The 70,202-nt window shown below is 57.1% G+C and overlaps 1 protein-coding gene across 1 annotated transcript; it reads right to left on the reverse strand.

Annotated features, from left to right (window-relative positions):
- Positions 1-19,742: 19,742 nt before the first annotated feature.
- Positions 19,743-43,007, reverse strand: CDK18 (cyclin dependent kinase 18). The gene is made up of 16 exons (XM_056118940.1): positions 42,708-43,007; positions 27,325-27,451; positions 27,106-27,236; positions 26,658-26,783; positions 26,057-26,113; positions 24,699-24,813; positions 24,512-24,606; positions 24,223-24,285; positions 23,202-23,325; positions 23,008-23,128; positions 22,438-22,535; positions 22,193-22,298; positions 22,065-22,107; positions 21,576-21,666; positions 20,992-21,069; positions 19,743-20,559 (listed from the first exon to the last, which is right to left on the reverse strand). The coding sequence occupies exons 2-16, from the start codon at positions 27,446-27,448 to the stop codon at positions 20,525-20,527; spliced, it is 1,407 nt and encodes a 468-aa protein (XP_055974915.1). The 5' UTR covers positions 27,449-27,451; positions 42,708-43,007; the 3' UTR covers positions 19,743-20,524.
- Between the last annotated feature and the right edge of the window lie 27,195 nt (positions 43,008-70,202).

Below are 70,202 nucleotides of genomic sequence, written 5' to 3' on the forward strand. Positions count from 1 at the left end.
CAAAATTCCCTATGAGGCAAGGTTACTATCTATATTGTGGTGAAAAATAATGAACACAATAGTTTTATCTTCTATCCACTTTTTTTTTCTAACCGATTCTCCTTCAGTAATCAGACGAGCTATTCATTCTGCAGGGAGCTCCACACCTCCCCAGGGCCACCCGTGCTGCCCTTGTTCCCTGCTCGTCCTCACTCTCCCCCCTCCCTTGGGCTCCCCTGCAGGGGTGGGGCTGCTGGGCAGGGCGTGAGTCCTGCATCTTCCGGGCCTGGCAGAGAGAGCATCTGCCTGGCTCATGGGCCTTTCAGAACATCTTAGCTATTTATTTATGAAAAATTCTTAGAAAGGAAATATGTACAGAGAGTTTCATGAAGGATAGAGACTATTTGAATATGGGTCCACATTCACCTGGAAGCGCATCCTGTTGGCCTCCTCCTTGGCACTTGGCCGGAGCTCTCGAACGCACAGCCCCAGCTGAGAGCCCGCTGGCTCGGGGAAGCCATCTACCCCCCAGAGGATGCCCACCCATTCTGCAGCTCTCCCGCCCCCCCCCCCCCCCCCCCCCCCGGTAAAGTGCTTTCACTTTGCTTTATGCTTTGTTTGAGTGACTCAAGGATATGTTTCCGGAGTTCTGATGGGTGTGTGGTGCCAGTGGACCAACATTGGGATGCAAACAACATATACAGATACACAGTAAAGATTTCTTGAGGCATCATACAAGAGTCTCTCAAGCAACCAATTCCTGATTCTTGTGCAGACCCTGGGAACCGTTTGTGGAGCCCCATCTTCCAAGGCCGGTATAGCTGCTGGAAAGGGTGTGAGGAAAGCCACAGGCATGTGGGTAGTGTTTTGGGGTGCGTCTGCTGTGGCAAGGACTTGGCCCCTCTTTTTCTTGACTTCCTTTTTTATTGTTTTCTTCCAAACAATTTTTTTTCTTCTCTTCTTGTTGGTATCAGGGATGAACCCAGGCTAGGGCCTCCACAAACTCTACTCCTGAGCCACATCCCTGGCCCATTACAACACCTTTTATTTATTTCTTTATTCATTTATTTGGTTTGGGGCCTTACCCAGTGGTGCTCAGGAACTGCTCCCAGCTCTGTGCTTAGGTGTCACTCCTGGCATGGATCATGGATCATGCCGGGAGTGTAACCCGGGGCGAAGTACATGCAAAGTGTGTGCTCCAGCCCCTTAGGCTCATCTCCCCAGCCCTTTAATAATGCCTGTTATTTGCCGTGCGTATCCCACCCACACGGCAGAGCCTGGCAAGCTACCGCGTGGCATACTCAGTATGCCAAAAACAGTAATAACAAGTCTCACAATGAAGACCTTACTGGTGCCCGCTCGAGCAAATCGATGAACAACGGGAGAACAGTGCTACAGTGCAGTGCGGTTAATTGATCTAATTCATATAACATAAAATTGACTTTTTAAAACTGTACAGATCAGAGGCTGGAGAGATAATGCAGCATTTGATTTGCAAGTGAATGACCCATGGTCAATCCCCAGCACCTGTAAGGTCGGTCAAGTCTGCCAGGAATGATCCCTGAGTGAAGAGCCAGGAGTAAGTCCTGAGCACCTCTGGGTGTGGGCCCAAACCCAGTAATAATAATAATAATAATAATAATAATAATAACTGTAAAGATCAGCAAGATCTAATATATCTAATATAACAGGGTTTTGTCATCACCACCTCTGTTGAATTCTGGAACAGTTTCAGGAGTGAGGTTTTGTTTCAGGGGTAAGGTTTCTACTTTGGAGCCACAGCCAGATGTGCTCAGGGCTTACAGGGGCCCAAATTCTGGAACATTTTTATCACCCTCAAAAGAAACTATAGGGACCAGACTGATAGTGCAATGGGTAGGGTGCTTGCCTTGTATGCAGCTGACTTGGGTTTGATCCTTAGTACCCCATATACTCCCCAGAGCTAGGAGTGATCCCTGAGTACAGAGGCAGGAGTAAACTCTGTGCTCTGCTGGGTGTGGCCCAAAAAGCAAAAGAAAGCAGAGGAGGAAGAAGAGCAAGAAGGTGAGAAGGAGAGAAGAAGGAGGGGGAGGAGGAGGAGGAGGAGGAGAAGGAGGAGGAGGAGGAGGAGGAGGAGGAGGAGGAGAGGAGGAAGGGGGTGAGGGGGAGGGGAAGAGGAGGAGGGGGGGAGGGGGAACTCTAGCCATAGCTGTCATGCTCATTCCTTATTTCCTTCCCCACAGCCTTTGGCTACCTTTGGTTTACTTTCATCTCTATCTGTGTATTTACCTGCCGTGGAAATTCACGGAAATGGAGTCAAGATAATGTGTGTCTTTTGTGGGTGGATTTATTCACTTAATATAATGTTTTTAAGGTTTACCCACACTGGAGGGGTATATCAGCGTTTCATTTCTTTTCATGGCTGAATACACGTATTCCATTGTATGGATATGCCACATTGTGTTTCCATTCATGGATAAACATTTGGGATTTGGGGTTCTACTTCTTTTGCTATTCCTTTTTTTTTTTTTTTTGCTTTTTGGGTCACACCCGGTGATGCACAGGGGTTACTCCTGGCTCTGCACTCAGAAATTACCCCTGGTGGTGCTCGAGGGACCATATGGGATGCTGGGAATCAAACCTGGGAAGGCCACGTGCAAGGCAAACGCCCTATCCACTGTGCTATTGCTCCAACCCCATTCTTTTGCTATTCTAAATAATGCCATATACATGAATTGTATAATATATATAATGTTATGTATGTTTGAACATTAACATGCAAGTTGTTTTTAAGGAGTGGGCACAGGAGGTGTCTCAAAGATCTGGAGTGTGCTCTCTGCATGCACGGGGTTCAATATCTGGCACCGCACGGTATGATGCCCTAAGCTGAAAGGAGAAACACATGAACCTCTTATGGAAAGTGACCTCCCAGTACTGCTTGTTGTGGTCCAAAGACAAAAAAAAAAGTGTGTTGTTGTTTTTTTTTTTTTACTGGGGACCATCCCAGTGATGCTCAGGGGAGGGACTCGTGGTCTTGGAGTTCAAGTGTGCACCATTGCCTTAGCCCCATGTATAAGTTTTATGTGAGCATATTTCAGTTCTTTTGCTGGGTCATCCAGTAAAATCTGGCTTTTTGAGGCTCTTTTCTCATTAATTTTTTAAAATTTTGTTGTATGTGTCTTTGTAAGCCTCAGCAAATCCTTCTTTCGGAAAGAGGCAGGGTATAAATAAAGAGATAAATAAACCACAAAGCACTCCTAAGCCATCTGTTTACTAATCTGTGCTAGGGTTTTGCCAGGATTCTATATTGAGTCGTTTGGCCTGTAGTTTCCAGAAATACCTTCCTTCTGTCTCTGTGAAAATCAGAATGTTTTCACATCTCTAAGTCATCGTCATTTATCTGGGTTGTTTTTTCATCTTCCCTGCAAGGAAGTTCCTGATTCTGAACGATAATTTATTTGAACTTGCCCCCAGAACTCACTGCGACACGACGCTCTCACCATCTCTGGGGTCATATACTTAACGTTTTTATATCAAAGTAATCTGCACACATGGTTAAAAATAAAGTAGGACAGAAGGGCCCCTGGGGAGGCCCCACTGCCAGCCCCTCCCAACGCCCCCCCCCCCCACCAGAGGAAGAGCTTCCAGCTTTTTTGGCTCTTTATTCTGGGAGTGCCTTCTATATCTTTAAATAATGTGCTCAGGCGGCTATTTCAGCGATCTCGATTTAGCCACCCTTTATTGATTTACAACTATGGAAGATGCAGATTTTGTTAACATACATGGCCCAGTCAACAGCACCCACTCCTCCCAGCATGGTCATATAATAGTCTTACTTAGTTTCTCTAAAATAAATTGACGGTGACAATGTCAAGTACCTTTGGCACTTCAGGTCACAAATTCACTTCCTCTTCTCATTCCACCAGCCTGGTGAGTTGGTCTGACTTACTACCGTGGAGACCTAAAGCTCCGACCTTTCCCTTTAACTCCTCTTTCCCGTGTTCATCTTCTGTTTTTTTTGTTTGTTTGTTTTTTTGTTTTTGCTCTTTGAGTCACACCTGGCAATGCAGAGGGGTTATTCCTGGTTTTGCCCTCAGGAATTACTCCTGGTGGTGCTTGGCGAGGGGGGGGGGGGGCGTATGGGATGCTGGGAATCGAACCTGGGCTGGCTGTGTGCAAGGCAAACGCCCTACCCGCTGTGCTATCAATCCAGCCCCCATGTTCATCTTCTGAACGTTTTCTTTAAATGTTCAATGTTTGGAGGCTGGAGAGATAGTGCAGTGGGTAGCGTGTTTGCTTTACACACGGCTGATGTGGACTGGATTCTTAGCACCCCATAGGGTCCCCTGAGATCTGCCAGGAGTGATTCCTGAGCACCGTGGGTGTGGCCTCCAAATAAACAGATAATGCTCAGTGTTGCTAATGTTCACATTCTAATTTTCTTTTTTTTTCTTTTTTCTTTTTTTTGCTTTTTGGGTCACACCCAGCCTGCTCAGGGGTTATTCCTGGCTCATGCATGCACTCAGAAATCACTCCTGGCACAAGGGGGAATGCTCTGCCACAGAGGCAGGGTGGGACGGGGGGGATGGGGGGTGGGAGGGATGCTGGGACCCGTGGTGGTGGAGGATGGGCACTGGTGGAGGGATGGGTACTTGATCATTGTATAACTGAAACCCAAGCACAAAAATTTATAAGTCTATAACTGTACCTCATGGTGTTTCACTAATAAAAAAAAAGAAAAAAAAAGAAATCACTCCTGGCGGTGCTCAGGGGGTCATATGGGATGCTGGGAATCAAACACGCCCTACCTGCTGTGCTATTGCTCCAGCCGTTCTAATTTTTTTTTTTTTTTGCTTTTTGGGTCACACCTGGCGATGCACAGGGGTTACTCCTGGCTCTGCACTCAGGAATTACTCCTGGCAGTGCTCAGGGGACCATATGGGATGCTGGGAATCGAACCTGGGTCGGCCGCGTGCAAGGCAAACGCCCTACCCACTGGCAAACGCCCTATCCGCTGCAGCTGCTCTAATTTTCTTTTACTTTTTTCTTTTATTTTTTTCCTAATGTGGGGACTGGGAGCCCCATTTTACATGGTCACGGCATGTACTCTACCACTCAGCCACATTCTTGACCTCTATTCCAACTTTCTAACCACAGTTAGTGGTTACTTTGCTTATTGGTTCCTTTGTCACAGTGTAAATATCATGTATTGCAGTGTCAGGAATGTCCTATAATTACATTTCCTTGCTTTTGTTTGGTTTTGTTTTCCGCAGTTTGAAAGTGCCCTTCTCCTTCCCCCATCTCTTTACTAATATCTTTGTTTGGGGGGCAACACCTGATGGTGCTCAGAGTTTACTCCTGGCTCTGCACTCTGGAATCACTCCTGGTGGGATTCAGCGGACCACTTGGGGTGCCAGCGAGTGAACCCTGGTTGGCCACTTACAAGACAAGCGCCCTACCCACTCTACTCTCCTCTATCATGGAAACTCGCCTTTTCTGTTGCTGTTGTTTGTTTGTCTTTGTGTCTCACTCAGCAGCGATGCTCGATGCTCAGCCGCCGTTACTCCTGGCGGTGGTCGGAGGGACTATATAGAATTCGGGGACCGAATGTGGGTCAACTGACTGCAAGGCAAACATCCCTCCCTGCTGTACTATCGCTCAGGCCCAGAAACTCGCCTTTTTAAGGAGTGTGTGTATGGATCTCCAAGTCCATGAAAGCTCTCCTCTCACGTCTGAACGGTATTGACCTTCATCTAAAAGCTATCAGCTGAACAACAACAAAGCAGGTTTATTTGGAAACAAAACAGCAGGAAGGGTAGATTAGAGAAATGGAGAGATGCAGACTGTTCCCCAAGCCTGACAGTAGCAACCTCCTCTCTGATCTGGGGAGTGGATAAGACAGTATCCCTCCCCCGGAAGACGCGGGACTCTCTGGGCTGGTCTGCATACGCCTGTCAGATGCCTGTTCTCCATCCTGACCAGAAAGTTCTAAATACAGCGTTCACTGCGGTCTCTGGATGGTAGAGATTCGTGGTTGCTAATTGCTTTTCTCACAGAACGTTGAAGCCATTGTCCTAAGCTTTGCTCACGAGACTCCTGAGACCAGATTGATTCTTATACTTTTTTAAATTTTTTAATTAAAAAATTTTTTTTATTGAATCGCTGTAAGCTAGACCCTTACAAAGCAGTTCATGATTAGATTTCAGTTATACAGTGTTCCAACACCCATCCTTCCACCAGTGTACGTTTCCCAGCACCTGAATCCCCAGTTTCCCACCTATCACCTCCCATCCCCCACCCCCCAGCCTTATACTTTTAGAGGTAAACACTTCCCCGCCTAGGGAAATGCTTCAGCTCTTGTCTGATCTTGAAATTCTAAGATTTCACCAACTGGTGTAGGATTCCTGAGGTCCCCTTCACAGCTGAAACTTTGGGTCTTTAGCTTCAGGAACTGTTTTGTTCCTTATTTGATCATTTCTTTTTCTTCTGTTCTTTTCTCTCAGCCAGACTTCAGACTAATTTTCTAATTATGTCCTGCCTTCCAGCACCGAGTCCTGCCTGCTTCCAAAGTGCTCTCTGTTCTCCTGAAGCACCCCCTTGCTCCTTCCTGCCCCGGCCTTCGAGAGGTGCCTGCCCCAGATGCTGAGGTATTCCTCAGCTGCTGAAGGGGTTATTTTGTCTTGTTTCCTATTAGTTCTTTCCTGTTCCCACTGAAGGCTTCTTTCAAATGTCAGCTACTCTTTTTGCCTTCTCATAGTTAAGAGCATGGCTGGTTTCAATGTTGTTTGGTTTTTTTTTTTCTCTTTTTGGGTCACACCCGGCGTTGCACAAGGGTTACTTCTGGCTCATGCACTTAGGAATTACTCGTGGCAGTGCTCAGGGGACCATATGGGATGCTGGGACTCAAACCTGGGTTGGCCACGTGTAAGGCAAACGCCCTACCCACTGTACTATCTCTCCAGCCCCTCAATTTGTTTTTATTTTGGGGTCACACCTGGCGAAACTCAGGGGTTATTCCTGGCTCTGCACTCAGGTATTTTATCCTGGCAGTACTCCTAGGTGATACGACATGTCAGGGATCGAACCCAGGTCAGCTGCATACAAGGCAGTACCCTACACACTGTACTATGATTCTGACCCCCTTTGCTTTATCATCCTTGAGGGGGTCCCAGGAGAGATGATAAGCCTGTGGGATTGACAGTCTGATTTTCTTACTCCCCTGACAGCGCCATGGCTTTTGGGGACTTAACCTCTCTTCCTCCCTCCCTTCCTCCCTCCCTCCCTCCCTCCCTTCCTCCCTTCCTCCCTTCCTCCCTAGCTACTTGACCTGCCCTGTCATTTGACTCTTCTCTGTGGTTCCCCCAGCCCTGCCAACCCAGGGCCTCACACACAAGTGCATGTGGCTGGCCTTATGGTGTGTGAACGCAGCTCCCTGGCACTGGCCCACACCTTGTGACACCTGTACATGACTTCCTGAGGGTGCGGCCGTCAGCACTGCTGCTCCAAGACTGGGCTATCCCCAGGAACTCTTCCGTGGTTCCACAGAGTTCTCTGTCTAGAAACAGGGTGCGCCCGCTCGGACCTGCCTCCGCACTGACTCTGGTGGTTCTTCTCAGTAACCCGTGTGGCCTCTTCCAGTACGGGGACCCTGGTGTGGACCCTGTGTGCCTGGGGAAACAACTCCCCTCCCTGAGGAGCGCACTTACCTTAGGACAAGGGCGGCCAAGACGCTCTTCTCTGCTCAGTCCTTTCCCTCCTAATTTAAGACCTAATTTCTCCCCTTTTCGGATCCAAACGGATAGGGTCTGGAGGGGGATTCCCAGGGGTAAAGCTTTCCTGTGAGCAACCTCCCCTTTACTCTCAGATAAAGATGAAGTCACCTGCTCCTTGCCCAGGTCCTGCCCTCTCCTGGGTGCCCCCACTCCCGTCCCTTCACAGAGGTGACGTTTTAGCCCCTTAAATTCTGGGTGCGCGTGTTAGTACTGATGTCTTCTTAGCTACCTGTCAGCTGCTGCTCTGATCACTTTCCCAGTCAAGAGTGATAGCGACAGTCTGCGTCCACTGAGCACCTGTGTTTTTCTGCTGCCTTCCGGTGTCCGAAAACTCAGTGTCACTGTCATCCGCAAGCCCTGCAGTCACAGCTACCTTGACGAAACCATCCCCAGCCTTTTTGGGAGAGAGACCTGGGGCCCTGTCTAGGGGGCCAGGCAGATGTGGCCCCATCGACGCCCCCTTCAATCTTGTTGCGGTCAGACTGAGGTAACAGGAAGCAAGTGGCTAGATCCCAGAGGACAGCAGCCAGATCCCCCGTGGCCTCTGCAGAGCCCGAAGCCCAGAGTGCCCACGTCTCTGGGTTTACAGCTCAATGCCACCTACTGCCTTTGTCCTGTGAGCATGACCCACAGTTGCCTTTCTTTCTCTCTTTCTCTTTTTCTTTCTCTCTCTCTTTCTCTTTCTTTCTTTCTTTCTTTCTTTCTTTCTTTCTTTCTTCTTTTCCTACTTCCTTCCTTTTCTTTCCTTCTCTTTCCCTTCCTTCCTTCCTTCCTTCCTTCCTTCCTTCCTTCCTTCCTTCCTCTCTCACTTTCTCTCTCACCCTCTCTATTTTCCTTCTTTCCCTTGTTTGGTGTCAACATCCAGCACTGTTCAAGCCTTACTCCTGGCTCTCTCCTCTGAGTGTAGACTCAGGGGCCGTTCTTGCTGGGTCTCGGGAGACCACATGTGATGGCAGGGATGAACCCTTGTGTCAGCTACAGGAAAGCCAAGAGCCCTGGCCCTGCACTATCTCTCCACGCCCCCACTATCGAGTCTCCTACGGGCTTCCGAGTATCCTCCAGTTCATTCTTTTCTGTCTAACCCAGTCTCCTTATTCAGGCCTGATATCATCCCTCACTTATATCAAAAAAGATCATTTAAAAGCAATTTGTAAAACTTCACAATTTCAAAATTATAATTGTGCCTGCCCTTTGACCTGCAACTGTACTTCTGAAAGCTATCCTGAGTTAGACTTGGGCAAAAAATAAATATATGTGGGGTTATTGATTGCAGCACTAGTTTTCTGTCAGGGAGGAAAAGTTCCCCTCTTCCTTTTTAGGTTCTTTGGCAGATCTGACAGTGAAACTAACATATAACAGATTAATAGGAGGAAAGAAAACAACTTAATTCTGCAAGTATGGGAGTCCAGAAACACAGGGGCTCCCTAGCCATTAGGCAACTGAGATTCATGTGCCTCCATTATACTTTATAGTTTTTGTTTTTGACTCGTCATTTTTATGCCACATAATGCCTTCAAGGTCCTGAGCTAAGGACAATGGGTGAGAGGTCAGGACTTCAAAGGTGAGGAAGACAATTCAGAGGAGGAGGGAAGAGCAAACGTTTGGCAAACAAGTGTTTGCCAGCCATGCAGTTATCTGAAATAAGAAATTCATTCTGAAAAAAAAATTCATTCTGGTAATATCACGCTTCTTGGTACAGTTCCCTAACTAAATTCTTCTTGGAAGTTAAAGGAAATGAAGGGAGTTTTTGCAAGTTTTCAGGGTCTTAATTTTAGCATTCAGCTAAAAATAAACCACAGTGGGTAAGGCACTGGCTTTGTACGTTGCCAACCCAGGTTTAATCCCAGGCACCCTATATGGTCCCCTGAGCACTGCCAGGAGTGATCCCTGAGCACAGACAGATGCAGGAGTAAACACAGTTGGGTGTGGCCCCCAATCAAAAAAATAATTAATAACATAATTTGTAAGTTCATCTATATTCTTTGAATTCAGATTGTGTTCTAATATGATCTTTTATTATAAAATGATGCATCTTGATATATTAATATGCTGTACAAATATACTACATTTTTAGACTGTTACAAGTCTCTTTTTTTTTTTTAGCTTTTTGGGTCATACCTGGTGATGCTCAGGGGTTATTCCTAGATCTGCACTCAGGAATTACTCCGGGTGGTGCTCAGGAGATCAGATGGGATGCTGGAGATAGAACCCAGCTCTGCCGATTGTAAAGCAAATGCCCTCCCCGCTGTACTATCACTCTGGCCCCTATATTTATAAATCTTTAAATGTACTTTTTTTTTTAAAAAAAAGTCTCTTTCTAAAAAGAATCTGAAAGGAAGATACCAAAATATTAGCAAAGGAGGGCTGAAGAGATTGTACAGAGGGTAAAGATTTGTACAGAAGGTAAAGATTTGCATGCGGTCAACCCAAGTTCACATATGGTGCCCCAAACCCCACTAGGAGTAATCCCTGACTGAGCCAGGTAACCCTGCACTGTAGCACTGTCCTGCTGTTGTTCATCGATTTGCTCGAGGGGGGGCCAGTAACGTCTCCGTTGTGAGACTTGTTGTTACTGTGTTTGGCATATCGAATATGTCACGGGGAGCTTGCCAGGCTTTGCCGTGCGGGCGAGATACTCTCGGCAGCTTGCTGGACTCTCCGAGAGGGGCGGAGGAATCAAACACAGGTCAGCGGGCCGGCCACGTGCAAGGCAAATGCCCTACCGCTGTGCTATCGCTCCATCCAGGTATGGCCTAAAAACAAAACAAAAGGCTGGAGCGATAACACAGCAGGTAGGGCATTTGCCTTGCACATGGTCGACCCGGGTTCAATTCCCAGCATCCCATATGGTCCCCTCAGCGCCGCCAAGAGTAATTCCTGAGTGCATGAACCAGGAGTAACCCCTGTGCATTGCCAGGTGTGACCCAAAAAGAAAAAAAAATTTAAAAGGAAAAAACAAAGCTAATAGTGTATATTTCTGGGTAGTTGATGTGTGTGTGATTTCGATGTCCTTGCTATCCTTTCTCTGTTTCTCCCCTGATTTTTTGTATTATAGACATGCTGCTTCTTTTAATTGGTGTGAAAACTTGGATGCCCCCTCCCCATGGCCCACATCCCATCAGTGCCAGAACCTGCCTGCATCTCTTCTGCTATTTTCCATCCCATTTGGAGGCTTTGTGTCCCCTGACAAGGTCCCCTGGGTCCTTCTCCACTGTCCTGCGAACATTCATGGCAGCCTTCGCTGTCCAGCTTCAATGCCCCCCTCCAGGTACAGCAGCGCCACCACCACCCCCGCCCACCCTGTGCATAGGTACCACGGTCCCGTCTGGACTGGCTCCTGGTGCAAAGCATTGTCCTTGTCTTCCAGGTGCCACCCAGGTCAGGCTCACAGGGCCACGGGGTCTGGTGCCCTCCATGCCCACCTTGATCCCTTCACCTCTGTGCGACAGGGACTTCCTGCTGGCACGGGGCTGCTGCCCACGGAGTCTTTTTCAGGTCGCCTTCTCTGTGGGCTGACTCGGGGCGTCCTATAGCCGTTGCGGAGTCCTGGTTGCCTTCCTGGCCAGGGCTCCCTCAGGCCCATCACGGGCCAGTGGGAGAGAAAGGTGCTCCCTGAGGATTGGTCAGCCTGAGGGAAAGGAAGTCCTTTCCTGTGCCCTGGAGAAAGTGGGGCTGTGAGATAAGACGAGGGCTGCCCCCACTTCCCACCGCCCAGACTTCCTGCTAGCGGGCAGTGCTGTCAGAGAGCTCCACTCCTTCCCAGCTTCTCAGAGACCCCTGCTTCGGGCACTGCCCCCAACACTCACCTTCATGGGCCCAGAGCAGGGCGGTGAATGGCGTTCCCCAGAAGAAAGTGTGGCCAACAGGCAGCCCCTGTGTGTTCCTCATGATGTAGCTGGCAGAGAGGGAAGGCCCCCTCCCACGGCACTGACAGTAAATTTCCTGGGAAGTAATAGCCCTGATCTCATGGAGAACGGGTGCCAGTCTATAACAGACCCAGAGGAGGCTGGACCAACCCCCTCCAACAGAAGCTCCTGCACAAACGAAAGTCAGGAAAGGAATTTCAAAGAAGACCATCATCACTCCCAACCCCCTTGGTAACCTCCCTAGCAACTGGCTTTTACCTAAGTAGAAGCCACATATGGGGACAGGTTGGAGAAACCGTATAAAGGCCACCCTGAACACAGGAAGCTCACACATATGCTGCCTGAGCCCATGTGCTGCCTGCACCCATGTGGCCGAGCACATGTGTCGCCCACATCTCCCCTCTTGAGATGTGGACTTTAACACTTTCCTGTCTAGGGCTGGGATGTGTGTCGGGGCTCTCTCCGCCCTTGGAGAAGCCCGGGCTCTCTTTCTTGAGCAGGTTACTCTCCACTCTCTTCCACTTTCTCTTCCTTCTTCCCTTCAAAACCTCCAAATAAAAACTGTAATTTTCACTGCTCGTCTACTCCTGAAATTCTTTTCTCCGAGGCGAGACAAGAACCCAGTAACCCTGGGTCCTGGGTGGCAGAGGCAGATCGGGAGAAAGTGACCGTCTCTCTCCTCCCAACTTTACATGAGCCCCCCATGGGGCCCACTGACATCACTCAGGCCTCAGGGCCCTGATCAGAGGTGGCACCAGGACAAACTACCCCCTATGATCCCAAGGAACTGAGTTCAAGAGGCTCTCAGTGTGGCCGTGTGTTCCCACGGCTGCCCAAGGCTTCCTGGCCAACACCCTGCCAAGTTCCTTAAGCCTCAGGGTCCCAGGCCCACCCCTGCCCCATCACATCCCCCTGTTTCTCTGGGCACCACCACTCCCAAACATCTCTTCGTTTCAGAAGAGTCTGGGGGCACTTTTAAAGACAAATCAACAATTTTGGGGGTTGACTGCACGTCCAGAGATTCTGACGGTGAGAATCCTGGGCACTGCAAGGACCCTGAATTCATTTTTTTCTTTTTGGGTCACACTGAACAATGTTCAGGGGTTACTCCTGGCTCATGCACTCAGGAATTACCCCTGACAATGCTTGGGGGACCATATGGGATGCTGGGAATTGAACAACCCTGGGTTGGTCACAGTGCAAGGCAAACGTCCTACCTGCTGTGCTATTGCTCCAGCCCCTGGAGCCTGCATTCTTAATGAACGCCTACATCTCTGAGCCACAGGTTCTGGATGTGCTTGGCTCGGGAAAGCACCCCTGACCACGTCACGATGGCGGCAGAGGGCCCCTAAGCCCATGCTGGCCCGGGACTCTCATAGGTTGCTGCCTCCTTGGGCCGTGGTGGCCAAAGGAGGGGAGGGGAGGCCAGCCCAGGGCTGGGTGCCCAGACGGCCCCTCCACTGTGAGGCCTCACTTTGGAGCCAAAGTCAAGTCACTGGGGAGACGCAGCCTCCAGCCCCGCCCTGATAGAGGCCAGGGCCCAGTGTTCCACACCAGTCACCACGCTGTCCTTCCTGGTGCTGGCCAGTTTGCAAATCCTCATGTTGATCTTGGACTCCGGAGTGCCACCAGCCTGGGTCCCAGCTGTTCCAGGAAGGCATGGGAGCCATGCACCCCCCAGCCTCACTTCCTCTCCTGTCAGAAGCCGGGCTGTGCGCTGGGCCCGCCTGGGTGATGCTGACATGGAACATGCAGGGGTCTCGGAACTGCTGTGAAGAGGGGGAGGAAGAGAAACGTGGCCTCGGGAGGGACGGGAAGGGCGCAGGGCAGCTCTGAGCTTGTGTCCCCCGGGGGGGCAGGAGTGCCAGTGGGGTCAGGTGTTGGAAGCCGTCAGCACTCCATCACCAGCCCCTGGCGGAACGCCCTATTTTCCCACCCACTTGACACCCGAGCTCGACGCCAGGCCCTCACGGAGGGCAAATCACAGCTCTGTCCAGGTGCTTCGGCTGCCCGCCAGGCCCTGGGAGTCGCTGGGTCTTCCCTTCCTCGACCATCTCTGTGCCTGGAATCAGAGATGCCGAAGTGTCGGGAAAGCCTGGCCACTCCAAACAGCTCAGTCCCCGGCGGAAATGTCCCGCAGCTGGCCGGCTGCCAGGAGACTTGATGCCGTCCAGCCTCCCCCCTTCCCACCCACACAATGGACACGAGCAGAACAATGCCCAGCAGGAAAAACATCCCACGGGGCCACAGGGCAGTCCTCTGGGGACAGCCCCGAGCCCTGCCGGGCTCCCCAGAGCTGTGGGAGCCGAAGAGAGGGAAGGCCCCTCCGCCAGGCTCACCTCCACCCCACCCCAACCACGTGGCTGCTTTGGGAACCAGCTGGGTCAGGTCCTCCATCTGGCTGCTTGGGCAGCCCCAGGCCACGGCTCACAGCCCAGACAGCAACTGGAGTCAGACAAAGCCCTTCAGAAGGGGGTGGGGAGGGTGGTGGCGTCTCACCTAGGAGCACCCCCTCACCCATCCCCGGGCAATCCAGGGACCTGTTCCCGTATACACGGGGCTTCTGGAAACTTTCCACTGGTGACCTCTTTCATCCAAGAAACTTTTTCACAATCCTGGGTATATAAAATAGGTAAGCAGGAGCTGGAGTGATATAGCACAGCAGGCAGGATGTTTGCCTTGCATGTGGCTGACCTGGGTTCAATTTCCAGCATCCTATATGGTCCCCTGAACACCATCAGGAGTAATTCCTGAGTGGATGAGCCAGAAGTAACTCCTGTGCATTGCCGGGTATGACCCAAAAAGCAGAAAAAAAAAATATTAAAGGTAAGCAGATCAAACATTCACTAGTAACCAATCATAAATAAATGCATTTTAAAACAGCCCCCGCAGTAACTGACATGGCCACAGATAGGCGGTGACCTACAGCTTGGGAAATGAGGGGCTTCAAGCCCTGTCGTCCCGTCCCAGAGTCTCCCCTTGTTGCTAAGTACACATGAAAAGTGCTTCAGTAATATAAAGGAACCACAGGCCACCTTAACAAAGCAACGGGGGGGGGGGGGTGGTGGCGGGTGACAGGCCCCAGGGCATCACCCCCAAGAGGGCAGCATAGGGACATCAGGACCATGCAGGGCTCTAGGGGAGGCTCTAGGGTGCACGGAGATGCCAGGCTGGCTCTCCCCGGTGGCTCCCTGGCATGAGCTGAGGCGAGGGCTGCCTGGAAATGCCCTGACCCTGGCGGGAGCAGTGCACACAGTGCACTGTCGTTCTCTACTGTGCACTGCTATCCTCGGCTGCTGGAGCTCGGGTCCTACCGAGGGTGAGCAAGAGGAGATTTACAAGCAGCACACTCGGATTATCTGGGACGGCAGATAGCAAAGGCCACGCCAGGTCACCCATCATTCTTTCTGCAGTGCACTTGCTCTCTGGGGCAACACTGAGGTGAGAACTTCCTTCCATTTGCTTCTGGGTCTTCTGTGTTTCACAGAGTGGTTCTAGCCTAAGATTTTATTTTCCCCTTTTGGTTTCAGGGAGGGAGCCCAGGACTCCACACATGTAAGGCTCTACCTTTGGGTCTCATCCTCCGCCCCGGCCAGGGAAGTTTTTCGTAAACGTCTGTGCAATTAAAAGTCAGTTTTAGGGGCTGGAGTGAAAGTACAGTGGGCAACATGCTTGTTTTGCACGCAGTCAACCCAGGTTCAATCCACAGCACCCCGCGGAGTCCCCTGAGCCCTGCCTGGAGTGATCCCTGAGCGCAGAGCCAGGAGAAAGCCCTGCACTGAGGGGTACAGCCTCAAACACACACACACACACACATATGCTCAGGCACACACAGATAGACACACACAGGTAGACCCACACAGGTAGACACACACATGCACACACACACACGCACCCGCATACACACAGATATACACACGCACACAGATAAACAGAAACACAGACACACATAGATAGACAGACACACACAAATACACATGTACTCACACACAGAGACACACAGGCACACATGCACACACACAGACACACACAGATAAACAGACACACACAGATAGACACACACAGACACACACCGAGACACACATACATGCATACACAAAGGCACATACACAAATAGACAAACCGATACATACAGACATACACACACTCAGAAACACACACACACACACACACACACATACACATACACACCAGTCAGTTTTCCAGACTGAGATCCTCTTTGTGAGGCTGAGAGCCCAGTGTGCAACACCTGCCTAGCTGGGTAAAGACATGGAATTGTCACACTCGGTGACAGTGTGGCAGGGGCCGAAGGGAGGGGAGGTGTCCACACCTGTGTCCCCACACAACCCTTCACCTTAGCAGTAACATCTCTTTGCTCCGGGACAAGGTGACATAACCTGCCCCCACTTCAGTGATCCTGGTGGTTCTGCTCAGCTCGCGCTGTCTGGGCCCGTCTCAACCCTGGGGCTCAGAGTCCCTCGTGGGCAGTGTTCACTGCCCACTCCCTTAGCGTGTGGACACGGCTTGTTGGGAGGTGCCTGGCTTACTGGGCTCCGGGGCAGGGTGTTCTGCGTGCTGTGCCTGCCCTTGTGCCAGGCAAGGTGACACCCGAGGATCAGATGAGGTCGGGCTGTGTGAAGATAACCCACTGGGCAGGCAGAGGCTGGAGTGTCCCCCACCCCTATTTCTAAGGACAAGATGCTCAGTGTTGTGTTCGGGCTGATGTCGCCCATCTTTAAAGCCTTGCAAATTTTTTTTTCTTTTTGGGTCACACCCGGAGATGCACAGGGATTACTCTTGGCTCACTGAAGCCCAGGAACCAGCTGCTGGGTAGGAAGGAGCAGCCTGCACAGAGGGGCCAGAGAGCAGCTGGGCGCTCAGCAGGGGCCGAGAGATAAGGGACAGGCGAAGCCTCCTGCACCCCCTCCCTCCTCACAACCCCTCCACCCCCCCTTCGCAGCCTCCCGTTCCCCCCGCCCCGGGAAACTGGGGTGTCCCCAGGCACCGAGAGGGCCAGTGTAGGGCCTGGGTTGGGAGGAGACATTGGTCATCTCCCTCAGCCATCAGAGAAGGGAAGGGGCGGGCAGGGCAGGGGTGGGAGGGGGTGAGTGGGGACAGAGGTGGAGGATGAGGAGCAGGGATGGCTGTGGCCAGGGGGTGTGGGCGCTGGATTGCAGCCAAACTCCCACGCCCCAGAGCCACTGTTCCTGGGGTACAGTGATCTGGGCGGCTCTCTGGTGTCTACTGGCACAGAGCATGGGGGCCCAGGTGGCAAAGGCATCATCCCCAGCCTCTGTGCTGCTGCCACAGAGACCCGAGAAGTCCAGGCAAGGCGAGGTGTTGCGCAGGCCCACAGCCTGCGTCTTCATGCTGAAGCCCCCGTTCTTTTTGTTTGGTTGGTTTTTCGGCCAGGCTCAGGGTTACTCCTGGCTCTGCACTCAGGAATTAATTACTCAGGGGACTCTATGGGATGCGGGGTATTGAACCTGGGTCAGTCGTGTGCAAGGCAAGAACCCTACCTGCCGTGCTATCTCTGCAGCCCTGTCTCCCCATTCTTTGACCAAGTAACTTTGCAAATTTCCTCACGCAGAGCCTCAGAGCCCACCTGAGAAATAGGCCACAGCCCCCACCATAGTGCCCAGGCACACACCACCTCCTACTGCCTGGGGGGGTGGTCCTCCCATCTTCTTCACTGGGGCGGGGGGGAGGGGGGATCCTGTGACCTCTGGGCTCAGTCACTTCCTGTGTCAGACTGAAAGTCAGAACTATCCCCTACCCCCATAAGCCTCAGAGTGGTTCCCAGCCCTGGCTACACTGTAGGGTCATCTGAGGGCCAGGAACACTGACGATTCACCCCACACTGGAAAACAAGACCTCAGTGCTGGAGTGGGCGTCGGGAGCCTATGGGGGCCATTGCTCCCTGTCTCTGGCCTGCCGTGCTCCCTCTCCAGACTGCTGTGCTCCCTCTCCTGCTTCCCATGCTCCCTCTCTGCTCTGTGCTCCCTCTCCTGCCTCCCATGATCCCTCCCCTGCCCCCGAGCTCCCTCTCTGCTCCCTCCCCTGCCCCCCCATGCTCCCCCTCTGCTCCCCGCGCTCCCTCTCTGCTCCCTGTGCTCCCTCCCCTGCCCTCATGCTCCCTATCTTGCCCAGCGTGGTCCCTCTCTACTCCTCTCTACTCCTCGTGCTCCCTCTCCTGCCCCCGTGCTCCCTCTCTTTCTCCTGTGCTCCACCTCTTTCCACTGTGCTCCATCTCCTGCTCCTTGTGCTCCATTGTCCACTCCCTGTGTGCTGGTTTCTGCCCACCTTGTTCCTGCTCCTGTGTGTCCCTCAATACTTTCACTTCAGGGTCTTTGTTACATTGTTTTGGGGGGTCTTCTGGCTGCCTCCTTAGAAGGCACTTTCTGATCCATTCAGAAAGGGCCTGACCATGTTGTCACGTTCCTCCGCCCCCCCCCCCACACACACATACATGCCCCCAGCTCCCCCTGAGCTCTGTTCTCCTCCCCTTAGGTGCTCCATCATCCTTCTCACCCCTGGGCTCTGTGGAGCAGCATCTTTTTCTCTGAGTTGGTGGGTGGTGGTCTTCTCCAGCAAGCTACCCCCTCAGGGCTAGCACAGTGCCTGGCACAGAAGGCTGATTCCTGTCTCGTGTAAGAGTGGACCCCGGGCCAGGGCCCACACTCCCCAGCAGGCAAGGACAGGGCAGCTGAGACGAGCCCTCGATGCTGTAGGCTGGCTCCAGAGACAGTGGGGCTCCGGAGAGCAGGGCCACAAGCAAAGGGAGCGATGGAAGGAGGGTTGGGGTCTGGGCTGCTTCAAGGAGGAAGAATAAGGACAGGCCTGGCAGGGGCACACTCAGGCTCGGCCTGGGAGGGGCCTGGCTGCATCACAGGATCCCGATGGGGTGATGGGTCCAGTGGCAGGAGAGAACCAGTCTCAGTCCCAGCTAGATGGGAGCTGATGGGGGCATGAGCCAACATCGGAGCTGGTCACACACACACACACACACACACACACACACACACACACACACACACACTCAGAGCAGCTGCAGGGCCGGGACAAGTAGCAATGGCTCCAGCAGGAACAGGGAAGCGGAGGCCCCACCCCATCCTAGGAGCAGATGGCCAAGTGAGGTGTGGCGGGACCAAGGGTCCCCCACTCGTGTGAACCACAGCTGCCCCCCACTCCTGAAAGGGCAGGGCCCGTGGCGCCTCCCCCTTATCCTCGGGCAGGTCTCCTGTACTGCACCCGACATTCCCCAGCCTCCTCTGACAGGGGGAGGCGTCCCCAGCAGTGTTTGAAGGCCACCAGGGCACACCCCGCCAGCCACCAGCACAGCTCCTGGAGATAGAAGGTGCGAGACTCAGGGCGGAGGCACAGACAGACCCAAGGAACATTCGTCCCCACTGTGTTGGGGGAAGTAGGCAGCAAGACTGTCTAGTTTCTGTCCAACGCCCAGGCCGGGGAGCTGCCCCGGTGCTGTCCAGGCCCAGTGTGGTGCCGATTCTGCAGAGCTGGAGGCCAGCTTGCGGCATTGGTGCTGGGCTCCAACCCAAGCCCAACATCAGCGGCCCCCTCTCCCCCTGCCCCCACCCGAGTTCTCATGGCCCGAGAGACCCATGCAGGGCTCAGGCTGCATCTGAGGGCTGTGGGGAGAAGCCGGGACACGGGGGTCACTGACTTGGGAAGCAGCAGGATTCTGCCCCGTGGGGACTGGATGAGAGGCTGTGGAGACTCAGGTCTGTGCAAGAGGGAGCCTGGTCTCCCCAGGAAGTCCTTAACTGGGGGGCACCAGGGTCAGCCAGTACCCAGGCTGGCAGCGGCGAACCCCCTAACCCTGTGTGTGTGAGTGTGTGTGTGTGTGTGTGTGTGTGTGTGAGAGAGAGAGAGACGCAAGCCATTCATTCTGTCAGCTTAACAAACACGCATTAAGCCCCACCATCCCTCGGGGTGGAGAGCGGGTCTTCTGTCCTTGGCATCAGCTGTTGAAGTTAACTTTCCACCCTAGCCTGCTCCATACGACATGAATTAAATATATTATCTTTGTGCTGAGTCACAGAGTTCACAGTACGGTGGGCGGGGCCAGGGTGGAGGGCGGGGCCAGGCTTGGGGCGGGGCCACTCCGTGGGCGGGGCCGGACCCGGGGGCAACCTTCAGCCAGGAGGGGAGGGACCCCAGGAACCCGGGTCACTAAATGCGGGCGATGAGGACGCCTTCGGGGCCTACTTCCCGCCGCCTCTGACTGGCAGGCACAGCCTCCTGGCGGCGTGCGCCCTCTGGGGCCGGTGCTGGGACGCGTGTGGGAGCGACCGAGCACTGCGGTTGGGTCACCCTATTAGGTGACCCTGCCTACGTGGGAGCGGCCCCCAGGGGCGGCCCAGCCCAGGGCAGGCAGGCAGGTGCTCCAAGCAGTACCCGGAGAGTGGGCATGCGACCACCTGCGGACTTTGGTCCCACTCAGACTGGGGTGAAGGAGTGGGCAGCGAGGTGGCCACGCAGCCTCAGCTGGGGTCCAGCAGCATACGGGGCACAGGGTGAGGGGGTCAAGGGGATGGCCCCGGCCCTTGGGTGGGGGTGGGCTTTGGCACACACATCGGCACCCGGACAAAGTGCTTGTTGTGGGGAGAAGGTGAAGAAGGAAGTGCAGCTCCAGGGTCCTGAGGCGGCTGGCCCGGGGCGGGGTGCCCATGCCCAGAGGAGCACCCTCCGCCAGGCCCCCATTCTCCGCCTGAGGGTCCCATACCAGTGCCTGTGCTCTCCAAGGTCTGAGGGTCCTCCCAGGCCCCCAACTCCTCCCAGGGAAGCCACTCCTGCCAACCCCAGGGCAGGGGCCGAGTGGCCACATGCCACGGCCGGCCGGGCAGCAAGAGACCTCGGGGTGCGCTCCAGCCTCCCCAGGAGACGTCAGGGACAGCGGGAGCAGGCTCAGAAGATGCTCTGTCGTCGGTTCTTCCCTCGTCCTGCAGAGATGAAGGGAGGAGCTGGTGGGGGTGGGGCCCAGTCTCTTGGGAGCCTGCACAGCCGACTGCCACCACCCTGGGTCCATGGGGCCTCTGCCTTCCACCGTGCCTTGCCCGCTGCAAGTGCCAGGAGCGCAGGGTCCCTCCTGTCGCCACAGCGGTTCTGCAGCCACAGACCTCCCCCATCCAGAGGTGGCTGGACTGCCCCGGGAGCTCAGGATTTCCTGGGGCCCCCTGCAAGACATGGGCCCTGCAGGGCTCGGAAGCCTGAGCGGGCGATAGGCCGCACAACCTTGTCCGTTCCATAGGGCCCACCGGAAGGAGGCTCTGCAGACTGCCCAGCGCAGGGGGAGCCCTGGGCCCCGTCTCTGCTTCTCAGGAGGGTTGGGGGCCAGTGCACTGTTGCCTGGAAAAGGGGGCCAGGGCCCCTACCTGGATGCTGAAAGGACAAGCCCCGGTAGGCTGGATCCTTCTGGAGCTGCACTTCCTTCAGGGAGAACACAGACGCCGCTGGGGAGAGGAGAGGGGGGCTGCAGGGAGCTGTGGGTCTCCCAGAGCCCCCATATCCTCTGTGCACACAGACCCCGGGGGTGGGCACCCCGAGCCCCACCCCTCAGGGTTAGCCTAGCTCAAAGCTTTGCTTTCCTTTATTTGAATGGATTAGTTTTTTTTTTTTATTTATTTGGGGCTTGGGGGCTACCTATGCCCAGCAATGTTCAGGGGATACTCTCCCAGCACAGCACTTGGGGGATCACAGGAGGCAGGACTGGGGATCGAACCCAGGGATCCCACATGCAAAGCCTGTGCATCCCCCCTCCCCCCACCGCGCCTAAGGTGTTTCTCTGGCCCCTTAGAGATCCACGCAGAGTGACCCCAGGGTCGGGCAAACCCAAGAGGGAAAGCCATTTGCCTCAGACTACTCAGGGGAACCTGGCTCTGCTCATGGGCCCACCTTCCTCCCCCCCCCAGCATTGGTGTCCTGGATTCTGGGGTTCCCCCTGGCCCTCCCCACTCACTGTCTTCCAATTGGTGCACACGCTCTCCCAGGGACCGGAAGTAGGGGTGGCTCAGGGCCTCCTCTGCAGAGATGCGCCGTTTGGACTCGTACTGGTGGCACAGGGCAGAGGGAACAGAGAGTAAGCAGAGGGTCCGGGTCAGAGGCAGCCCCCACCTCCAACCACGGAGGGCTCCGGCTCCCAGCACCAGGAGGAAGCGGAAATGAGGGCGGCCTCTGCAACCACGTAGAGCACTATGTGCAGGAGTAACGCGCCACAGCAGTGCCGGTCAGCTTGCAGCGTCCAGCCTGTGCGGTGGCCGGCAGGCTGCAGAATCCCGGGTTCTCCTCCCCACCTTCTAATTCCAGTGGGCAGTGAGGGAATGGGGGGGGGGGGGGCCAGGGCAGTTCTTGTACCCTGCCCCACTCGCAGAGCAGCACTGGGTTTGCCCTTGGAGGATGCCTGGGGGGCGCTGGGACCAGGACCGAAGTGGGGGTGGAGGCCACTCACCAGCAGGAGGCTGGTCAGGAGGTTGATGCCGTCAGTGTCCAACCTGCAGAGGGAAAAGGCGGGCAGCAGCCTGGCCCGCGTGGGGAGGGACCCCCCCATCCCCCCCGGGAGTCGGGCAGCCGTGCTACCTGGGAGCGTGGCTCAGGAGCGGCTGCGGGAGGTACCGGGGGAAGCCGTAGGAGCGGAACTCGGACAAGGAGGTCACTCCGGGCCAGGTCTCCTCCGTGGGGGTCCCTGGGGAGGCGAGAGGGCGTGGGTAGAGCCCGGTGAGCGCGACACGGAGAGGGCCAGCAGCGGCCGGGTCCAGCCCGGTGGCCCGCGCGCGGCGCTCCTCTGGCGCCCCCTGGTGGCGAGGGGCGGCGGCGGCACTGACCGAGGAGTCGGAAGATGAGGTGCAGCTCTTCCTTGACGGTGGATCCCGGGAAGAGGGGCCTCCCCGTAGCCATCTCGTAGTGGATGCAGCCCACACCCCTGCAACGGGCAGCGCGGCGTCAGGCCGGGGGCTCGGAACGCCGCCTCCTCTCTGCGGCTCCATCGGGTCCCGCTCCAGCGAGGCCCGTGGCGTGGGGCGGCGTGGGCGGCTCTGGTCTAGGAAGCATTGCCCTTCCCCCTTCACTCTGCAAACAGTGACCTCTCAACCGGCTACTACTGAATGTGGCCCCAAGGGCAGAGGGGTCCTGTCCCAGGGAGCCCACCCCGACAGGGCTCCCCAGAATCCTGCAGAATCCTATGCTCGTGATGGCTTTCGCATGCACGTTAAGCATGTCAACAGCCTTGGGCCCCTGTCTGTGTCAGGAGCACTGGGACAGGAGCACCATCAAGCGGGTGCATGCACAGCCAGGGAAGCCCTTGGAGTTCCGGTGGATTCCTTCAGCAACGTGCAGGGTAGCAGGTAGGGGCGGTTGGGGCCGGGGGTGGGGTGGGGGTCCCAGCTCCCACTCACCACATGTCAATGGGGGTGGAGTACTCTGTGGACCCCAGCAGCACATCGGGGGGCCTGTACCACAGCGTCACCACCTCATTGGAGTAGGTCTTCGTGGGCACCGACTTGGCCCGGGCCAGGCCTGGGGAGACACGTGCCATTGAGCCCTCCCCTCTGCGCGGTGGCACCGGCTCCCCAGGGCCGCCGGGGCTCACCGAAGTCGGCCAGCTTCAGCTCCCCGCGCTCGTTGATGAGCAGGTTCTGGGGTTTCAGGTCCCGGTGCAGGATCTTGCGGCGGTGGCAGTAGGCGAGGCCCCGCAGCAGCTGGAACATGAAAATCTGGGGGGCGAGGGGGGTAGGGAGGGAGTTTGGCAGGGGGAGTGGGTGGTCGCACACAGCCCTGGGAGGTGGGCAGGGGGAGTGGGCGGGGCGCACAGCCCTGGGAGATGGGCAGGGGACAGACAGCCTGGGAGGATGGGCGGGGCACATACAACCTCGGAGGGGGGTGGTCAGGGGGAGTGATCCGGGCGCAAAGCCCTGGGAGGTGGTATGGAAAGTGGGCAGGGGTCACAGACCTGGAAAGGGACAGGTAGGTGGGCGGGGCTCACAGCCCTGGAGATGGACATGGGGAGTGGGCGGGGCTCACAGCCCTGGAGATGGACATGGGGAGTGGGCGGGGCTCACAGCCCTGGAGATGGACATGGGGAGTGGGCGGGGCTCACAGCCCTGGAGATGGACATGGGGAGTGGGCGGGGCTCACAGCCCTGGAGATGGACATGGGGAGTGGGCGGGGCTCACAGCCCTGGAGATGGACGGGGTAGTGGGCGGGGCGCACAGCCCTGGAGATGGACAGGGGTAGTGGGAGGGGCGCACAGCCCAGGAGATGGAGGGGGGAGTGGGCGGGGCGCACAGCCCTGGAGATGGACAGGGGTAGTGGGCGGGACGCACAGCCCAGGAGATGGAGGGGGGGAGTGGGCGGGGCGCACAGCCCTGGGGGCCTGAGGTTCCCGCCCACACTTCAGCCCCAAGGAACCCCAGCCGGAGAGGTGAGGGGTAGGGCCCTGGGAGATCTGGGCTGGAAGGCGGCGGCGTCTTGACCAGCACCAGAATAGCCCCCTCCTCCCGCGGGGAGGTGGGAAAACCGGGGCTCTGAGCCAGAGGGGTCCGTGTTGGGGCGCGGTACCGGATTGGAGCTCCCCTCGTGACAGCGCCTCCTCCTCTCACTCCATCGCTCACCTTAACGTTGTGCATGTTCATGAGGCTGCCGCAGTGGTCCAGGTACTGCTTCAGGTCGCTGTCCTGCAAGGAGCCTGCCTTAGCCTGGCCGGGGCCTCGGGAGAGCCCAGGAGGCCAGTCCCACGCGAGCCCACATCCCACTCACAAGGTGAGAGGCCGGCACCCCCGCAGCGCGCCCACGGGGGGGGGCGTGGAGAGGCCAGCATGCACCCTTGGAGCGTGCCCACCGTGGGGAGGGGACCGCAAGCACCCTCGCGACGCCCCCACCGTGGGGGAGTCCTGCACCCACCAGGTACTCGAAGACCAGGGTGAGGGAGCGCTCTGTGTGCACCAGGTCGTGCAGCGTCACGATGTTGGCGTGCTTCAGCTTCTTCAGCAGAGACACTGCAAGGACAGTCGCCTGGGTCCCGGCGGGCTCCAGCCATAATGCCACCCCCGCCCCGCTCCTCCAGGCTCAGTGCGCAGAACCCCCCTACCCTCTCGGATGGCAGTGCAGGGGGCCCCCTCCTCGTGCTCCAGCCGGATCTCCTTCAGGGCCACCAGGTTCTCGGTCAGTTTGCTGCGCCCCTTGAAGACGGTGGCGTAGGTCCCCTGGGAACAAGGACATGCAGCCCCATCCCTCAGCCTCCCTCACCTCCCCCTGTGCACACGGGGATGGGGTGCCTCTCAGGCTGCCCTAATGGGGGTCCTAATAATGAGCATTATAGAGATGGGCGGGGAGCAGGCAGGGGGGGCTCAGGGAGGGGCCCAAAGTATGCACACAAGCCTCACAAACGTTGTAATCTCCCCTGACCCTTTATCCTGGCACCTCGCACTCGTCCATCCTTGTCAAGAGAACATAAGAAAGGCTGCCCGAAGGCCCCTGTCAGGGTGGCTGTGCCCAGAGCCCTGCCTGCCCCGCCTTAGAAAAGCGTCCACTAAACTCAGTCACCACGACTCTGGCCTCGACTGTCTCAGGATGGGAACTTGAGTGCTGTGACCCACCCCCCACATGGCAGGCTCTGAACACTGTGACCCCCATGTTGGGGTCTCTGAGCACTGTGGTCTCCAACTGGGGCTATGAGCTCTGTGACCCCCCCCATACACACTGGGAACTCTGAGTACTGTGACCTCCAACTGGGACCCTGAGCACAATGACCCCACATGGGGATCTGAGCACTGTGACCCACACACTGGAGGCTCTGAGCACTGTGACCTCCACAATGGGGGCTCTGCTCTGAGCACTGTGACCTCCAACTGAGACTCTGAGCACTGTGACCTCACATGGGAGTCTGAGCATTGTGACTCCCACACGGGGGGCTCTGAGCACTGTGATACCCACGCTGGGGGCTTCCCAACTGTGGCTGTTCCCACCGAGGCTCACTCCTCTCTGAAATCCTTTGTCCAGCCCCCTCTCAATGACAGACCTGTTGCTCAGAAACAAAGCACCCCCACAACCCCTCAGCGGAGAGCTCTTCCAGTTGACCTTTGCCGCATAAGCCTGGGCTCACCCCTGCCACCACAGTCACCTCTGACGACATCTGAGGAGTGGCCCCCAATACCACCAGTGTGACCCCAGAACAGAAACCCACACTGGCTTCAGGGCTGCACAAACCCAGTCCCCAGGGACTGAGGCACACGCATGTGCGCACGCGGACACACACACACACACACACACACACACCCCGAGTGACAGGAGGGCAGGGCGCAGAGGGGCGGTACCCAGCCAGGAAACACTTGCAGAAGCCTCACCCAAGACTGGGTCCTTCAGTACCTGCCCACGGCGGGGTTCCCTCTCTGGGGCAGGGCAGGCTCCCCCCACCCCCGGCCACCCTGTCCCTCGTCCAGCTCTTACCTCCCCCAACTTGTCCAGTTTCACATACGTTTCCAGTTTCCCAAAGCCGATGTCTGACTGGGGGGAGACACGAGATCCCTGAGCCCGGGGTGGGGGGCCCAGCGGCTGCACACTCTGTCCCCCTCCCAGTTCCCGAGGAGACTGGATGGGAACCCCCCCCCCACAAGGAGTGAGGGTCTGACAGAGGAGGCAAGAGTGAGAGCAGCCACAAATCCTGAATTCTGTGACAGAGGCAGAAGGTCTGGGAAGGGGACCCCAGTTCTTAAAAGTCCATGGGCCCAGCCACTCACAATCTACTTCTGCAGGTGTGTGTGTGTGTGTGTGTGTGTGCGCGCGCGCGTGCGCGCTCCCGTGTGTGTGCTGTGGGAAGAGGGGCGCGCATTCTGTAAGATGCTCCCAGGAGCCAAGCTGCCTTCTAGGGATGCGGATCCCCGAGGACCAGCTGCGGGAATCACTGTGGACAGCAGATGGCGCCAGACGCCCAGGAACCGGCGCGGTAGCGGTGGTGGCCTCAGATGGGATTAGCCGGGGCCCAGAGAGGTCTCCAGTGCAGATAGGGATTCCCACCTGTTCACCTCTGACCCTCTCTCTCGGGGCTCACCAGGGAGGCGCGGCGGGACATGCGGCTGAGTGGCTTGGGCAGGTCTGGGCTCTCCAGCTGGAGCTTCTGCAGGAACTCCTGGGGCAGGCGGATGTCCATGGGCAGAGAGAGCCTTTTACTGACGTCCTGCGTGGCCAGGTGAGAGGGCACAGGCTTGGCTCCAGGAAAGCATCTCTCCTCTCATCCTGGGCCCAGCTCTACCTGGAGGGTGACGGCTGCGAGGGCCTGGGGGGGAGGGTGGGCGCCAAGGAGGTCCCTTCCCCTCCCTGGGCCACAGGGTGGTGCAAATCTGCAGGCACTGCTGTGGGCGCACAGACACGTGCCCTGAGAGCAGGGGTCCCGCCCCAGCACCGTGCGCTCCATCAATCCTCCTGACGACGACTGTGCCTAGTCCGGAAGACCATGCCCAGCTGCGGTTTGAACCCAGGCCCCCCTGCAACTCCCTCACCTCCATGGAGAAGCGGCGCTGGCGGGGAAGCCGCTCCCTGGGCACCTCCCCACTGCTGGCATCTGTGTCTTCGGGGGACTCTGCACTGCGCTCTGCCTGGGGGGCTCTGCCCAGGGGTGCGAGCTGCAGGTCTGAGAAAAGACAGGCGTCAGCCCTCCCCCTGACCCCCCTGACTAGGGGCAGGCAGGGCTGGGGCCGGTGGGCGGGCGGGGCCCTCACCCCCCTGGCGCAGGTTGTGCAGCTGGTTGAACTGCTCTGTGAACTCGGCCAAGGACTCCTCGATGGTCTCCGTGCGTGGCACCGACAGGGAGAAGCGGCGCTTGAAGTTCTTCATCTTGTTCATGGCCTGAAGAGACGGAGGCAGGAGACCTGAGCTGCTGCCTGGCCTCCGTCCTGAGGGGGGCCGGGGGGGGTAGTTCTCCCTCTACAAACTCCGCAGAGACCCCAGGCCCTGGACAACAGTCACCCTAACCCCTCAGTCTCCCAGGTCCGTAAGCAGATCTCCGAGGCTGCCGTGCTACACAGAGTTCCAGAGGTGCACAGAGCTGGGCCTGGCCCAGTGGCAGGGGACTGGCTGGCTTCACTCCAGCCCGAGCCCTTGCTCTGCATGGCTGTCAGAAGGGGGAGGTATGGGGGCGGGGCGGATGCGCTTTGGACTGACCCCTCCCCTAATTTCTCTGGCTGAAACAGGGAGGTCAAGGGCAGGTCTCCAGGATTCGGAATTTGCTGTGATTCAGGGCTCCTGGGGAGACTGGGTCCCCTGAGTGAGCACCCCCGGGTGTCCCCTGCCAGCACACAGCCGGGGAGGGTGATGGCCCCCTCTCCGGCCAGAAGCAGGCCCTACCCGCGCCCAGCCTCCTTCCCCAAGATCCTTGCCCTGAGCAACCCCCCATCTCCCTCCCTCCCCTGCCTGGTTTCATAAGCCACAGTCTGGCCGCCCCCTCATCCGGCTATGCCCACACCTCCCTCGGCTGCAGGGGGGGAGGGGAGGGCACTGGTACCAGACGCCTCACGAGAAGAGAAGCCATGGGGCGCCCCACACCCTCTCCCAGCTTGTACCCACGCACTGGGCACATCCTTTCTGCAGGATGCTCGCAGCCCAGTCCCTGGCCAGAATCCAGTTGCCAAGGCAACCAGGTCCCTCCTGAATCCTCCTGGTTGAAGGGATTATGGGTCAGTAACGTGTTTGCTTTGCGGAACGATCGCATCCTCACCAGCCTGGGGGTCCATCCCCCCTGCCCGGGGGGGTGGTCAACTGCCTCCCTCCCTCAGTGCTGCACCCGCTCTCCTGAGTGCAGGGCTGGGCATGCCAGGTTGCCTCCCTAAACACAGCCAGACGCTCGCTCGCCCAGCCCCGGTACATGCGGGCGGGCGGTTCGGTTCCCCAGAAGTACAGGCTCCCCCCCCAGAAGCAGGTCCCAAGCTCTGCAGCAGCCGCAGGGCCTCACGCTCCATCCCTCGTGAGGTTCCATGATGTGGGGCACAGTTCCAGTTCCGGTGACCACCCCCTCTCACCCTCCGCCGGGTAGACCTCACGTTTGCACCAATTCCCGTCCTGGGTCCTGCTAACCTGGCTGCTATGCTGCTCTGTGCGGGGGGCGAAGGGCGTGCTGACAGGCAGAGGGAGGAGGACCACCTCCCCCGGGAGGAGGGGACATGTCTGAGCCCACCCACGAGGTGGGCCACCGGGGCCTGTCCCAGGGTCAGCCACTGGCCTCTTCGACAGCATCCGCACAATGGGAGTCACGGGGGCGCCCTGCGTTTGGTCCCAGAATCCGCAGTGGTCCCATAAAGCCAGGCCCTCTGTCTGGGGAGGGGAGCTCATTACACACCGCCTGGGAAGGGGCCCCCAATTTCTCAAAGACAAACCAGAACCAGGCCTGGACTGAACCCGCAACCTGACCTGTGTTTGGTGAGGAGCTGGGAGCCACTCTGGGCACTGGGGCAAGGGGCAGGGCCGGGGAGGGGCGGGGAGTCAGAGAGAAGGGGAGAGAGGGAGGGGTGCAGGAGTCAGGATGGGGTAGGGCTGGAGGGAGGGGACACGGCCAGCTGACCCCAGCAGGGCCGTGGGGCCGAGCATGGGGAGCAATGGGGACCAGCTTTCTCACGGCCCCCAGAAGCAGCCAGGAGGAAGTGGCTCTCAGGGAGCAGGGGACAAAGGTCAGAGGCAGGATGGACGTGGGGACGGGCACGGGGCGGCCGGCCACGGGGCGGTGAGCGGAGCCGCAAGTGTCCGCGTCTCTGTGGGCACAATCGGGGCATTGAACCCGGGGCTGGGGTGTGACCGGGCAGCGGGCAGTGAATGGTCTGTTGTTCCAGGGCCCGGGACACAAGATGCCTCTGTCACTTTTCCCTGGGGGGATCTGCGCCTCCGTTTGGGGGGTCTCGGGGGGGTGGGGAAAGGCCAGTCACCTTGGTGTCGTCTGTCCCTCACCCCATCGGGGGACAGAGGCCTCAGTGTGACCCGGCATGAGGCCAGCCCCAAGCCAGGCACAGAGCGGCTTTTGTCCTGGGCCAGGGAGACATCTGGGGCTGTCCCCAAGCCCTTGGTGCCGGAGCGGAGGGACATGGGCGTCCGGGAGGCTGGCACCCAGGGCAGGTGGGAGCGGGCAGTGCTCCTGACCCTCCTCCCTTCCCATCACTTCCTCCTGCGCACCCACCAGCCAGCCCACAACTTCCTGCTGGGGCCAGAGAATCAGGAGCCAGGCCCACAGGAGGCTGACCCCGGCCCAGAGGTCGCCGGGTCCTGCAGAAAGGGGCCAGGTGGACTGGAGATGCGGGTGGAGGGGGACTGAGGGCAGCTGCTGGCTCCGTGGGGGGCACCTCCACAGGGACCCCCAAGCTTTGTCCACCTCTCTTGGGCTCCTATGGGCGGCCCCAGGCTCTGGGCGCTGACTTCCCCTCCCCCACCCTCTGAATTCTTACTCAGACCCAGGTACAAGTTCTGTGCAGCTGCCGAGGGCCGTCAGTGTTCCCCACTCGGAGGCGGCAGCAAGGCGTGCCGGGCTCTGCTGCAGACGGGTTGCTCGTCAGCTCTATACCGACATCAATCCCGCTCGGGAGGGGGTGGGTTGCTGGCAACAAGAACAAGAGAGACATGCCCAGTCTGGAAGGTGGGCTCAGCAAGACGGAAAGTGGGAAAGAGACAGAGGGATCTGATGTCAGACAGGGGGTGAGGAAAGTCTCTCCGAGATGACAGCTCTGGGAAGCTTCCAAGCAGACAAAGGTGAGGGAGCAGTCATGCGGAATCTGGGGAGCTGGTCCACAGGAGAGCAGGTGCAAAGGTCCTGTGGCAGAGGGAGCTCAGAAATGCTACAGGAACAGTGAGTCTGGAAAAGGGCTCCAGGGCAACGTGAGGCCCCTGGAGCTGGCCTCCTGGGGTGTGGGAGCAGATGTGTGTGTGTGTGTGTGTGTGTGTGTGTGTGTGTGTGTAGTGAGCAAGGCAGGAGCGGGGGCCATGGGCAGGCTGCTGTGCAGAGGTGGAGTGGCAGGGGTGAGGTCCACTGCTGTGTTGAGGCTCGGGTCTCTGCTGAGGGTGGAGACTGGGATTTGCCACAGCTGGTCCTTGGGGTGTGACCAGCTCCACAGAGGCGAGGAATGCGGGGTGTGGAGGGAGGGCGGGACGGTCAGTGGTGCTGGAGCCCGGAGAGAGCGGCCAACACGAGGCGGCTGCAATTTCTTGTTTCGTTTCTTCTCTCCAGCTCCTGCCCCGTGTAACGGCGCCACAGAGCAACAGCGTGCAGTGTCCATCCATTGCACCCCTGTCCTTACGGCTTGGAGGGGCTTCGGGCCCCGCGATGGGAGATGGGTGGGAGGAGGGTCCTTCTGGTCCCGTCCTCTCCTCAGAGGGAGGAGGCTCCCTGGGAGGTCCCGACAAGTGCAGCGTCTGGTCCCCAGGATGACCTCTGCCAGGCCCCAGAGCTAATGCCTGCCCTGGGACTGTGGATCAGACTGACTAGAGACCAACTGACAACTGACCAATGACCGTCAGGGAGACTGACCCCTGGTTGACCAATGACCAACCAAGAAACTGACCTATGACTGACCAATGACCAATTAGACAACTGACCCATGACTGACCAACAACTGACCAGGAGACTGACCCATAGCTGACCAATGACTGACCGGGAGACCTACCTTCCCACGACAGCCGGATGACCAAATAGGAGACTGACCCATGACTGGCCAATGACTGACTGGGAAACTGAACTATGACTGACCAATGACTGACTAGGAGACCTACCCATGACAGACTAATGACTGACCAGTAGGCTGACCCATGACAGACCAATGACCAACTGGAAGACTAACCCATGGACTGACCAATGACTGACCAGGAGATTGACCCGTGACTGACCAATGACCGACCAGGAGACTGACCCATGGAATGACCAGTGACTGACTGGGAAACTGGACCCCTGACTGACCCCTGACTGACCAATGACCAACCGAGAGAATGACCACTGACCGACCAGTAACCAACCGGAATATGGACCCGTGGGTTGACTCGGAGACCGGTCCACACCCCCCTGCACCTCAGGGTGCCTAGGGGGCAGGAGCCCCTCCCAACTCGGCCTCTCAGGCCCTCAGCCAGCCCTGGGCGTGGCCCCCCTGCCTCCCTCCCAGCCCAGCCCCCAGCCACGCTCCTAGCACCGGCCCTTAGGCTCTGCCCCGGCCGAGCCCCCACAGCAGCTCAGAGGGTCGCCAGAGCCCCACCAATGCCATGAACACCAAGAAAGAGCAACCCCCCACCAGCACCTCAGGGAGGCAGTGAGCAATGAGCCTGTTTCACAGGCATGTGCCTGGTCTGAGCCCCCCTCCCCACCCCTCATCTCCCCAGCCCCGAATGGGGAGCACTGCCCGCTCCTCAAGAAGCCCTCCACTGCCCACGGCCCTTGGAAAACTGAGTCCCCGGCACTGCCTCTGGGGGTCTTGGGGCGGGTTTCAAAAGAAGGAGAAGGGCTGGGGCAGGCAAAGCATGCCCGAGGCCCGGCTTCCGTCTCTGCCAGTATGTGGCCCCTAGCATAACGGGTGGGGTTCCAGCCGCGCCCAGCAGCACTGAGGCCCCAAAATCGACCAGCATGGCCCGGTGAGTTTCCTCCTAGGGAGCCTCCCCCCCACACACAAACACACACGCACACACACATACACATACATACACACACACGCACACATACACATACAAACACACACATACACACACATACATAGATACACATACACACATATACACACATACACACACGCACAACATACACATACATACACACATGCACCACATACACATACACACATACATACATACACACACATACATACATACACACATACACACACATACATAGATACACACATACATACACATATACACATACATACACATGCACACACAGATACATAGATACACACATACACATACATACACGCACACACACATACACAAATACACGCACACACATACACATACATACATACACACATATACATAGATACACACAGAAACACACACGCACGCACATACATACATACACACACACATACACACACACAGGCACACTAATGTCAGGTCAGGTCAAGGCTGAGTGCGCGCAGCCTCGGGACCTGCCCTCCTGGTGAGCCTGCAGATACCATCTCTTCCTCCCTCCTCCCGCCGCTGCCGTGCCCTGGCCTGTGACCATCCCGCGGCTGTGTGCAGCTCTGCGGCCGAGGGGGCTGGACGGTCCCCGGACCTTGTCCACACACCCTGTCCCCGACCCAGCTCCAGCCCTGGCTGACACACTGGGGAGCACGGCACCTTCTGGGTGGCCAGACCGTGCGGGACAGAGGCCCACAGTCCCCCGGGCGGCCGACAGATGCTCTGACACAGTGACGGAGCGCCGGAGCAAATTCCCACAGCTGCCGCTGGAATGCAGGAAGCAGGAGGCCTTCCGGGGGCACGCCAGGGCCAAGCCGGCAGGAAGCCCGGTCAGCAGGCCAAGTGTCCAGGGCGCAGGCCGCCCTCCTGAACAAACGCGGCTCTGGCCCACAGCATGCTGGCCGACAGCAGCCTCCAGAGAAAGGCCACCCACTGTCCAGGCCGTCCCCAGGCCCTCTGCGCCTGCCGAGGAGAAGCCCCTCTCCCCCGGACCCACGCCCCCACTCTTCAGTCCTTCTGCTGCCCCTGGGGGCAGCCGCTCCCCCTCGCGCCATTTTTAGGGGCACACTGGGTGCGCCTGGCGTACAGCACTCAGCCCCTCAGCTCCCCACAAGCTGCTCATTTGGACCCCGGAACACCACATGTCTCAGCCGCCCCCATGTGGCTCGGTGCTAATAAAGCTCCAGGGAAAGTGACCCTGCCTGGGGGGGGGAGACAGAGCACTGGGGCGAAGCTGTTTGTCCTGCCCCACCCGGAGGGACCCCTGAGCACAGAGCCAGGAGGAAACTCTAAGCATCACTGGGTGTGGCACCAGTCTCTCCCCACAATAGGTTTTAAAAAAATAAAATGTGAGAGATGATTCCTTCTTTCGCTTTGGGGACAGCCTGAGTGTGGACGGTGCTGCCCCCTGCCCTAGGGCGCCTGAACTGTGGGTCAGTGAGCAAATGGGATGAAATGGCCAACACTGACCCCAACTCCAGACCCTTGACAGCAAAGCCTTCAGTGCCTGTCTGCCCTGAGAGGGTATCTGCAGGCCCTAGGACCCCGTTTCTCCTTTCCTCCACTCAAAGGGTGTGTGAATATCAGAGGGTCCATCCAGTTCTCTGGCCCCCTGTGGGATGTGGATGTGGCAAGGCTGGGTGGCCTGGGGCCAGACTGGAGCCAGCTCTTCCCAGATGCCTGGCAGCTGCCACCTGTCCTCTCAGCACTTGGTGTGCCCACCCAGCCCGGGGCCCTTACTGAAATCACATCCACTGCATTTCCCCAGGTGCCGCCCACTGTATCCCTCCCTGGAAAAGGGCCGCCCATGGACTGGGGCTCCCACCTCTGGAGCGGCTGGGAGGCCAGAGGCTGCCAGCAGTCACTGGACCAAAGCCTGGATGCAGCGTGACCCGTCCCCAGCCAGCTCTCTGGCCTGGGCTGGGCACAGTCCCACGTGAGGTCTGCAGAGGCCTCTGGGCTGGCCGGCCAGGCCATAGCGAGGGCTGGTCAGTCGTAGTGGTGCTTTCAGAGCTTTGGGCGGTGAGGCCGATCCCAAGTGCAGGCCCTGGCCTTGTCCCCTACAGCGGCTCCCCACCGTCCACCCTCAGCACGGTCCCCATGGCTGCCCGGCTACCCACCTCTGTCCCTCCAGCTCGGGCCCTTCCCAGACTTTCTCCCCTGCCCTCTGCCCCCCTCAGAGTCCGGGAATGGAGGTGAATGCATCGTCACTGGTATTTGCGCTCTGACCCTCTTTGGAGATACCCTGGGGCTAGTGCCAGCTTGGAGCTGCAGCAGAGCCAGGACAGGTGAGATCTCGGTCTCTCCCGCATCCCGTGCCCATCCCTCCCGCCAATGCAGGAGGCTGCTTCCTGTGCAGCCCTGTTAGAGCCCCTCGCCCCCAGACCCAGTCTCCAGTGTGCGACACCGCCCCTGCCCCTTCGCTCCCCTCCCCTGGCCGGGTTGTCCTCCGTAAGCCTTCCCCATGCCTGAACCTCTGAGGCGGGGACCCAGGTGCCGTCCCCGGCTTCCCTCCATGCCCAGCAGGAGTGTTGGGACTCTCAGGCCCACGAGGGATAGTCCCCAGCATTAACACCATGCTCCTCTTTCTGGGGGACCCCCCAGGCTGTGGCAAGCAGGCCTCAGGTGTGGTAAGCTCCCAGCTGGCAGGGGTCCGGGTGGCCGCCCCAGCCGGGACCCCCTTGGGCTTCTCCCTGCTCTGAGGCGCTTTGTTCGACCTTCCTTGGGGCCGGGTCTGTAGTTCCTGGATCTCAGGCCTCACCCGGGCACCCACCTGCCCCCAACTGCCTCCTGCTCATGGAATCTCACACACAAGTCCCACAGCCTCCCCTTCCCCACCTCACTGCCCCCAACCCTCTGGGATACTAGTAGGAACTCCCCTGGGCCAGGGCATCCAGGAGACAGCAAAGAGCTGGAAAGGTTCATCTGCTGACTGGTTTCTTTCTCCTCTTTGGCTTTAGGGCCACACCTTGTGATGCTCGGGGTCCACGGATCACCTCTGGCAGAATCATGAGGTGCCAGAGAGAAAACGCAGGACTCCTGTGCAAAGCACACACCTCCTCAACCCCAACTCAGTGTGTGTGTGTGTGTGTGTGTGTGTGTGTGTGCGCGCGCGTGCCTGCCCCCGTGCGTGCGTGTGTGTGTGTGTGTGTGTGTGTGTGTGTGTATTCCCAAGGATCAACCCCAGAGCCTCTTGCATGTAAAGCATGTGTTCTACCACTAAGCCACATCCGCGGCCCTGGTTTTGAAGTGAAAAGGGCAGTGGGAGACAGTCTACAGAATGGGAAAGGATATTCACCGAATACACATCTGACAAGGGGTTGATATCCAGGATATACAAAATACTGGTTAAACTCCACAAGAAGAAAACATCCAACCCCATCCAAAAATGGGGCAATGAAATGAACAGAAACTTTCTCAAAGAAGAAATCCGAATGGCAAAAAAGCACATGAGAAAATGCTCTACATCATTAATCATCAGGGAGATGCAGATCAAAACCACAATGAGATACCATCTCACACCTCAGAGACTGGCCCACATCAAAAAGAACAAAAGCAACCGATGCTGGCGTGGATGTGGCGAGAAAGGGACACTCCTTCACTGTTGGTGGGAATGTCCACTGGTTCAGCCCTTCTGGAAAACAATATGGACGATTCTCAAAAAATTAGAAATTGAGCTCCCATTTGACCCAGCAATACCACTCCTGGGAATATATCCCAGAGAGGCAAAAATGTATAGTCGAAGTGACATCTGCACTTGTTTGTTCATTGCAGCCCTCTTTACAATAGCCAGAAACGGGAAGAAACCTGAATGCCCAAGAACAGATGACTGGTTAAAGAAACTTTGGTACATCTACACAATGGAGTACTATGTAGCTCTTAGAAAAGATGAAGTCATGAAATTTACATACAAGTGGTACAATATGGAAAGTATCATGCTAAGCGAAATGAGTCAGAAAGAGAGGGATAGACATAGAAAGATTGCATTCATCTGGGGGATATAAAGTAACAAAGTATGAGATTAATACCCAAGAATAGCTGAGATCAGCACCAGGAGGATTACTCCATAACTTAGAGGCCAGCCGGGTATCCTAGAGGAAAGGGCTATTCAGATAGAGAAGGGAGCACCAAATAAAGGATGTTTGGAGGATCCTCCCAGGAGGGGAGATGCATGTCGAAAGTAGACTATGGACTGAACATGTTTGCCACTCAATGCCTCTTTTGCAGACCAAAACACCCAAAAGGAGAGAGAGAACACAGGGGATTGCCCTGCCACAGAGACGGGGGGATGGGGGGATGGGGGTGGGAGGGATATTATCCATGGTGGTGGAAAATGGGCACTGGTGGAGGGATGGGTATCTGATCATTGTATAATTGAAACCAAAGCACAAAAAATTGTAAATCTACAACTTTAAAAAAAAAATAAAATAAAATAAAGGGGGGAAAAAAAAAAAAAAAAGAAAAGGGCAGTGGGGTACCATTTGTGAGAGCGGTGTGTGCTAGATCTACAAGTACCATATACAGACGCATCTGAATACGAACCGGCTAGTCCAGAAGAATAAAATCTAGGAGACATAAATTACAGTGCTAATAATAGTTATCTCTGGGTAACAGAATTGTGGGTGATTTAAGTTTTCATTTTTTGCTATCTGTATCTTCTAATACTTCCATAATGAACATTCATTGCTTATGTTAAGAGAAAAAGTAACACTTCTTTTTAAATGAAAGCGAAGTATTTTTGGATTGAGATTCCAGAATCGCTTGTGCAAGGCCTTGGGAGAACTATAATTATCTTGAACAGGGGTCAGCAAACATTTTCTGCAAAAAGCTGGTGGGGTGAGTTGGTGTCACCGTACCCACACTCTGTTCTTGCTACACGCACAAAGGGTGATTGACGAGGGGAGGCAGGAGCTGGACAAGAGGTTCATGAGGAAGCAGTGAGCTCCAGCCAGCCTGTCCTCGGGGCACCCAGTTTTGCAGGTAGGGTGTTTGCCTTGCAAGCGGCCAACACAGCCGAACTGAGTTTGATTCCTCTGCCCCTCTCGGAGAGCCCGGCAAGCTACCGAGAGTATCTCGCCCGCACGGCAAAGCCTGGCAAGCTACCCATGATGTATTCGATATGCCAAACACAGTAACAACAAAAGTCTCCAATGGAGACATTACTGGGCCTGCTCGAGCAAATCGATGAACAACAGGAGGACAGTGACAGTGACAGTGATCACGTTCAAGAGTCACAGAACAGGGGCTGGAGCGATAGTACCAGAGGGTAGGTAATTTGCCTTGCACGCAGCCGACCCAGGTTCAATTCCCAGCATCCCATATGGTCCCCTGAGCACTGCCAGGAGTAATTCCTGAGTGCAGAGCCAGGAGTAATCCCTGTGCATTGCTGGGTGTGATTCCCTCCCCCCAAAAAAGAGTCACAAAACATGGGTCTTCTTTTGATTTTCCCCACTGTGAGCACTGGGAAAATGATTCTCGGCTCGTGCGTCATACTAAAACAGCTGGACCTAGCTAAGAGCCCTGGTTCCCAGGCCAGTGCTCATATGGCGCTTCAACCCAGCTCTCCTTCATGCATGTGTGCTTGCGTGTGTGCGTGCGTGCGTGCACGTGTGTGTGTGTGCCCGGGGTGGGGGGGCATGCCGTGTATTTTTCTTCTCTTGTCTGCCATGGGGAAGCCCTTCCCGGCTCCAGGATTGGGGGAGAAACAGAAGGTGGAGTCCCGTCTGGGGTAGCAGACAGCTCAGAACGGCTCGTGGGGTTGGCAAAGTTAGAACCATGAACCAGTGGTAGATGGGGCTTTGGAGATGCTCTACCCCTTCATAGTTCGGGGGATGGAGGAAGGGCACACGGGTGGGGCTGAGGTTCCCAGTGGTGCTCAGGGGACCACACAGTGACAGGAACGGGTCCTTGGGCCCCCGCATGACCGTCCTGCACTCAGGGCCCTTGGGGCCATCTCGCTCCCTCACTTTTCAGGAAAGAGTTAGGCAGCGGCAGGACCTGCCCCAGGCTTGGCATGGGAGTCAGGCCCCTTCTATCTATCCCCCAGGGTCGGAGGGGCTGCTAGGACAGGCCTTGGGGTGTCCAGGAAGTCAGCCGCCCCCCAGGGGCTGTCTTGCGCAAGGAAGGAGGCAGGTCTAGCCTGAGCCCCGAGTGGCATGGGGCCCAGTCCCAGCCGGGGTGTTGCCAGCGGGCTCCGTGCCAGGAGCAGGAAGGGCCCTGGAACCCTTCAGCCTTAGCCCCTCGGCGCGGCAAGGTGGCGAGGCCACGGACCCTGCATGGCTCCTGTCGTCTGGGCGTCTCCCCGGGCCCGAATGGGTCCTTTGCAGCACTCATGCAACGAGTGACCCCTTCTGCCCCCCATCTGCTTCCATGTCCACTGGGAAGGGGAGGAGCAAGTGCCGTCCTGCCTCGTCACTCCACGAAGGGCTCCTTCGCTGGGGGACAAGGGCCAGAGGAGTGACACACAGCTCCGTCCCTGGGGAGCCCCAAGGGAAAAAAAAAAGGGGAGTTTCCTTCGGAAAGCCAGGCTGGCACCTTGTCAGGCCAGGAGAGGGCAGCTTGGAGGAGGGAAGAATGTTAGAAAGTTTCTTTCCAGGTTCAAGGACTATCCGGTGTCTGCAGGGCTGAGAGAACTTCAGCGACCCGACTCGGCTGGCCACCGCTCCACCAGGCCCTGAAATCACCCTGCGGGGAGGCAGTGCTCCCGGGACAGAAGCCACACAACCTCATGGCCAGCGCTGGGTGCGGACCCCAGGGCTCCACATGCAGGCAGTGCCAGGCCGGCCTCGCCCCAGCCCTCTCTGCGGTGTCCAGGACCGTCACTCTATAAACCTAGACCCTGGGCCAGGGGAGGGGGGTGGTGCTCAGGGTGACCCCGTTGAGTTCAGGTCCCTTCCTGGGTCCTGGCCAGACAGAGGCCACGTGGGCAACCCCCCTCCCGCCTCTCCCCGGGAGCAGAGGTTCCAGGGGCAGACGGCCGGAGGAGCAGCACCCCAGGCCCAGATACCCCTCTGCCCGGTGTCCGAGCGGGGTCTGATACACGTGCGGGTGGGATTCCCCGGAGACGCCCATCAGCAGCGAACGCCCAGGGTGGGGAGAGAGGGGTTACAGCGGGACACGGGCTGGGAGAGAGATGTGACGAGTTCCCAAAGGGGCCAAGTTAATCAGGGAGTCTGGCTCCCTGCCGGCCACTCCCTCAGACAGCAGCAGAACAGAGACAGTGAGCGCGTCAGGCCGGGAGTCACCGCCCCGAGGATGAGGGTGCACAGCCCAGTGGCCATGGCCACGGCACGGTAGCCCAGCACACACGGCACACAGCACACGCAATACAACACAACACACGCAGGACACACAGCACACGCTGCACGGTGCAACACATGATACACAGCACACGCCACACAGCACAACACACAGTACACACAGCATACGCAGCACATAGCACAGTAAATAGCACAGCACACACAGCACAGTACAACACACAGTACACACAGCATACACAGCACAGCACACACAAAACACACAACACACAAAGCACAGTACCATATATGCAGTCCAACCAGCACACATAGCACACACAGTACAACACACACAAAACACACAACACACAAAGCACAGTACCATATATGCAGTACGCACAGCACACACAGCACAACAGTATAGACAATACAAGTACACACAGCACATATAGTATACACAGCATATACAGTACATACAGTACAGCATGCAGAGCACACACAAAGCAAGTGCACACAGCACATACGGTACATACTACACACAGCACACACAGTACACACAATACAGTACACAGAGCACACACAACAGAGTATGCACAACATACACACAGCACACACAGTACAACTCACACAGCATGCACAGTATAGCACACACAGCGCAAGTACACACAGCGCAAGTACACACAGCCCATACAGTATATACAACACAGCACACACAGTATACACAGTACAACACACACAGTCCACACAGCACACAGTATACAAATACACACAGCACACACAGTCCAGCACACAGCACACACAGCACATACAGCACACACAGCATACACATTACACACAGTACACAGAGTATAACACACACAACACACACACTACAGCACCCAAGTACACACAGTACACACAGCACACATAGTACACACAGCACACACAGCTCACGCAGTACAGCACACACAGTACAAAAGTACAGAATACACATGACACAACACAGCACAGCTGAACACACAACACAGCAGAGCACACACACACAACAGTATAGACAACAGCCGGCAACAAAAGGCCGGCTCTGCTCCCCACTTGGCCGTCTCCACCCCTTCCCCTTTTCCCACCCAGAACTCTCCTCTCCACCACTGAGGACAGGGAAATGCTACGCCTTGGCCTGATGAGGTTCCGAAAGCCAGCCCGGATCTCAAACCCTGAGCCAGGCAGGAAACGGCTGTCAGGCAATTCCCCGCGCTGATAACACGGTTGCCAGCTACTTAGCGTCTGCTCTGTGCCAGGCACCTGCATCATTTCATCTGATTCCTGTCAACCCTAAGTCCCATTTCACAGATGAAGAAACTAAGTCTGGGGTCCCTGAGGAGAGGGGACTCCCAGAGCTAATGTTAGTGGACCAGGGCTGACCTCCAACTGGCCTCTGAGCTTACCCTCCTGTCAGTTAGAGAAGGAAAGAAGGAATCAGAGAACAGACAGAGTCCAGAACAGGGTGACCCCAGAAAGGACAGGCATGGATCGAGTACTGCTGGGAGGAGTCAGGCCCGGTCCGGCCCTCCACAGGCCTGTTTGCACGAAAGGCGGCAGGCTGGCACAGCACCAGTGGGTGGCTGCAGAGGGAACCTCAGCTCGGAACCCTCATACCGCGGGGACCCAGAGCCGGGACAGCTCCCCAAGAGCGTCGCTGCCGAGGGCCTGCTGGACCCGCAGCCGGAGGACCTCGCTCCTCTGCCCAGAGCAGCCTGGCTCTGCCTGGCACAGGGCAAACCGGAGCCTCCCTCCCGGTAGCCAGCCGTTCCTGATGAACCCGGAGAACTCCGGGGAAGGGCCCACACGCTGGGGGCCGGGCAGAGGAAGCAGGGGGAGGCCTCAGCGACTCCGGGGGGAGGACCCAGTTCCTCCCCTGTAAAACGGGGGTCCTGATACTGGGTGGATAGAGCTGGACCACATGCTGGGGGCGCCCAGTGAGTGGGAGGCCCCCAAACACTCACCGCACCCTGCTGGCCGCGGAAAGCCCAGCCCGCATGGGCAGATTAGGGCTCCTGGTGGTGGGCTATGGGCAGCCCGCAGGGAGAGTCGGGGAGGGGGGTTGTGGGGGGACTGGGCAGTGCTGGAGGCTGGGCAGGCGCAGTGGCAGCCAAGGGGCAGGGGGCTGCGGCAGGGAAGCCAGGTGGTCACTGGGCACGGCCACTCTCCCAGATGCCTTCAGGATGGGCCTGTCAGCCAGGACCAGGGTAGCCTGGCACCTCCCAAAGCCAGGTTTGGGGGCTGCTGCTCACGGGAATACAGGGGTCCTGGCAGGTTCTGTTCCCCCAGACACGTGACCAGAAATGTTCTGGGGGGGCGCAGGGGGAGGGGGGGAGGCTCAAGGGGGCCAGGGAGGGGGTTACCCAGGTCTGGGGAGGCAACGAAGACACGCCAAATGTCACGGGGCACTGAGAAAGAGGGGACAAACAAGAGTGTTGGCCATGAGTCACGGGGGCCAGGCCACTGGGGAACTACCTAGGGGCTGGGCTGAGCGGGATGAAGTGGAGCCAGCCCCAAGCACAGCTGCAGCCCACCCCACCCCCAGGCCTGTTCCCTCGCTGTCTTCTGCTGTCAGGATGGGGGTCCGACTCAGAACAAGGTCACTGTGCCTAGGAGGGGGCTGACCCCCAACCCCGCCCCGGCCCCTCAGCTCCCCCAGAAAGAAAAAAAAAACGAGTCAGTGTCTGGGCTGGCCGCAGCCAGCTGTGCACAGCCCGGAGAGAGGCCTGCAACCCGGACCCACCCGCGCTGCGCCCCCGAGCCACAGACAGCCACGACCCCCGTTGCTGGGGGCCAGAGGCGCGCTCCCCAGAAGTCCCGCGCAGGGACCTGCAGGTGGGTCCCGCCTTGGCCGCGCAGGGACCCGCAGGCAGCTCGGTCCCACCTTCGCCCCGGGCTCTGGCCTCCGACCCGGTCAGCAGCTGCTCTGGAAAGTTCACCGGAGCCTCTCCCTGAGCGCCGCGGCCCCCCACCCGGGCCTCGGCCCCGCGCCCAGACGCTGACCCCAGCGCTTCCCGGAGGCTGCGTGGAGAACTTCGCTTCCCGGGGTCCAGACGGGCGCCCCGAGGGAGCCTCCCCGGAGGGTGGGGGCAAAACGGGCCTCCGTCCGAAGCACCTGGAACTTGGGAGGGGCCTCGCGGGGCATCCCCCCGCTGCCACCCCCCCTTCCCCGGGCAGGACGAAAGCAGAACTGCGCCTTTAAGAGCCGCTCCGCTTACCTTTGCTCCGCTTCCCCGCGGCGCGGTGCCCCCGGCGGCGCCGACCTCCCCGGCCCCGCCGCCCCCGGCGCGTCCGCCCCCGGCGCGTGGCCCGCGGGGCTCCCCGCGCGCGCGCGTCCTGGGGGCACGCGCCGGCCGGAGTGCGCGGGGCTGCGCGCGCTGCGCTCGGCCGGGGTCCGGGTCCGGGCTTGGGGCTGCTTCTCCAGCCACGGAAAGGTGAGCGGCTCCCCAGAGAAGCTGCAACCTGAGCTGCTGGAGGAGGAGGAGGAGGAGGGGGAGGAGGAGGAGGGATAGGAGGAGGAGGAGGAGGAGGAAGGTAGGGAAGAGGAGGGAGGGGGAGGAGGAGGAGGAGGAGGAGGAGGAGGAAGGGACTAGCCCTGCCCCCGTCGGAGTTTTCACATGGACACGCTGACTCCTCCCTGTCCCTGCCGCCCTGCCCACAGCCGCTGCCAATCCCCGGGGCTCCCTCGGCCTGGGTGCCCACCTCTTTCTTCCACTAGGGAGCCAGGGGCCAAGCGTCGCTTCCTGTCGCGTTCCTGACTGGCCTCTGCCCCTGGGCTAGGGGCGAGCCCCTAAGAGTTGGAGCTCCCCAGGCCTGGAGCCACACACGGATCAGGGGTGATTCTTGGAGAATGTCTCTCTCTCTCTCTCTCTCTCTCTCTCTCTCTCTCTCTCTCTCTCTCTCTCTCTCTCTCTCTCTTCTCTCTCTCTCCTTAGCTCGCCGGCCCCTATGCGGGACTGCGCCTGCCACCCAGGGTCAATGCGCCCAGTGCACAGACAGGACCTGCTGTCGCCCTTCTCTGCTCCTGCAGTAGCTGGCCTGGGCTCTCCATGCTCCCGTGGGCAGAATGCCCACCTGGTGGGCCCCAGACCCCCCCCCCCCACACACACACACACACACTCTTCCTGCCTTGAAGGCCAACTCAATTGTCATCTGAAATTAAATACCAGGGACCAACTGAGACTCTTCCAAGAAACCTCATAGAAAGTCCAGCTTTCCTTTACAGAAGGGAAATCTGAGGCCTGGGAAGGCCATTCAAGTGACCCAAAGTCCTTGAAAAAAGTTAGTAGGTCGGACTGGGGTTGTGACTCACTGGGAGAACACTTCACCCTGCACTGTGCAGCCTGGGGTTCGATCCCCAGTGCCTGCAAAAACCAAAACCAAAACAAAACAGTGGCCCGTCAGTGACAACCCACAGGCAGTTTGACTTCAGGAAGTCCAGGAAAATTTGATGGGGGTGCAGGCCCAGTGGTCCTCCCTGGGGCCCACCACCAGCCCTCTCAGCTGATGGGCTCTCAGCGCCCAGGAGGTCTGTGACCTCTGTCCTGCCCCTGGGTTTGGCCTCCGCAGTCTGGGGGTCCCTATCGGAGGGGTGTCTCTTGAAGAGAGCAGTTCCCAATGTGTTGTGCCTGAATCCCCCCTTTTCTGCCCCATTATGGGAAGTGAAGGCTGCCCGCCCCCTCGGTACTAAGCATCAAGTCCTTGGCCTTTCCCTGGGGAGTACGAGTGGTTGAAAATAGAAGTTTCCTTTCTGGAGGCTCGGGCCTCAGGGGCCCCCTCGCAGGCCAGCCCGCTGCCCTCTGGCCCCGCTCAGCTCACAGCTGTAGGTCTAGCAGAGTCCACAGAGGCTGCAGATGGGAGAAAGAAAGGACTGGACGGGCAGGAGAGGGCAGGAGGTTGGGCTGAGGAATGTTGGGGTGAGGACTGGAGCCAGTGGACCAAAGAAAGTCCATCTTATCACCCCCAACTCCCACGTGGGGCTGTTTCAGAAGATGAAATTTTCCACTTTGAAGGCATCAGCTTGTTCTGGGGTGGGGGAAGGGTGGGTTGCAGACGGAATCCAACTGAACTGATGCCCAAAGAAGAAGGAGCATCCGTGGAGTCCAGTGATACCTAACTTTTCCGAACACCTGTACCCAGTAGGGGTCCCGAGGGGGCTGCTGGAAGGAGCGTCTGTGAAGGGGCAGGATGCGGGGAGCGGAGGAAGGCATCCCTGTGTTTCTGGACAAGGTCATACCAGGCGCAGAATGAGGGCTGCTACTTTGTGAGGCTGGAGGTCAGAGTGAGCACATCTGGAGCGAGGGTCAAGGGAGGCGGTCCTGGGCGCTGGCACTGTTTCCAGCTGCTGCGGCTAACCAGCAGGGATAGATGACACAAATGTCTCAGGAGGAAGAGTTAGCAGGACCATGACTTAGTATGAGTCCTCTAGCAACTGTGTGGACAGTCAGAGACGGGAAGTGCAATGTGGAGGCTGATCCTGGGGGAAAATCAGGCGACTTCACTCAGTGCTGATGACAGGATCAGTCAAGTTTGGACCCGCAATGCAGCAGGCCTGGTGGAGCGCACCTGGGGGCTGAAGGGGGGGTGGGGGGCGGGCGCTTGAGATCTGGACCTCCCCGTACTGGCCGTGTGGGCTCGAGTAAACAACTGAACCTTTTTCGCGTCAGGATTTGCCATCTAGCAGACAAAGAACAAACACCGATCACGTGTGGTCGCGGAGAGCGTGGCCATCAAAGCTGAGGGCTTGGCTGCTTGCGGGGACTCAGTGGAGAGAAGCTTGAGTACCAATGCTCAACATGCAGCATCCTTTACACCCCACTGTGTTCTGGGGGTTCGTGCTGGACCCCTAAAGTTGCAACTTCAGGTCCTCTTTCTGTGCAGATCTTGGTCCAGTGGGAGAGGTGGGGGCTGAGGCCCTGTGACAGAGGACGGTGAAATGGGCTGAATACCGAAGAGAACTGTCCCCAAGAGAGTGAATCTGCGTCCAGGGGAGGGCGTCCAGGGGAGGGCCGGGCTGCAAGATAGGGGCTGGGCTCCGCTCAGCAGTGGCCATATCCCCACCCCCCACCCAGCTCCAATATGGGGCTATTTCAGAAGGCAAAATCTTCCACTTTAAGACAGTGTCTTGCTCCAGATGGACGAACCCAGAGAGGGGCGGATGGGGTCTTGGCAACCCCAGGAAGGGCGTGAGCAGATGAGCAGAAGAGGGAGGACCAGGTGGGCAGTGACTATGGGCAGGGTTTGCAGTGAGCCGGGGGTCTGCAGGTGTGTGTCTGTACACACACACACACACACACACACACACACACACACACACACACACACGGGCCTCCTGCCATCCTGACTCTTCTCCTCCCGATCTGTGCCCTTCTAAAATTGCCCTCCGAATCCTTCGGTGCCCCCACCTTCTGCCATGCCAATCTTCTTTCCGCACAGCTAAGTAGTAGCTACATCCCGGGGGGCCCCCCATTGGGGTGAGGCCCTCCGACCCATCCGCAAGACCGTGGGCTTTACAGCCACAGGGGCTGACCTTGGCGCGTCCCTCCTTGCTTCTCCTCCTGCCTGTAACAGGGAGCTGGAAGCTGTCTCTCCCCTGGGCTTCGAGTGAGGTTTTAGTGAGATGAAATTTGGCACCGATCAATGCTCGCTTCCCTCCCTGCCCAACAGTTGTCTCCCCACAGACACTCAGCTGCACCTCTCCCCTGATGCCCGGGCCCCTCTGCCAGCATGAAAGGGTCTGTGGCATCCCTGGCTGCCTGAGCAGCGCGGCAGTGAGTTCCCAGCAGCTATTCCTTGATCTGTGCCCGTCCCACTCCCTGGTCCTGCCATGCTGCTCTGCTGATAGGACTAGCACACCTGAGCGGGGAGGCTGGAAACTGCTCAGACTGTGTGGGCAGTGCATTTGAATAACTCCTGAAAAACCAAAGTTCCAGCCTGCCCCATTTCCTGCGGGAGGCACAGCATCCAGACAGCCAGGTGAGCCACGGGGACCTTCCTGCATGTGTCTGCAGGCGCTTGTCCTTGAAGGCATCTAAGTTCACCTCTGGATGCCACAGGGTCGCTGGCAGCCCAAAGACCTATTCTGACCCTCTGATACAGTCTGATACAGGATTGACTTGTTTCTCTGTGCCTCAGTTTTCTTCTTCTGCAAAATGGGAATAATGTGAACACCAACCTCTCAGGGGGAATGAAGGAAAGGATAAATGGAAGGGTCTTGCTGCTGCTGCAGCTGCTTCTTCTTCTTCTTCTTCTTCTTCTTCTTCTTCTTCTTCTTCTTCTTCTTCTTCTTCTTCTTCTTCTTCTTCTTCTTCTCCTTCTTCTCCTTCTTCTCCTTCTTCTCCTTCTTCTCCTTCTTCTCCTTCTTCTCCTTCTTCTCCTTCTTCTCCTTCTTCTCCTTCTTCTCCTTCTTCTCCTTCTTCTCCTTCTTCTCCTTCTTCTTCTTCTTCTTCTTCTTCTTCTTCTTCCCTTTCCCCTTCCCCTTCTCCTCCTTTTTCTCCTTCCTTCTTTCTTATTCTTTCTTCTACCTTCTTCTTCTTGCTTTTTGGGTCATGCCCAGTGATGCTCCAGGGTTACTCCTGGGTCAGCACTTGGGAATTATTCCTGGCAATTCTTGGGGAAACATATAGGATACCGGGGATCGAATCCGGGTTGGCCTCATGCAGAGCGAACAAATGCCCTACCCGCTGTGCTATCACTTTAGCCCTTAGAGTGTCCTGCTAAAAGATCTGCACGGGCTTGAGATCGTAAGAACACACCAGCCACTGTTTCCCAAGGACAGGGGAGCCCTGACAGGGGTGGTGAGGAGAAACCCATTCCAGTTGCTTCTAAGAGCGCTGAGGGCTGAGGGTGGAAACTCCATTGTGGCACCAAGTTGTGCAGCCTCTCCTCACTGCTTATGCCAAGTGTGCCAGCATGTCTGTGCTCGAGCATGTGTATGTGCACATAGCCCAGACGCAGAAGCTCGGGGCTTTGGGTGGGACACAGATGCCTCCCCCAGAGAACTCTGGGCAGGCCCCTAGGAGCCAGCCAATCACAAGCCTGTTGATCCTAGCAAATATCAAGCCCCACCTCTGCATTCAGTGGGGCCTCCCCAATATCACACACACACACACACACACACACACACACACACACACACACTGCAGGTTGCCACATTATCGCAGCAACAAAGCCACTGCACAGAGCTGGGGGAAATGGGAGACTTCTTGGCACCAGGACTCACCTGTTACTGGGTTTAGGGTGCAGGCTCTCGGGCCATGCTGAGGTCCCAGAGATGTCCCCAGGCTGGGGACTGCAGAAAGATGCAGTCCTAACTCACCTGGCCTTTCTCAGTCCACATCTCAGATCCTGTCTTGCTCGCCTCCTCCTGGTCTCATGGACGTGTGCAGAGCACACAATCGCTGTTCAGCATAACAAGGCAGCAACCACAGAGGTGCTGTTCAGGAACCCTGCAGAGAATTTTGCCACGTGGGGTCAAAGAGAGTTGTTCGGAGAGGTGGTCCAGGTCTTCAGGCACATGCCTTGAATGTAGCTGATCAGGATTCAACTCCCAGCACCTCATGGTGCCTGGTCTTTGCCACGGGGCCCAGTAACAATGCATCCTTAGGCTGTGTTGGCAGAGAACCCCTGGGAGTGTCCTCCAGGCCTCCAGAGAACCATTTGAGTTCACCATCCCCCCAGATAGAAACTTTTTTTAAAAAACTTGACTGGTCTCCAGAAAGATGTAAATTCAGTTCATGAGTTCATTAGAGAGTTGGGCTTCTAGTTAATTTGGAAACATTTACTTGGAATCTCCCACACGCCCATGCAGGTGCTCATTTCAGGAACCCTGTGGTACCTAAGAACTTTCCAGGTGGGCCTGGACCCAGGTCTGCAGGGATGGCTGCTGCCTGCCCAGAATGGGCTAAGACCCAACCCCTCTGGCAGACTGGCTTCTACCTCGGAATCCTCCCAGCGCTCACCACGGAGATCCTCAGGAACTTCAGCTGCTTCCACAGAACTTGGGGTTCCCCTGACTTTATTTATTTATTTAGGCTTTTGGGGTCGCACCCAGCGATTCACAGGGGTTACTCCTGGCTTTGCATTCAGGAATTACTCCTGGCAGTACTCGGGGGACCATATGGGATGCTGGGAATCGAACCCAGGTCGGCCGTGTGCAAGGCAATACCCTACCCGCTGTGCTATCGCTCCAGTCCCCCCCCTCCCCCTGCTGACTTTTAGAGTCTGATGAAAGTGAGCAGCTTCTTTCCTAGAATCAAAGCATCTCATTTTCAACGCCCCAGTGGAGACCACAGAGGCCCTGGCAGCCCCTCATGGCCTGCAGCTCACACTACTTCCTGCTCTCGACCACCACACTCCATTTCCCTGCTCCTTCCTTCCCATGTGTTGGTCCCACTAGCTGGGGAGGATTTTCTGCTTTGTCTGTTACTGAGCAAACTCCTGTTCACCCTTCAAAGCCCTGCTTGGTGGTCACCACCTAACAGGGTGCCGAAAGCCGCGCAGACAGTCCAGCACTCTGTCATCAGAGGACCTTGGTCCATCTACTTCCCTGTCTCATGCGTGCTCCTGCACACAGGGCCTCCACGTCTGTCTGCTGTATTTTTAATCATTTGTTTGCTTGGGGGCCACGCCTGGTGGTTCTCAGGGCTTACTCCTGGCTCTGCACTCAGGCATCACTCCTGGGAGAGGGGGGGCTCAGGGGATCCTATGTGTTGCCGGGGGTTAGGAGGAGCTGGAGGAAAGTGTGTCCAGAGGAGACTGAAGGCAGTAATTGCCCAGGACTGAGAGCTGTTTACTGAGCCGGACAACAAGGAAGCTCCAGGGCTGGGCCTCAACTGCCCGGCTTTCCCAGGTCTCGTCCAGTTCCAGGACTGAAATCCTGGGCACATGGAAACAGCGGATCACGTCGCTCCATGACCTTCCAGGAGGGCAGTCCTGCAGGTGGGGGTGGGGTGGGGGTGGGCAGGGAGGTGCAGGGGGCGGGAGAAAGGCGGGACCGAGGCTGTGCCCTGCCAGCCCTCCTCCTGCCCCCATGCCCTGCCGAGAGCAAACAGCTGGTTCAGGCACACTGTGTACACCTCCACTTCCTGTCAGCTTACATGCGCGGCCCCTGGCACCGGACAGCCCTCCACCCCTGGCCGCGGTGGCCCCGTGACAACTACTCTGTGTGCTGGGGTCCAGGGGCACGACCCCCTCTACTGGACCCCCCTTGCTTCTGGAGTTCTCCCCTCCAACTCTTCTCCTTGCTTGTATCTTGTCCGACTCACTAGATCCTCAGCATCAACTAGAGAGTCCCCGCTCTCCCTCCCTCCCCCGTTCCTTCCTGCAGCAAACAGCTCTGAGTGCTGCAGGGTTTCTGGGCGCAGCTTCTACCTCCCGCTCTCCCAGGCTGGTTCAGGCCTCCCAGGTGGGTTTCGTCCCATTGAGCAGGGACAGAGGCCCCGCAGCACGAGCAGATCTGTGGGCGGCCTGTGCACACGCCCCGTGCAATATTGGGGCATGTGTGTCGGTGACAGACAGGACAGAGAATGCGACTGCCTGCTTCCAAAGAGTCTCAAGGGGGCATGTTTAGATGGCTGTCACTCGGCTAGCCCTCCAAGGAGCCTTGGGGGGCCTCGCCTCAGCTCTCTGAATTACTCTGGTCTCAATTTCTCACTCTGTAAAATGGACTTTGACTTTTTTCACTCGGTCTCGTGAAGGTTAAATAGGACATGTAGGCAAACAACTTAGCACAGAGCTTGGGACATTGTAAGAGGACACAGTGTTAGCCACTAGTTTTGGTGCAGGGGAAGACGGAGAATAGTAGAAGGAAGGGAGAAGAGGAGGGAAGCCTTGCAAGACCCTCAAAGGGTTTCATGATCCAGAAGAGACTAAGGGTCAGTGGGTCAGGGCCAGTGGACAGCCCATCTGCATGCCCTCTCAGGAGCAAAGTGGGGTCAGTCTGAGGTGCAGGCGGCATGAACTTCCTCCCGGTGTCTCCCAGGTCCTGCTCTAGACAGTCAGGGCCTAAGGACTCAGGAGCCAAAGACTCTTTTGAAGGGATCCTAATGCCTCTGAATGGTGTGTTCAGGTTGGAAGCGAAGCTCGGAGAGACCCGGCCTCCAGTGCTCCCCCGGGAGGGATCACAGGAGAAGAAGAGCGGGCCTTTGCTCTCCATCACATTCGAAAGCAATCGCCTCCCGGCAATTAGGCCGTAAATTACAGAGCCTGCTGTCAGCAGCTCCCTGCACTCTCTCATTAGCCAGAGAGCCCGGGCTGCGAGCCTGACACCCTTCTGCAACAGCTCGCTCTGTAATTAAACACCGAATCCTTTCTAGTCACTTGTCTGCCCCTGTGCCCGTGGGGAGACCCGTGGAAGGGCAGGACAAGGCCGAGCCCAGGGAAGGTTAAGTGCAGGGTGGCCGTCTGGTGTGGGGGCCTGGGCCTGTCCCGTGACCCTGGGAGAGGTCTGGGACGTCCTCGGGAAGGGAAGTGAAAGGGCATGGAACGGGGTGGGAACCCTGCCGCCTCCCAGCCAGTTCACCCAGGTGCCAAGGAAGCAAGTGGGACCAACCGGCTTCATGGGCAGCTCGGACTTCGGGAAATGAGAAATAGTTTTGCCAGCACCTGAGCCCTCCTGCCTACCACCATAGCCTGTGACACACTTACACACATCACTCAGACACATATACTTAGGCACACACACTCATGTGCACACATATACACACACGGACCCACACAAAAAGGCTCACAAGTACTCACGCACATTTATACCCATGATCATGCTTATGTACCTGTGCTCACACACATGCACTTGCACTCACATGCATGTTTCAAGACATGCATGTGCATGTGCGCGCATACACACACACACACACACACACACATATCACTCACTGTACTGGAACCAGACAGAGCTCAGTGGGCTTTCATGCTGGGCAGGAGTGGTCAATCCTCTAACTCGGCAGCCTGTGACAGTCCCAGGAGACAGAATGGAGCCGGGCTCGAGTAGCTGGAGGTCGCCAAGACACCACTGGAAATGCACCAAGCAGGCAGGAGAAATCGTTGAGCACCTCAGGGGAGAGTTCAGCTCTCCTTCTGGCCATGACGGTGGAGTTGGCCGTGGTTTTGCCCAGAGTGCCAGACTTATGTGAGGGCTGGCCCCTGCAGTTCTGTTTTTTGGGAGGAAGCGACTCTGGGGTTTCCAGGAGAGCATGTGCTCCAGCCTCTGAGCCATCTCTGGTCCCCGTGATGCACCCACCCACCCGCCTGGAGCCCTTGGCTCTGGGAAAGTCCAGGAAAGTTCACCTCAGATGAGTATTGAAGAGTATTGAAGGGTGAATATTGGAGGGCGAGTATTGAAAGGCAAGTGTCGAAGAGTGAGTATTCAAGGGCAAGTATTGAAGGGTGAGTATGGAAGAATGCGTGTTAGTGAGTGCTGAAGGGAGACTACGAAAGGGCAAGAATTAGAGCACTGAGGAACAAACACTGACGAGCACACTCAAGCTGTGTATTGAAGAGCAAATACTGAAGAATGAGTATTGAAGGGTGAATAGTGGAAGGTGAGTATTGAAGAGTGAGTGTGATGAGCGAGTATTGAAGGACAAGTATTAAAGCGCGAGTACTGAAGAGCGAGTGTTGAAGAGTATCAAAGGGCAAGTGAAGAAGAATGAGTTTTGAAGGGAGAAGATTGAAGGGCAAGTGTTGAAGAGTGAGTACTGAGGAGTGGGTATTGAAGAGAGAACTGAGGAGTGTAGAAGGGGGAGTACTGAGGAGCGAGTATTAAAGAGGAAATTGAACAGAGTAGAAGGGAAGTACTGAGGAGCGAGTATTAAAGAGGAAATTGAAGAGAGTAGAAGGGAAGTACTGAGGAGCGACCATTGAAGAGAGAACTGAGCAGTGTAGAAGAGAGAGTACTGAGGAGTGAGTATTGAGGCTTCCTAGGATGCCATGAGCGATAGCACAGTAGGTAGGGCGTTTGCCCTGCAAGTGGCCAACATGGCCGACCCGAGTTCGATTCCTCTGCCCCTCTCGGAGAGCCCGGCAAGCTACCGAGAGTATCCCGCCGGCACGGCAAAGCCTGGCAAGCTCCCCGTGGAGTATTCGATATGCCAAACACAATAACAAGTGTCACAATGGAGACGTTACTGGGCCCGCTTGAGAAAATCGATGAACAACGGGAGGACAGTGACAGTGACAGTGACAGGCTGCCATGTCTCTAGCCCTGACCCTTGACCTCTGACTGAAGGGGCAGCTGCATGGCTGCTGCCCAGGACCCAGAGTGAGGCTGGCGCAGGAGGAGGGAAGGGGCAGGGCCCGGCTTCTGGGGGACGCCCGCCTGCGCTCCCAGCAGCTTGGCCCCGTGAAAGTCTGCTTCTAGCTGTCTCCTGGGTGCGGGCAGTGGTGAGCTCAGTGGGGCAAGGGCGGAGCCCCCAAAACCAGGTCTTGCTGAGTGGGGACTGTGCGGCCCAGCTTGCAGGCTTTCCACAGGCAGCAGTGGGGCTCAGACAGGCTCCCAGAACCCCACTGCCCGCTGCCCGCTGCCCAGGTGTCCATAAACAGGCCTGGCAGCGTGACGCCTGGCCCAGAGACACGCCTGCAGGCTGTTGCCTCCAACCAGCTCCCAGGACGGCCAGGCGGGGGCCGTGCCCATTCCACCTCGGCCTGGAAGGAGCAGGTTTTCAGACCCAGAGCCTGGCCCGCCAGCTCCAGCGAGAGCCCTGACTACGCCCTGTGCACCCCGTGAACCCTGCCTGGGGACCTCAGTTCCCTGAAGTCACAGCTCATTTCCCTGGGCCAACTTCCCCTTTTCCAAACAGCCTGGGAGGGGCGGGGGCCCAGGCCACTAGGTGTGGCCTTGGCCTGGGAATGGGGCCTGACACCTCAGAGGGGAGGGAGAGGCCAGGGGCCAGAAGCCCAGTGGATAGGCCCGGGGTTGGGGGCACTTGGGAGGATCAAGGACAAGCAGGGGGTCGGGGACACATTTCCTTTGGTTCTGGACTGAGCCTGTGGTGGCCAGAAACGCCGTAAGTGCCAGAGCAGCTACGTGGCCACCTTGGTGAGGACACGCTTGAGTGACCCACAGCTGAATGAGCCAGTGAGGCCAATCAAAACACCTCTGAGTGGCAGGGACTACCAGGTGGCAGGTGCCTGAGTGGCTGGGAGGCAGTGGGAAGTCTGCCTGCATGAGCAGGTGAGGCCAGGTACAAGGCCTGGACACAGTTGCCGCCCCAAACCAGGACAGGGTGGCAGGAAAGACCCCTTCCAAGGCGCCGGATGCACCTCACGGCCCAGCTTTATTGGGGGGATGTGTGGCAGGGCTGAGCACTGCCTGGTCTGCTGGAGTCCCAGCCCTGGGCCAGCCTTGCCCATGTCTCCCTCCTGGGCACTGGCACACTCAAAGGTTCTGCCAGGATCCTGGGCACCCACCCCTTGGCTCTGCTCAACAGCTGGTGACAGCCTGATCCAATATTTGCTCCTGGAGAGGGCAAAGGGGAGCAGGGCGGGCTGATGTGAGCTGGGTCGGGAGAGGAAGGAGGGAGAAAGGGGTCTTTCCTCCCAGCCCTCGGGGCCCCCCCACCTAGCTTCCACTTCTGCTCCCAGCAGTACCCAGGGAGGGGCTAGAAGGGGACTTTGGCCTGTGGGTGCAGCCCCTGTGAGGGTGAGAGGCGTCTGGAGCGGTGGAGAGCAAGCCCTGCCGGAAATAAGAGCCCCCCACCTTCCCGGGGCCTGGTGGGGGGACCAGAAAGTGATGCGGCCAAGGCTGTCATGGGAACCGGGTGGGTCACTGCTGCCACAGGCCAGGGGCAGACGTGTCAGGCCCCGGAAGAGCCCAGAAACCTGGTGGTTCCCACACATGGGGTGTGTCGGTGAGCCTGGCACAACTAGCAAGAAACCTTGAAACCAAGACAGCCTGCCAGGGCACAGTGGGAGTGGCCACGCCTTGCAGGGGCCCCAGGGGAGAGCAGCTCGGAGCAGGTGCCTGAGGAAAGTGGGGCGGGGGGCTGCGGGCGGTGCTGGGAGCAAATTGAGCTCCCTCCACTGCACTGTGTCAGCCGAGGAAGGGGCAGTGGGGGGAGGTTCACTGCCAGCCCAGCTTATGCCATCCTCCCAGAACACAGGGCACATGCAGCCCAGAGGGTACACCATAGACTGAGGGTCTGATTCCCCGCAGGGGAACGGGGCCCCAGGAAGTGCTGTGCCTGTCAGGAGCACTGGGTGTGGCTGGGGTGATGGAGCCAAGGGGTGTGTGGCAGGCACTGGTGTCTGCGTTTCCCCCTGGTCCTTCCTCCCTGCTACCAAAGGGAAACAGCTTTTTTTTTGGGGGGGGGGGGTCACATCCGGCAATGCACAGGAGTTACTCCTGGCTCTGCACTCAGGAGGAATTACTCCCTACGGTGCTCAGGGAACCACATGGGATGCTGGGAATCGAATCCAGGTAGGCCGCGCACAAGGCAACACCCTACCCACTGTGTTATCGCTCCAGTTCCAGTAAACAGCTTCTCTATGTGGCCGGGGCCCTGCGGATTCTCTGCCTGCTTCATGGTTTGGGAGCAGTTCCCCATGTCTGGGAAAGGGCTCCCTGTGCCCGCAGCTTTCCCTGGCACCATCCTTGTGGCTGTTCTCAGGAAGCCACGAGCAGGCCCCGGCGCCCCAAGGCCCTATGCCGGCCTCTGGGGAGCCCAGTCCTCTGAGGTGGTCCTTTTGGGGGCCATTGAGGGTGATCTCTCTGTAGGGATTCGGTATCTCTCCAGATTGGGGCCTCCCACCCCCCCACCCCAACTCTCTGCTCCCCTTCAGGGCTCAATGTCACCCTCCCTTCTACGGGGTGCAGGTGCAGGCCAGGCAGAGAGGGAGAGGGGCAGATCTGTGAGGACACAGGGGGCCCTCCAAGTGCAGTGGGACTGGAGGCCATGCCACCACACAGGCTCCTCTGAGCTCCGCTGGGCTGCCCGGGGCTGCCTGGGGCTGTCCCTAGAGTCCAGTTTCCAGGGACCCAGTAGCTGCTAAATCAGTAGCCCACCTGCCCATCCCAATAAGCATCAGTGCCCTGCCAGGGAGCAAGAAACCCTGAGACTAGAGAGAAGAACCAACCTCTGAAGAAGACATAACCTCTGTGCCCAGCCGGGGAGAGGACAGGACAAAGGTAGAGCGGGGTTGGGAAGGATGTGGGAGCAGAGCATCAAAGAGGGGCTTGTGGGGCTAGAGTGAGAGTACAGCAGGTAGGACGTTTGCCTTGCACGCGGCCGACCCGGGTTTGATTCCCAGCATCCCATATGGTCCCTTGAGCACCGCTAGGAGTAATCCCTGCATGTAGAGCCAGGAGTAACCCCTAGGCATCACTGGATGTGACCCAAAAAGAAAAAAAGGGGCTGACATCAAAAGGTGACATCAAAAGACCAAAAGACTGGGGGAGGGGGCCAAAGGGTAAGCGGGTACATTTTGCCTTACACAGTTCTGATCCCTAGCACCCCACATGGCACCCCCAGAACCAGAGTGACCCTTGAGTGCAGAGCCAAGAGTCAGGCCTGAACACCGTGGGGTATGGTCCAATCCCCCTGCACATTAAAGAACACCCCAAGTCCATGAAAGACCAAGAAATATCAGTGCTAGGAGGTCCCTCCTAGAACTGAGATCAGGCAGAGATGCCCCTGGCCACAGCCAGGACCCCAGCCTGGTCACCAAGGCTCAGCCAGACCTCTTCAGTATCTTCATTCGTTCAACCTCTAGGTCAGAGACACACTGGGTGGGCCATGGAGGAAAAGAGGGACAGCCACCTGCCCCTCCGCCTTGGACATGCGCGGGGTGGTGCCAGCCCAGGGGGCCTGGACAAGCCCCCAGGCCTTGTGGTTTGGTCTTCCCAGTCTCAGTGTTGGGGAGTGGCATGGTGGTCTCACTCCCTCCAGGACCCTTTCCCGACCTGACAAGCTGATTCTCTGTGTCCCCAGGCATGGCACTCTCCAGAGTCGTACACTCCTGTGTACAGAAGGAGCAGGTGGAGAAACTCAAGGTCACAGCCAGGCCACAGGGGGACCAGAATCAGAACCAGGGCTGCGGGCATCCTGCCCCTCCCACACTGGCTTCAAGGCAGAGCTTGGCGCTTAGCGCTCTCAGCTGACCCTGCTTCTGCCCCTCCAACACCTCTTCCTGGGCAGATGCTGCCCCCTCCCGGCTGCGGCGGGTTAACCTGGGCCACGGCTGTGGGCCAGGCTCCTTCCTTTGGGCCACCGCCCCTCCCGCGGCTGTGCTCTCCAGCTTTTCCAGGAGGTAATTAACAGGCAATACAATACGGTGCCCAGTGAAGGTATCCAACGTGATTTGATACATGCAAATATTACAAAATGGCATAAGGTTAACCGCCATAAATGATATAGTATTTGACTACGTATAATTAGAGTGACCTCGATAAAATGATGTAGGATCAGTTACTATAAATTTAACACAGCCATTAACCTAGTTGCCACCTCACGTGTATTTTCCTCCTTCCTTTCATTGTGATGATCGGGTTCACACACCCCAGTTTGTGCTCTGGAGGGCGCCCCATCAGGCAGTGGAGGTGCTGGCTGCCGAGTCCCTCCCACCTCAGTGCTGTACCTCCCAGGCTGTGGGGCTGCAGGGACCTACCAGCTTGCATGTGGGTGGCCCTGGGGAGCAAACTCGGGGGCACTCTTGCAGGATGGATGCTTTTTTTTTTTTGCCCCTGAGCCCTCTGCTAATTTCCTTTTATGCAATACTTGTTTGGGGAATGAGCTTATGTAGGATCTCCGCTCTGCCCCAGTCTTCTTCTTCTTCTCTCTCTCTCTCTCTCTCTCTCTGAGACTGTGTATCCTGAGGGGAATGGGTCTGGTACTTCAGCGCCCCAAAACCCCTTTGTTTGGATCGGGAAGTAGACCCAGGTGTCTGGCTGCCAACAAATCTCCCGCACCCAGGATAGCAAAGTGTCAAGCACGGATGACATTAGACGCACAAGGCAGGATGGTGCTTGGGCTGATGCCGGTCAGGATCCCCAGGAAGTTTCCAGAACAGGATCCCTGGGGAGGTTGGGGGGGGGCTGAGAGGGGAAATGGCTCCTGAAACAGGAGAACAAGGGTGGTTCCCCGGGGCCTCTGGAGAGCTGGTGAGCTGTCCAGGTTTGGGAGGAGGTTCTGGGGCTGAGCGCGGGGAAGGCGAGTACCCGGGGACAGGTAGGGCCTTGGTTCTGGTCTCACAGCAGGACTGGAGGGCTGTGACCCATCCAAGGCCACTGCCGGGCAGACTGGCGTGGGAGAGTGGCGCACAGTGCCTTCTTGGTCACAACCCCGGACCCTCACGCTTTGAATGGTCGGAGATTTCAGAAGTCTATTCTGTGACACCTGAAAAGGTACAAAGTTTGACTGTCACTGTCTCTACATAAAGTCATCTGCACACAGAGCTGTGTTCGACCACCCGGGCAGCAGTGGCGGCTGCTCCCCTCAGACCTGGCCGAGACACTGAGTCACAAAGCCGAAGTGGCTGGGCCAGAGAGAGCACAGGGGGCGGGGTGATGGTGGTGGTGGGGGGAGGCGCTTGGTTTGCACGTGGTTGACCCTGGTTCTATGCCTGGTACCGCCAGGAGTGATCCCTGAGCACGGTCGCTGAATACCACGGGGTATGACTCACAACTCCCCCTCCAAGAACGTGCAATGAAACTGCAATCGCTGCTGTGTAGAGGAAGCTCAGGCCCCACGCCAGAGCCGCTGGGAGGGTGAAGCACCCCAGGGGGAGCTCAGCCTGCAGGCACAGCCAGCGCTGGGCCCCTGGGTCTCCTGCCAGAACCAGTTCCTCAGTTTTCTATTGACAACTCCCCCCCCCCCCCAACACACTGCCCCCAAACTGCTCTTTTCCTGGCCCTCAGGGAGGAACTAAGGAAACTCGAGCTGACATGTCTGTCAGTCCAGCCCAGTTTGCGGTCAGGACTGGGTGGGCTTGTGCAGGTCCACAGCCTCTGTCAGGCTCTAGGAGGTGACTTACACCTCCCACCCTACACCTCCCTGTCCAGCCCCGGGAAGTGGATGCACCTCCCGCCGCGCCCACTAGAGGGCAGGAAGGCCCCGCTGGAGGCCCCGACCGGCTGGGCGAGGCTGCTGGCATTGATCAAATCCCTGGCTCCCACGGGTGCTGGTGAGGGGTCTAGAGCGGTCCAGGCTTCTCACAGCGGACAGGGTGGGCAGCTTCTGACCCTTTTTCAGCACCAGGACACACTGCGGCCGATCACAGGGTCATTCACTCTCCCCATCCAGCCCATGTGCTCCTGCCCCTCCGGTGACCCCCGATGCAGGCCGAGCAGAGCGGTGTGCCCACCCCAGCCAGGGCACCCGCTCAAACTGAGGGAGCCAATCCCAGCATGACTGGCCCGAGGACCCACGGCTGGTCAGCCAGGTGAGGGATCGTGTGGGTGTCCCCTCTGAGCAGTGCTCACTCCCTCCACTCCCCACTGCGTGCCTGGCTGCGTTTGAGCATTCCTGGGACGCCAGACCAGTCCTCCGGCAGACAACCTTGCTTGGAATATTCCAAGTGCTTCTGTGCACAGGAACTCAGCCCTGTTCAGCCCTACCAGAACAGGGGAAGCCAGGAGGTGGCAGGTGGGGGCTTTGTTTCAGGGACTTTGGCGGCAGCTGGGCAGACCCACGGGTGGACGTGGCGAGGCCCTCCCAAGGCCAGTGTGGGCCTTGGTCAGAGGACGCACCTGGCAAGCAGCTAGCTGAGTGGCTGGGGGGGGGGCGGAGGGGCTGGCGCGTGGGCCCCCGGGGAGCAGCCACAGCAGCGGTTAGGGGGCGTGAGGAGAAGAGCGGCTTTCTGAAGGGAGGCCCCTGTGAAGGCCAGAAAGCTGCGGGGGTAGCAGGAGGAGGAGGCCGCGAAGGAGGATTCTGCAGCTGAAGCTGGAGATGACAGAGACACACCAGAGGCCTCAGCGAGAGGGGGAAGGGCTGGCGGCGGAGAGAGCCGGCAGATGTGTGTGTGTGTGGGAGCGGACAGCAGGCGGAGGGCAGACAGATGTGTGTGGGGGGGGGGACATGAGGGTGGGCAGATGTGTGAGGGGAGCAGATATGTGTGGGGGCAGACAGATGTGTGGGGAGCTGGGGTGGGTGAGCAGACTGGGTGAGGGGGCTGCGGAAGGGAAAAGGGGTGACTCTGAGGCTGGATGGATCTGAGGAGGGTGCGTGCAAGTACTGACTTGGGATGCAGGGATGAAGGCGGAGAGACTGAGCCAGGAAGGAATGTGGAGGCTGGTGAGCAGAGCTGAGAGCCTGCAGCAGGGCCCAGGGCAAGGGCACCCCCAGCCCAGTCAGGGGCTCCTGGATGGGCTCCAGGGCACATTTGTCAGGATAATTGGAGAACTAAGGGCTTTCCTGGGTATACTAGGACACGCCTGGGTGAGCACATTTGGGACCCCAGGGGAGCCCCATCAGGCAGAGGAAGACCGGGGTAGGGGGTGACCCTTGCTGAGGCCCTGAGCTGCTCCTCCAGGCCTGGCCTGACCTGTCTGCCGAGGAAGGAAAGCTGACAAGGTCTGTCACCATTGGGTCCCTGAGAGAGGCAAGAGGGAAGACAGCCCCACACTCACGACCAGGATTCGTAGTCGGATCCATTCCCTCGAAGGCGAGGAGGGTTGCGTTCTGTTCCTTGCATGAACCTTGCTCATGGTTTGGTCAGCTCCTACTCAACCCCTTTCCAGAAAATTCTAGAGGCTTAAAGATAATCTTCCTGTCCTCCTGGCAAATCTGTCTCATCTGGCTCTGACCTCTGACCAGAAAATGGCTCCTATTTCAACACCTCTCAGTAAAGAAGAACCCGAGTCCCCTCCCTCCCTCCCTTAGCCAGGCCCAAAGTGGAGCTGGGGCCTTGCGTTGGGACCCTTTGGGACCCCTCGTCCCTCCCGCTGCGCCACTCACTTGGACCTGATGCCCGAAACTGTGTGCCCATGGGCCTCAAGGGCATGCGGAGGTCCTGAAGTTCATCTGTGGAGCTGCTCAGGCTGTAGGTGGGACATTTGGGGGAAGGGAGGTGCCTGTCACGTGCCCTCACAGCCTGGCACTCTGCAGGGTGAGTTCTTATGCCACCCACTCTGGTCCTACCGGAGCGCCCTGCAGCTGCCTTCCTCCTCCCCCTCATCCAGCCAGCGCAGCATCTGCCAAGAGCACCCGCAGACCAGGACGGGCATCGGGGACTCAGCCAGAGGCATCTCAGTCCTGTCCCCTCCAAACCCCTTGGCCAGGTTGGTTCCACCCATGCACTGCACACCACGGACTGGGGACCCCTGGAGGGGCAGGGGTGGTGGTGAGGGGTCTTCCCTAACATGTGCTGCCTCACTCGCAGGGAGAGGCCCAGGCCACTGTGAGGTGACTTCAGGAACAGGCAGTGAGAACTGGTGGCAGGAAGGAGTGGGGAAGGGTCGTGATGCCCTCCTAGGGGCCCTGGCATCTCAGTAAGCTTTGGAGTGGTTCACCAAGGTGTCGCTGGGTGGTCGTCTGGGAGGGGTAAGGGGAAAGTGAGGGGCTATGGGCTTTTCTGTTGGGGTGGTCCCCCAAAACAGCAAGCTCCCAGAGGAACTCCGTAGTCCCTCTCCAAGTTCTAGCCTGCCCGGGGAAGCACCCTCCAGGCACCCTGCCAGCCAGGACACCCCGGCCCCATCCTCCCCCAGCTCTGCACTTCCTGCTAGTCCCAGCTCTGCTGAGTCTACCTTCACCCCCACCCCCACTCCCAAGCGCTCCCTTTGTGCCCGCCCACCTGTGCATGTCCTAACAGGACCCTCAAACTCAGCCCCGCGGACCTCCTGGCCTGCCCCTCGGAAGTGCCAGTAGGACCAGCTTTATCTCCTACTAAGCTTCCCACCCCTGTGGGATCATTGCGGGTTCCCAGCATGACCCACGGGGCACCTGTGGTCTGTGGTACTGTTAGGGCATCAGGGCCCAACTGCTGCTCTCTTGCTGCCTGCCTTGGGGCAAGCTTCTGAACTCCATGCCACTGTTCCTCTGGAATGAAATCAGAACTGGGAGGGCCCAGGAACTTGGGAAGATGTGATGGGCTTTTGGGGCATAAAGCAGTTGGTACCCAGCTTCTGCCTCTTCTCCAGCCTCCCTTCTCCGGCCCTGTCACACAGGCTTGTTCCAGAAGTTCGGCTTTTCCTGTAACCTTGCCCTCCACAATCCTACAAGGAGAGCTTTGTCTCTGGGCCTCACTCCCCTTGGTGGGCACATCACCTGCTTTCTTAGCTTATTTATTTCCTGCTAGAAGTAGAGTCCCCTGAGGCCTGGCCAGAGACCCCACCTCCCCGCAAACTCTGCTTGGTGTACAGTGTGCCCTGCCTGTGAGATGTATTAGTAGATGAATGGATGGATGGATAGGTGGTGGGTGGATGGATGGATGGATGGATGGATGGATGGATGGATGGATAGTGGTTATATGGGTGGATGAATGGATGGATAGATTAATGGTGGATGGGTGGATGGATGGATAGATGGATACAGAGGTGAACAGAAGGATGGATGGATGGATGGATGGATGGATGGATGGATAGGTGGACAGATGGGTGGATGTATGGGATGGTCAGATGGATGGATAGATGGATGGATGGATGGATGGATAGATAGATGGATGAATGAATAGGTTAGATGGATGGGTAGATGGATGGATGGATGGATGGATGGATGGATGGATGGATGGATACAGAGGTGAACAGAAGGATGGATGGATGGATGGATGGATGGATGGATAGGTGGACAGATGGGTGGATGTATGGGATGGTCAGATGGATGGATAGATGGATGGATGGATGGATGGATGGATGGATGGATGGATGGATAGATGGATGGATAGGTTAGATGGATGGGTAGATAGATGGATGGATGGATGGATGGATGGATAGATGGATGGATGGATGGATGGATGGATGGATAGGTCAATGGATGGATGGATAGGTGGATGGATGAATGGATGTGTGGATGTGTGGATGGATGGATAGATAGGTGGGTGGATGGATGGATGGATGGATGAATAGATGGATGGATGTGTGGATGAGTAAGGGGAAAGATGTTCAGGAGAGTGAAGGACTTGGGTCTTCCTTTCAGTAGAATGCTATGTAGGAGTATTTTGTGGGTGTTGCTACAAACCCAGGGGATACTGGTTAATATTTTTTCCCCAGCACAGTCTGCTCCAGTGTCCAACTAGGACAGAATGATGGGCCCAGACAGGGGAAGGGATTAGAGTCCCTGAGGACCATCAGAAGAAGGGGGAAAGAGAAAGGAATGCAGGGATCATGGTGGAGAAAGTCTGTTGTCCCAGTGACCTCGGTCTCTCACACACACAGCTCCTGCTCCCTGGAACTTTAAAAATGATTTTAAGACAATGAAAAAAGGAAGCTGAGTGTGCCTAGTTGTGACTGATGGAGTGGCGGTGAAGGACAAGCACAAGCTCCAGGGGAGCCCCCAACTGTCTTCTGTGTGTGCTGCTGCCAAGTGCCAAGGAGAAGATGTCACAGACACCAAGCCCTGTGGCCCACCCCCTTTCCTGCCTCTGGATTCCAGTCACTGCTGATGACCTGATACTGCGAGATTTGAAGGCACCAGAGCCCTGTTTTAGGTGACTTGGGGTTGAGATGTGACAACCTAGAGAGCCCTTGAGACCAACCCTTCAGACCACAAAATGTAGCTAGAAGGAGCCTGAAATTTTTCAGAGCCATTCCTTGGATCTGAACATCCTAGGTAACCTTGGGTGGGTTACCTGACCTCTCTGTGCCCGTTTCTTCTTTTTCTTTCTTTAGTTTGTGGGTCACACCCAGCGTGCTAAGAAATTACTCCTGATATGGTGCTCAGGGACCACTCCTAGAAGAGTTTGAGTACTATATGGGGTGCTGGGGATTAAACCCAGGCTGGCCCCATGCAAGGCAAGTATCCTGCCTGCTGTACTATCTCTCCTTCCCTTCTGCCTGTTTTCATTTCTGGAATGGCATGAGGTGATGAGACTTAACCCAGACCTGGCCTTGCTTTTGCCACCGTGCTGCCCTGCTGCCTCTCTGGGTCACTGGGGGCAGGGACCAGCCTGTCCTATTCATCTCTTTCTCCCTGGGGCCAAACAGACCGGCCAGAGTCTTCATTGAGTGGGGGCAGTGGCACAAGGCGGGCAGAGTCAACGTGGGGGAGAGGTAGGTCCTGGGGAAGATGCCAGGTTCATTGGGGAATGCCTGATCCGGGTACCATGCTTCTGTCCCTGCTTGTAGCTCCCAAGGGTGCTATAGCCATCTGCTGGGGGCGGGCAAAGCAGGTGCCAGTAGGGAGAGTCCAGAGCCAGCCAGGAGGATTCGTCGTCATCGGCCGCTGAGCTCCTGGACCAGGGACAGCTCCAGGGCAAGTCCACCTGGACCTGTGGGACAGAGGGGCACTCATTGCTTGGCCGGGCAGCGAGGAAGGAGGCACAGGAGGGCCATGCTGTGTCAGACCGGAAGTAGAGGATGAGCCTTGCCCTGGGCCCAGGGAGCTGAGCCCAGTTCTCTGCCTCCCCAGTGTGAGTGAGGACCGACCACACACTCAGTGCCAGCATGCTTGCCACCACCCGACCGGGCAGGACGCCCGGTAGCTGGACAGAATGCAGGGAGCCCTGGGCCTCTCTCAGTTGTGGGTGACCAGTCACCCATCTCGGCAGTTCCCTCTGGGAATGTGCTGAGTGACTAAGAACTGGCTGAACTGCAGGAGTGTTGGATTATGAGGAAGGGGTGTCTCCCACCCTCTGAGTGGGCTCTCGTGGACCCCCTTTTTCTCCTCCCAGCCCTCAGTCCTGGACAGTCCTCAGAAGTAACCCCAAGGGTGTAACAGAATAGACTTCCTGGGCTGTAGGGAGACACAGAATGGGCTGGGAGGGGCCAGGTGGCCCTCAGCTCCCAACAGGGGATGCTCTGAGCTTCTCTGCCCCCACACACATGAGCCCAGCACACACACACAAGAACCCAAACAGACCCACACACACTCGGACGCAAGTGCACTCCGGCGGGCTCACAGCTCTGCTGGGCTCTCTGCTCTGCTCACTGCTCGCTCTCCTCACTGCTCACTGTGTCTGGACTCCCCTGGGTGCTTTGTGCCTTTCATTCTAATTGCAGCCCACTAAGATGCAGCGCATCACGTTTACCTTTGGTGACACTGCTCTGTGTAGACAGATGTCTGTGAGGCTGTGTCTGTTTCCAGCAGGAAAAGCCATGAGCTTGGGGAACGCCAGGCTGGCCCCGCAGGAAGTAAGCATATGTCGGGCCATCTCGAGCCTGTATCCACAGTTCCTCTTCATCGCGAGTGGGCCCTGCCACAGGCATTTCTGCTGAACCTGTTTTTAGTTGAACACGTTTGTGCCAGGCAAAATTCTAGATTGTAGCATTCTTAGTGGGGGTTCCCCCCAAATTTGACCCGGCAGTTAAGGGCTTTGTGGGAGTTGGGAGGGGAGTTAGGCCTAACCCAGCGCTGCTCAGGGTTTCTTCCTGACTGTGCTCAGGGATCTCCCCTGTTGAGACTTGGGGGATGGGGGATTATATGTGGTTCAGGGATTAAACCAGTTAGTCACACTCAAGGCTAATGTCTCAACATTTGTATTATCTTTCCAGCCCCAAGGGCTTAAAAAAAAAACCCAAAACACTTGAAACCAGGTGTATATTTGGCTTAGCAGCAGAACACAGGTCTTGCATGGACTCAACCCCTGGAAACCACAAAATCAAACAAACAAACATAAAACTCTAATGAGATGCGGCTCACATCCCGCCCAATTCTATCCACTTGGTGTCCTATTCGGTGACTTTCACTCACTCAGACTTGTCTAGTCATCATTGAAAACAATTTTAGCACCTTTTTAAAAAATTTTTTTATTAGTGAAACACCATGAAGTACAGTTGTAGACTTACAAATTTTTGTGCTTGGGTTTCAGTTATACAATGATCAAGTACCCACCCCTCCACCAGTGCCCATTCTCCACCTCCAATGCTCACACTATCCCTCCCACCCACCCCCACCATACCACCCCACTCCCGTGGCAGGGCATTCCCTTTTGTTCTCTCTCTCCTTTTGGGTGTTGTGGTTTAATTTTAGCACATTTTAAGGAAGAAACCAGAGACCCACGAACAGGCTTTCCCCATTTTGTTCTCCCCCTGCCACTTTTCCATGAATCTATTCTCTGTCTCTATATAAATTTACCTACTCTGGAAACCTCATAATTTGGTATTGTACAATATGTGTTATTTTGTGACCCATTTCTTTTCTTTCTTTTTTTTTCTTTTTGGGTCACACCCAGCAATGCACAAGGATTACTACTGGTTCATGCACTCAGGAATTACTCCTGGCAGTGCTCAGGAGACCATATGGGATGCTGGGAATTGAACCCAGGTCGGCTGCGTGCAAGGCAAATGCCCTACCCGCTGTACCATCGCTCCAGCCCCTATGACCCATTTCTTTTGTTGATTTGTTTGCTCCTTGTTTAGGGTCAGTTGGCTTTGCACATGGGGGCCACTCCTGGAGGGACTTGGGCGGGGGGAGGGATTGAGTAATGCCGGGACTCAATCTGGGGCCTCTTTCATGCAGAGCAAGTGCTCAGCCTGCCAAGCCCTCGCCCCCACCGTGGCCTGCCAGACTGCTGTCTCTAGTGTGGTGCTTTCATGGGCGCATCAGAAGGAGGACTTCATTCCTTTCTTATGCTCCTGTGTGGATATGCCATTTGGGGCATTTTGCTTATTGTTTTATGAATTAGTAGACATTTAGGTGACCTCTACGTTTGGGCTCTGATGTGCTGCTATGATTGATCATTTGTGTGCACGCTTCTGTGTTGATGTGAGTTTTCAGTCCTTCTAGGTGTAGATTGCTGGGTTGTATGGTAGCACCGTGTTGCACTTTTTTTCTTCTTTTTGGGTCACACCCAGCGATGCACAGGGGTTACTCCTGGTTCTGCACTCAGGAATTACTTCTGGCGGTGCTTGGAGGACCATATGGGATGCTGGGAATCGAACCTGGGTCAGCCACGTGCAAGGCAAAAGCCCTACCCGCTGTGCTACAACTCCAGCCTCCATGTTGCACATTGAGGGGCATCTTACATCCCCACCAGCAGTGTCTGAGCATTCCCACTGAGGTAAGATTCTGCCAGTAAGGTTTTTTCCTTCGATATTTAATAGGGATAGCCTCCTGTGCTGTTTATCCTTCTGACCCCATCAATAGGATATTATTTGGGAAATATTCCCAGGAAACACAGTGGGGAATTTTGGGGAGGAAGAAAGAGCAGGGAAGGTCGTCAGCATAAATGACCACTGGGAGTAATGGACCTAGGGCCTCTGCAGCTCCGGACAACATGTAAACTTGCACTCCAGGGTCTGGAGAAAGCACACACAGACAACCCAGGTTTGATCCCCAGCACCACTTATGTTCCCCTGAGGACCACCAGGAGTGATCCCTGAGCACAGAACCAGGAGTCAGCCCTGAGCACCACTGCAGATGGTCCGAAAACTGAGAGAAAAATTTAAGAACAAAATCCTATTGGGACACGTACCCATCAACTTTTCACAGCCACGTTGCGTGTGTGCCTGCGTGTACGTATACACACTTGCAAACATCTGACTGCTTCTTCTCTGCTTGTGCAAAGGCACATGGGAGACGGGCGGGTGCTGGCAGCTGGGCAGCACCTCGGCACCTGCTTCTTGCTGAAGTTCTTGTCCTCGTGGAGGGACAAATGTGAGCAAGAGACCTGGAGTGTCGTACAGCAGCACCTGAAGGCCTGTCAGCAGCACGAAACGGAGGGAGAGAGGATGGCAGCAGAGACCTGGGTGCGAGCTGAAGGTCAGCCCGGAGTCCAGTGGAACAATACGGAGGTCGGGGCCTTGGGGACGGGAAGAGCTAAGAAAACTAAGTGGAAAAGATCTTGGAGCAAGTGGCTTTGCCAGCGCGGGGTCAGCGAGTGGCAGGAAGGGCCCAAGAAGCAGTCAAGGGCCAAGTCAGGAAGAAGCTTGGGTCAGGAGCACTGAGCAAAGGTGGCGGGAGGCTCTCCCGTCAGACTGACACAGCCGACTCTTGCTCCAGGGTTCTGGAAGTACTCAGACTCCCTAGCCCACCACTCCCTGAGCCTGCCAGGCCCCCCGAAGGCAAGAACGTCTGCTTCTGGGCACACAGACCTAGCCGCAACTGTCATTCCCTCCCGTGGTTGTCTGGGTGTCAGGACCACTGCTGAGAACGCCTTGGCCAGCACCCCCTGACCGGGGTGACCCTCAGCAACTGCCTTGGGGAATGCAGCCTCTCCCTCCAGCAGGGTCTCTGAATAAGGGCCAGGACCCCAGAGGAGGCGGTTTGGGGAGGAGCAGGAGGAGCCAGCAGGGTGCTGGGAGGAGGCCACTGGGTCTGCCAAGCCACGGGGGATATTGATGAGTCTTCTGGGCAAAAGTGATGGCGCTGGCGAGGGCAGAGTAATGAAGACAGATGATCCCAGGCCACGTCCGCGGGAGGGAGGGGCCGGCAGGCTGGGTGGGAGCCTGCTGGGTGCCACCCCGCCTCTGCCCTCTTCTGAGCTCTCCTCTCTCCTTCAGGCCCTGCCCTCACCGGGGACCAGGGCCTTGCCCCTCACCCCTGTTTCCCTTTTCCTCGCATGCCCATTTCCTCCCTGGCCCATGTCTCTGCCGATTTCATCTCTCTCCCTAGGCTCCCCTCCATCCCAGGCTGCACCTCTACCCCAGCAGGGTGCATCCTGTCTCTAGGGACTTGCTGTCCCCTGGGAACTCTCTGAGCATCCCATGTCCACAGTTTCTGGCAGCCCTGTCTGGACTGCCCGGCTGCTTTGTGTCTTGCATTCTAATTGCAGTCCACTGAGATGCAGCTTGTCACGTTTACCTTTGTGACACTGAGCACAGGCCTCGGCGTGTGTGCCAGCTCCTCTCTTTAGTCTAGAATGTCCCATTCACCCGACACTCCCTTCCTCTCCCGATTCCCGAGCCTCAGGCAGCCAGGGCTCTGCTTTCTGGGTCTATGTAGCCCAGGGGGCCAACCAGTTGCCAGGGATTGAACCCGGGACTCCAATGACAAAGCCTGGCTACAGCCCCATTGAGTCATTCCCTGATTCTAGGCAGTGAGTTTTGAAGCCTGCATGGAGCCCCTCACCACTCTGGTCTCCGTGACCGTGAGCCACCATGGCATGTCTCTGTGCCTTGGTAATCACATCTGTAAGGGCTGGAGAGGAAGTACAGAGGTAAGGCATACACAGCTGACCCTGGTTCAAGTCCCCTGGCAGGAGAGATGCCTGAGCATGCCTGAGCAGCACTGGGTATGGCCCAAAACCAAAACCAAATAATATACAAAATTGTAATCCCCTACGGCCACTACAGTATAAGGGAAATATGGCGTTGGTTCAATGGGAATTGCCTCTCACATCTCTTCCATTTCCTGATTAAATTGTGGATATGATTAGTAAAAAGCTTCACATGCTCGACTGCTGTATATGACTGTGTTCTGTCATCTATGCCTCCACTCTTCATTTTTTTTAGAGGTGGGTAAAAAGTGCATTATTCCAGCTGGCAGTCTAGGGCTGTGCAGCTGGCCAGGCAGAGGGCAGGAGCATCACTGGAAAGCAGTGAGAGGCAGAAGCCCGACTCCCCCAGGTGATGTCTTGACCTTCATCAAGCCTTCTCTTGATATGTCACCTCCAGCTCACTGAGTTGGTTGGGAGGGTGATCCCGATGGATGGCAGTTGCCATAATAATATAGACACTGTTTTTTTTTTTTGCTTTTTGCTTTTTGGGTCACACCTGGCGATATACAGAGATTACTCCTGGCTCTGAGCTCGGGAATTATCCCTGGCGGTGCTCAGGGATGACCACAGGGGATGCTGGGAATCGAACCCGGGTCGGCCATGTGCAAGGCAAATGCCCCCCCGCTATGCTATTGATCCAGCCTCCAACACAGACACAGTTGAGAACACCATGTGCCTTGCTGGCTGACACGCCTGTCTGGATGGCAGGACCTCCGTGGGTGGGACTCACGAAGGAAATCTCTGAGCAGAACTGCAGGATGGAAGGGAGGAAGCTGTTACTTTCTTGCCTCCTGCCCTCTCCTCTGGCCACTCTCCAAATAAAATAAAAGCAACAACAAATGGGAGATATCCATACAAGCACTAACTATGTTTGTTTTCAGTGACACTGGCCAAATAATAACCTCAGAGCAGAGGCACCAGATGAAGGGGAGAGGGGTTAAAAGGCAACTGGAGGCTCCTGAGGGGTCTCTGAGCAGCCCACCAGGCATGCCTGTGGGAAGCCCACCCATCCGTCTGCTTGCTCTGCTAAGAATTTGCCTCCTCCCCCGAGCCCTCGAGGACCAGCGGACCAGTGGCCTCCTCTGACCCTGCAGCCTATGCCGACAGTCCGAGCCTTGTTGCCATGACATTTTCTCAATTTCGGTGGACATTTTGGGATGTTTCTGACGGGTTTCCCCACGGCCTGGAAGTCACAAATCTGAGTGGTGTCTCTCAAATGCCAGTATACCTACTGGGGCTTGAAACTACCCAAGAAGCTCTGCACTCAGGAATTACTCCTGGTGGTGCTTAGGGGGGCTATATGGGATGCTGGGGATTGAACCCGGGTTGGCCGCGTGCAAGGCAAATGCCCTTCTTGCTGTGCTATCGCTCTGACTCTGATCACCGAGTTCTTTTCTCTGCTGGCAGAGTGATGACCCTCTCTGTTCAGTCACTCTGCTCTAGTGTGTCCCCTTCTCCCAGCAGCAGGCCTG

The sequence above is a fragment of the Sorex fumeus genome, unplaced genomic scaffold (assembly GCF_029834395.1).
Source record: "Sorex fumeus unplaced genomic scaffold, SorFum_2.1 ptg000039l, whole genome shotgun sequence".
In the NCBI taxonomy this organism is placed as follows: Eukaryota; Metazoa; Chordata; class Mammalia; order Eulipotyphla; family Soricidae; genus Sorex; species Sorex fumeus.

Coding starts and splice junctions, on each gene's coding strand:
- CDK18 (XM_056118940.1), bottom strand. CDS start 27,448: ATGAACAAGATGAAGAACTTCAAGCGCCGCTTCTCCCTGTCGGTGCCA. Junction 23,129..23,201: donor GCTGAAGCTGGCCGACTTCG/GTGAGCCCCGGC, acceptor GTGTCTCCCCAG/GCCTGGCCCGGGCCAAGTCG. Junction 21,070..21,575: donor TGTGCACCAATTGGAAGACA/GTGAGTGGGGAG, acceptor TCCTCTCCCCAG/CGGCGTCTGTGTTCTCCCTG.